This window comes from Prosopis cineraria, unplaced genomic scaffold (genome assembly GCF_029017545.1).
Source record: "Prosopis cineraria cultivar Desert tree isolate PC_DT_omini unplaced genomic scaffold, ASM2901754v1 PC3, whole genome shotgun sequence".
Taxonomy (NCBI): Eukaryota; Viridiplantae; Streptophyta; class Magnoliopsida; order Fabales; family Fabaceae; genus Prosopis; species Prosopis cineraria.
The window spans coordinates 17,288,714-17,360,802 of record NW_026555334.1 but is presented as its reverse complement, the minus strand read 5'-3'; the positions used below and the strand labels follow the sequence as shown (position 1 = coordinate 17,360,802).

General features: G+C 31.1%; 2 protein-coding genes across 10 annotated transcripts; both read left to right on the top strand.

The window, feature by feature from the left end:
* Positions 1 to 16,395: 16,395 nt before the first annotated feature.
* Positions 16,396 to 24,015, top strand: LOC129306109 (ankyrin repeat-containing protein NPR4-like). 6 transcript variants are annotated; one of them, XM_054946480.1, is made up of 8 exons: positions 16,396 to 16,567; positions 17,729 to 17,828; positions 19,862 to 19,986; positions 21,799 to 22,275; positions 22,464 to 22,616; positions 22,787 to 23,008; positions 23,105 to 23,220; positions 23,321 to 24,015. In XM_054946480.1, the coding sequence occupies exons 3-8, from the start codon at positions 19,866 to 19,868 to the stop codon at positions 23,933 to 23,935; spliced, it is 1,704 nt and encodes a 567-aa protein (XP_054802455.1). In that variant the 5' UTR covers positions 16,396 to 16,567; positions 17,729 to 17,828; positions 19,862 to 19,865; the 3' UTR covers positions 23,936 to 24,015. The 6 variants fall into 6 exon arrangements, with proteins under 6 accessions (XP_054802455.1, XP_054802454.1, XP_054802451.1 ...); XM_054946479.1 differs by having other exon boundaries at positions 22,799 to 23,220; XM_054946476.1 differs by having other exon boundaries at positions 16,397 to 16,567; positions 17,741 to 17,828; positions 22,787 to 23,220.
* A 12,532-nt stretch (positions 24,016 to 36,547) lies between these two features.
* LOC129307195 (ankyrin repeat-containing protein ITN1-like) lies at positions 36,548 to 41,434 on the top strand. Of its 4 annotated transcripts, none has more exons than XM_054948080.1 (7): positions 36,548 to 36,651; positions 36,851 to 36,932; positions 37,867 to 37,990; positions 39,309 to 39,734; positions 39,964 to 40,107; positions 40,307 to 40,728; positions 40,809 to 41,434. In XM_054948080.1, exons 3-7 carry the CDS (start codon positions 37,873 to 37,875, stop codon positions 41,421 to 41,423), a joined length of 1,725 nt encoding a protein of 574 aa, XP_054804055.1. In that variant the 5' UTR covers positions 36,548 to 36,651; positions 36,851 to 36,932; positions 37,867 to 37,872; the 3' UTR covers positions 41,424 to 41,434. The 4 variants fall into 4 exon arrangements, with proteins under 4 accessions (XP_054804055.1, XP_054804057.1, XP_054804053.1 ...); XM_054948082.1 differs by having other exon boundaries at positions 39,252 to 39,734; positions 40,613 to 40,728; XM_054948078.1 differs by having other exon boundaries at positions 39,252 to 39,734.
* Positions 41,435 to 72,089: the final 30,655 nt, after the last annotated feature.

The following is a 72,089-nucleotide window of genomic DNA, read 5'->3' as shown; positions in this document are numbered from 1 at the left end:
AGGCAAGCATAATCAGGAGCAAGGACAGTGTTTCTGACCTGTTACTTATCGGGTAAGTCACGTACTGCCTTAACCTCTGATTCTACCCTATTTTCTCTTAGTTTTAACTAGTGAAAAATTGAATTCGAGAGATTTAAGGAGTTGGTTTCTTACTCTATAGTAATAGAAAAGTTCTTCAAAACTAAACTAGCACTTTGTGACTGGTTTGGGTTAAAATGATAAAGCTTTAAAGCTACAGGCAAGAATTGCCTGATTTAGAGAGAGCTATGAGAGAAATTGGCTGGAAATGTAAAAGCTTAGAATCAGGGGTAATTGGTGGTAATGCATGTAATCGAGTGTAAATTGTGGATTTGAAAGCAGGTAGGTGCTTAAATGTGATAATTAGCACTTTTGTCAATAGAGAAATTGACTTTCGGTTGCCAATTTTGTGTAGATTCTAGTATGTGATGAGTAGATAAGTGGAAAGAGTTTTTAAATAAGAAAGTGACACAGGTAAAGCTTTCTAGCAGACAAAAGGGTTGAGATAACCATATAGTTTGTTATGTTTGTGAACTATTATAACTATGAAAAGTAATTATATAAATGTGGTTTTGACTGATTTCTTTGCATGACTTATTATTGAAATGGTTTTAGCATATACAATGGTTTGTGAAATGAGATTTGAAAGGTTATTGTGTATGTGTTTGGTCAATCAGGTGTGTATTGTCTATTTGGTCGAGGTTAAGGCCCAAAAAGTAGCTAATGATATTTGGTTTCGAATTGAGACACTTGAGTGGCACAATTTTGGCAAGAAATGATCAAAATGTACTTGAGTGTTCAATTTTTGATAGAAATACTAGATTAAGATAAAAAATAGTGTCATCAGTTAGATTTTGAAACAATCTTCGTATGAGCGCTTGAATTATCCCAATCAAATAGCGTATGTGAAAATAGCACGCACCTAAATTTCATATTAGAAATTGCCATTTGACAGCAAATTTAGGTGTATGTGCCACAGCGCATATACCTGCATGTCACGGCTCACAGCACAGAGCAAGCAACTGTGGCCTCTATGCCACATGCTATGGCGCACGGTGCAAGATTTCACTTTGTTTCTTGTTTTGCACATGTTTTCTTGATTCTTGATACACATTATATTGTTGTTTCCACTGTGTGTAGTAACATTTTGTGATTTAAGTTATTTATAAAATAATTTTTGAAAATCTTTCCTTGAGATCCCAAGGCTTTCAATATTTTCAAACTAAATAATTTCAAAGTGATTAGAATTGATTGTAGTGGAGTGCATGATAAAGTTGGTAAAAGGCATTATAATTTAGGCCCAATTGGCCAATATCCATCCTAGCCTAACCTTATCATTGCCCAATATTCCAACAAGTCCATTAGTGATCTGAAAACACAATTACTTAATTAATTCAACAATTTACTTAATTAGTTCTCAATTAATTTTATAAATCCATCATTTAATTTTTGAAATGTTATAGTTAGGGTCCTCGACTTCATTATTTATATTGTTTGTCTATTGAAAAGTGCAAAGCTCCTTGCTATTGTTTTGTGCTGAAAAACTTTATCATAAAATTTTTGAAAGGTCCTATTTAAAAAGAAAGTTTTGCTGAAATTTGTACAAAAATATTAAGACTTCTGTTTGCATGACAGATATTGAAAAAGTCCTATAACCCTATGATAAATATGTTCATGTGGTTTAAAATTAGAATTTTATTGAGTTAAAGCTAAAGGGATGTGAGTTTTTACGCATATCCTGTAGTTACACCTAAATTTAAGGACATGACATCTTCTCTAATATGGACTTACCATGATGGCTCCAATGGAACTTGCATCATTCGGGTGATGAGAAATTTTCCACGTGAAACTCTTTGTTCGCGGTTGTACTCTGGTTAGTATGGAAGAGAGGAAGCACAAGTCTTTGAAGGGGAGAACATGATGAATGATGCTACCATGCAGTGACGTACATGTGAGGTGCACCCCTTCTCATTAAGAAAATTACATATATAGTATGAGAAATTTACAATCTTGCACCCTATATTTTTAGCTTTTTGAATTTTCTAGACTCAAAAAAAAAATATTTAGGAGTTTAAATTTAAATTTCATATCAACCTTTTCAACATATTTTTGGTAAAAAAATCTCAATATATTTTGTCCAAATAAAAATATGTATAATTTTACTTTTGTTAATAAATTTTTTCCTAATGTAATTAATTTTAAAAAATTAAAATATTATTTTTTTAATTATTTATTTTTAAATTATATTGCCCTGCACCCTTGAGTCAGCGTCTTGGCTTCCCACCGCTACCGTGGCCCATGTGAATGCAATGTTGAAGGTCCGTGGGGATTTAGGAAGAGGATTGGTATGGTCAAGTGCTTACGGACCTATGACATACTGGGTTGCTCCTCCATAGGGATGGTTTTTACTGAACGTTATTGATGGTGCTTTTTCTTTGGCACAAAAGAAGAGGGGTTGTGGTGGGTGGGGTGCCTCTTGGCAACCATATGGGGGTATTTTTGTTGCAGCTTACGTAACCGGCAAGGTCGCATGCAGTGGCAGACCCAAAGGCGTAATTTACACTCAAAATAAATATCAATATTTTTATAAAAAATAATTTTGAATATTTACTAAATTGTGTAAAAGATATAATGTAATACAATTAAATAATAAAAAATGCATAAGATATAAAATTATAATAAAATAAAAAATCTCTTTAACTAAATAAATTTTTTATTTATTAGAATCATGCATGTGTTTTATTTTTATTAAATAAAATATACATGTCTCTTTTGTATGGAAGAAAAATTTTTATGATAAATTTTTATAAAAAAATTATTTTTTTAAAAAAGAGAGTATTACTCAACCATTCTGAATCTATTGTCATTTAAGTTCATAACACAATGATAAGATTTTAGTCTTACAGGTCATGAATTTTTAATCAAATAAGTGAATTTTTTAAGGGGACAAGTAGATTTGTTTAAAATGATGGGGTAAAGTGAAATATTTTAGGAAAAAATGACAATAACAATCCCTAAAATATAAAAATGACACTCTAATTTTCGAAATGTCATAATTTTACTGAAGTTCCTATAAACTTTTGTGTCAATTAATTTTAAAGTAAAAAAATCATTTTATACTTATTGAAAGTAACAAACCTCAATAGAAACTTTTATTTAAAAAATAACAACTTTTATTTTATAAATTATAAAAATTGAACAAAATATCATAACTTATCAAGTATAATTTATGTTATTGAAAAATAAATATAAATCACAACTTTTGTTTAAGGAATAATAACTTTTATTCTGTAAATCGTAAGAGTTGAATAAGAAATTACAATTCATCAAGTGTAATTTTTATTATTAAAAAATAAGTTCTTAATAAAACAATCCCCATTCACAACTTTTATCTAAAAATAACAGCTTTTTTCAAAAAAATCATAAAAATTAAATAAAAAATAATAAAATTATCAATAAAGGTAAAATTATCTTTTCAATTTAAAATTTATTAATATGAAGATTTTTAAAGACTTTAGCGGAATTATTGTATTTCGAAGAATTAAATTATCATTTGTATAATTTGAAAAAAATCTATTATCATTTTTTTAACAAATAAATTTTTGCGGGACATGGTATGCAATTTTTGCTTCCCCACAAGTCCAAGTAGGTATGTTGGCGTGCCTGGTCAGATGCTCAAAGCGCAGAGAACTGGGCACTTTTGTCAGGTTGTGAAAATGGCTTGGGACATGAATATGAAGAAAGTGGCAGAAGCATTGGATTCCGAAGAGGAGGCCATTAATCTGATTCAGGGCAGTGATATTCTACCGCAACAAGATAAGGTTTAATTTTGATTTGTGGAAACCCATTCGGCCATTCCCGCGTTGACCGGGAAATTTGCGCCTCGTCAGCCCCTTTTTATATAAAATAATGATGATGATGGCGACACGACGACGATGATGCTGATGATAATTGTGGTGGAAATCCTCAGTCTTAGGCAGAGTTCCTTTCTCTTATCGAAGAAAAGGCATATTTATATGCAAAAATAGACAATCAAGTTTTAAAGTATTAATTTTATATCAATTACATCTCAACTAATTTTAAAAGATTAATTAAATCCTATGTTATTTTTTTCCAATTCGAATTACGAACAAAATGACAAAAATACTTCTATAAATAAATATAACATGTACACTCATCAACTCTAACATTTCCCTCCCGATTTGTCTTTTTCCTACCATTGATGAGAGCTGCATATAAGTGATGGAGCCGTACGTTGAAAAATACCCATTCTTGAAATAGAGTTATGCTTGGAAGAGGTGAGTTGCCTTAATTATTGACTCAAGGAAGCTTAAGAAGTTGTGCTGATGCATGTAAACAGGTTTTTTTTTTTTTTGCAAATCTTTGCATCTGAACAAAAAGGTTTACTCCATGAAGGTCTGATTTCTTGCAAAATGGCTTTCATAAGGAAAAAGATGGAACGGTTTTCTGCAACTGAACATGAAAGATTTTTTTTTTATTTCACGTTTCTAAATATTTGGCATGAAAATTCCACATTTTGTAAATGAAAGTGTAAGAAATTACTATCGAGTGTCCATATTTTAAGATGGAATGCTGTCACTGTTTAACTGATGCGAAAATCACTTATGTCAAAAGTAACTTGTTTCTAAGTGATATATTATTACATTTTATTTTATTTCTTGTAGGTTGATATTATTGGATACGATAAAAAGTAGTTGTTTAAAAGAAATTTTTTGTTATTTTCATTTTGGTGGAGATATTATAAAAGATATGCATGGGACAATACATTATGATAGGGGGAGTTGTAATGGAAGAATGATTAAAGAAGGAATGTCTCTTGAAGGACTTGTTAGATTGATTTCATCATGCTTGAATTGTGATTTAAATGGAATAGAGTTGAAGTACACAGTGAAGTTTGATTACAATGCTCTTTTAGACCTTAAAGATGATGAAGGGATAAATCAATTAATGAAATTGAATGATAATTTTGCTTATATGTACATCATTGAGAAGAAACAACAAAGTAAAAGGGCAACAAGAGATTCAATTGATGGGTAAGTTTTTTTAATAGTTGTATAATTAATATTATGCTAATATGAATATGGATGGTAGTAGTAAATATGATTTGAATGACAATACAGAGCAGGATATTCAGCTGAGAATTCCCATGCTACATAAGATCTTGAAGTTTTACCATGTGCAATACAAAGTATCCCAACACCAATGCCTGAGCTAAATGCAACAAAGTGGAAGGATTTACTAGTAGGACCTGGGCAGATTTTTGCGAGTGCTGATGATTGTAAACAAGCAATTTACAAGTATAGTATTGCACTATGCATGTTATCTTCGTAGTTCATAGGAAAAAATATATAATGGCACTATGCATAATGTTGAGACCCATGAGATGTCAAAGCCAAATGCATTGACAGTATCTAAGCTCATAGGCTAAACCTTTTTGCTGCCTCCTAGAACATCTCGATCAGCTGGCAGACCTTGTCATGTGAGAATTGAGTCTCAATATTAGCAGAAGACGGTTTATCATTGTTCTCATTGTCGTGAAGCAGGTCGTACACGGAAGAGGTGTAGAAATCTAAATCCAAGTTGATGTTATTGTAAATGGGTTACCACATGAACTTAGATTTGGGTAATATACATATATGGGTAGTTTTAGATCAACTTAGATTTAGTTAACATATATAGGTTTTTATACATATATATTGGTAGTATTGGGGGATTTTTTTGGTACATAGCAACCCCTCTTTTATAAATCCAAGTTCATGCTTTTGTGTATGTGAACAACTGATATGTGCAGATGCATTAGATGAATTAATACATGCAACTTATATGTATAGTTCATATCTTCTGTAATCACTAAAAGTGTGTTGTCTTAAAATTTCAAACAGAGATTGCAAATTATTTGTAAGGAAGTTGCAAAATTTGGTATGTCAATTACAAATTACTGGAGCCATGTCCTAAAATAATTTGGTAGCTTTGCAAGTTTAAGAATTCAAAAGTTATTCTATCCAAAATTTTGAGAATGAGTTGTAAATTATTCGTAAGGAAGTTGCAATATTTAATATGTTAGTTGCAAATTACTGGAGTCATATCCTAAAATAATTTGATAGCTATGCAAGTTCAAGAATTTAAAAGTTATTCCACCCAAAATTTGGAGAATGAGTTGCAAATTATTCGTAAGGAAGTTGCAAAATTTAATATGTTAATTGTAAATTACTAGAGCCATGTCCTAAAATAATTTGGTAGCTTTGCAAGTTCAAGAATTCAAAGTTATTCCACTCAAAATTTTGAGAAGAAGTTACAAATTATTTGTAATAAAGTTGCAAAATTTGATATGTCAGTTGCAAATTACTGGAGCATTATCCTAAAATAATTTGATAGCTTTGTAAGTTTAAGAATTTAAAAGTTATTCCACCTAAAATTTGGAGAAGGAGTTGCAATTTATTTGTGATAAAGTTGCAAAATCTGGTATGTCAGTTGAAAATTACTGGAGCCATGTCCTAAAATAATTTGGTGGCTTTGCAAGTTCAAGAATTCAATAGTTCTTCCACCCAAAATTTTGAGAAGGAGGTGCAAATTATTTGTAAAAAAGTTGTAAAATCTGGTGTCTCAATTGCAAATTATTGGAGCATTATCCCACAATAATAACTTTAAGAATTCAATAGTTCTTCCACCCAAAATTTTGAAAAGAAGTTACAAATTATTGAGAAGACAGTTGCAAAATTTGGTGTTTGAATTACAAATTACTGGAGCGTTGTCCTAGAATAATAACTTTTTTAAAAATTCAATGGTTTTTCCATCCAAAATTTTGACAAATAGTGGCAAATTTGTCTCGAGCTAGTTGCAAAACTAAGTATCTAAGTTGCTTGACAACTTGATTGATTGGGTATAATGTATAACTTGAACATTATAAATACATTTTAATATTAGAAGTTGGGAATAAAATTGTGAAAACAAATTACAGAGTTACAAAGTTACAAATTTGATTAATTGGGTACAATATATAACTTCAAACTTAAAATCCATTTGAACATGTCATCACTTCTATAAACTACATAGTCCCCCTTCAGCTAAGACACTCAGGGAAAAAAATTGAAGAAAAAGCAATTTCTGCATAATCGAAATGGTGAATGTTGATGAGGATCAAACTCTTCAGCTAGGCAAATGCATCACACCGATCAAAGATTAATGACCAAAACGGATTACAGATTAATGACCTAAGCAACTGATCACTTAGGGCAGAGAAGAGACGTCAAACAGGACTAGAATAGAGATGACAAACAGCTTTATTGGACAGCTCAGGGAAGAGACGACAGAGAGCTTTACTCGCTTGTAATGAGACAGGGAAGAGACGACGAACAGGGCAGGGAAGGAAGGGACGACAAACAGGGCAGGGAAGAGTAGAGAAGGAGAAACCTCAAATTTTCATCAGCCAAATAAGAGTATTTTGGTCATTTCTCATTATATTAAAATGCTACTTAAGGACCTAGGGACTTAATTGGCATTTCAAAATGTCTTGAGACTTACCTTGAATAAAATTAATCCTTTGGAACTTAATTGTCAGTTTCCCTATTTGTATATCCATTAATAGTAAGAAAACTACATATACATATTCCTCCGAAATTATATATTAATCACTTTTTACAAACATAATTTAATTTACTTCATAAATTACTAATTAATAAAATTTTTTATTTTTAATTAAAATTTTTAAATTACTCTTAAAAAATAAGAAAGAAAAAGATAAAAAAATAATATTATATTATTTATTTATTTTTTTATTTAAAATTATATTTAAAATTTTACTTACTTTTATTTTTTATATTTTTATTATATTGATAGTGATAAAATTAATAGAAATAATTTATAAATAAAATTAAAAGGAGTACATATTATTAATGCAGCGCAAGCACTGAAAGTTATTATTAATTTTTTTTGAATCTTTTGTGAGGGGTAAGTGTCATTGTCACGAGTCGGACACGCGGCAGCTGAAGCATTAAAGGAGGAAGGGAAGGAATTTAGATAAATGTAGATGCGCACGTTTCATTAATAATTCTGCAACTTTTGACAGTGGAAGACTGACTTTTAAGGTGCTATCTGCTTTTTCTTGATGGGCGGCCCATGTTTTGTAGCGCTAGTGGATTTCCAGTCTAGGGTTTTCTTTCCATTCATAAAAAATTTTTTAAGCATTATATTTAAAAATATAAAATATTTTAAATATTTAAAGACATGCTTCTTGTTAAAAAATAAAAATATTTTTAACTAAATTTTACATTAATAAAATAATTATTTATTTTTAAATTAATATTTTTTTTATTTATTTTTATATAATAGGATATTTTATTTTAAAATAAATATAAAATAATTATTCAATAGCGTATTTATGAAAAAAGGCACTCCCTTCATTAAAAAATATAAGATATTTTTAATTAAATTTTAACTTTTAATAAAGTAGTTACCTATTTTTAAACTAACTATATCTTTTTATATTTATCCATATTAAATACCCTACAATAAATATAAAATTATTTATTAATAGAGGTACTTTTAGAAAAAGGCAATGATTATATCTTAAAAGACTAAAAATGTCTTACATTTTTTAACATCCAACTTCTTAAAAAATATCTTGTATTTTTAAACAGAAGGAGCAATTGATTACATCTTAAAACATTAAAAATGTTTTATATTTTGTAATATTCAACCTTTTTAAAAGTATTTTACATTTTTGAGCAAAGTGAATATTTAATACCATGCTCTGAAAATACATTTAATTAGAGATATAATTAATAATTTCTTCTACGAGGATAAACATGAAATTAATTTATAATTTTAAAAACCGTTACTACGGCGAATGAACTGTATATAGTGGAATGAAACGTGGAAAGTCGCATTTGTTCTTTTTATAAAGGATGAAAAACAAATGAATTTTTAATTTAACCACTTAGCCTTTTTATTTACATTTTATCTTCTACTTATTTTTTAATTTAATTTATTTATTTATAATTATTTTTATCATATATATTCGTTTTTATTTTTATTTAGAATTCATATTGATATACTTATTTAATAATTATTTTAGTTTAGTTATTTTTATTTAATAGTTCATCCTTTTTCATATTTATTTTGGAGCAACTTTGAAACAATTTATTTTATAAAAATATTTTATCATTAAGGGTAATTTTGGTCAATTGTCGATAAAACTTTAATCACTACCATATTCCTACCAAAACAAACCTATATAGTAATGTAAAAATATTCCAATCTTGTTTAAAACATGTCAAAGAATGTATAAAAGTAATCTTAGTCTTGTAATATTAAAACCCAACCTTGTTGGCCAGCCACATTATCAGTGAATCCATCAGCAACCAATTCCCTGCTTCCAATTAAGTAGGGTTTTGGATGGAGGTCAACCGAGTCAGGTTTTATATATATTTAGAAGATTGACATATAAGTCTCAAGCGAATAAATTAATTTAATTTAAATTTTAAATATCAAATTTTAGAAATTTATAAATTCAGTTTTAATTTTATAATTTTATTATAATGAATTTATAAATTATATTTTAAATTTTAATAGAAAAAATAAATTTATTTACTTTTTAACCATGTTAAAATTTAAAAAAATAAATTATCAATTAATCACAATGAAGTTGTAAAATTAAGAGCTGAACTTGTGAATTTATAAAATATAATACTTACGACCTAAGTTAAATTAATTAATATTTTTTGAACCTTTCTATCATTCTCCCTATATATTTTTCCTACTTCCTCCGTTCAAAATATAAAGCATTTTCAATCGAATCTCACCTTAATAAAATAATTACTTATTTTTAAATTAAATCTATCTTTTTATATTTACCCCTATTAAACACCTTACAATAAATATAAGGTCATTCATTAATAAGGATACTTCTAAAAAAAAGATAATAATTACATCTTAAAAAATTAAAAATATTTTTTATTTTTAAACAAATGGAGTATGTTAAACCTAAAATGATATCATTTTGATATAGAAAATAACTGCCCATCATATTTGTGCTATAGTAACTATGTCATGTTGAATTATTTGCAGTTTATACATGTACCTTACTTGCGGATTAATGCCTTTCTATTAAAATATTACTCTTTTTAATTAAGATTATACATGAATAGTTTTTAGAACTGGTAATTCAAGCCAAGTTCGACGGGTTAGTCTGAATCAACCTGAAAAAAGTTAGGATCAAGGTTTGGCTATATAAGCTTTTTGAAGAGAGTATTATACTTTAAATTTGATTCAAATAAGCCAATATGCATTAAACTCAACCAACATAAGCCTAGTAGTTGGAATTTCCAACTTTATATGTGTGTAAAATTAGTAATTTTGGCCAAGTATAATGGGCCAACCCAAACCTAGCTAAAAAAGTTAGGGCCAACTTTAGTTTTAAAAGCTTTTTTAAAAGAGTGGGATACTTTAAACCTAATTCGAACACGTTTGGCCCCAATTGATTCCGATCCAAATAAGACCATCATGCTTGAATTACCGGCTCTCATTTTTTGTATATTTTAATTAAATAAAATTATTTTAATCATGATTGGGTTGACTCAGATCTAACTATAATTGGATCACTAATCGTTAAACTACTTTCTCAATCGGATCAGTAATAGATCCATTTTTTAGTATACTTTGCACTTTCATTCCCAATTTTTATTCTTATTCCCATTATTATTTCTTTATAATTCTTTTATGATGTGTTTAGATGCATGATGTTTTAGATTTAGATTTGAATTAAATCATTCATTTGGATACATAAAAGTCACTCGCTTATTTTATTATATTTTTTAATTTCAAATTCTTTTTAGACTTTAGTTTTTTAAAATTCCTCCTACTTCAATCCTTTCATTTTCTTTATATTTCCACTATCGGTGCCTCTATTGGCCTGGTGACTCCACTTATTTGTTTATTTTCATCTTTTATTGGTTAAAAAATAAAACTAAAATTGTCATTTTTAATTTTTCAATTCTGTTTCAAATCATATCATGTCTCTCTTTTATTTTTAAAATTTTTTACACTATTTAAATAAAAAATTTAAATACATAAATTTTAAATATATATATATATATATATATAAATTTAAAATTTAAAACTTAAAACCATCCATTCAAACGGCATGTTAACATCGTGTTATATGTATGTGTGCGGGAATGAGATGTAAGTATACCAAAAGAAATTAAAATTTGTTCAATTCACGCTAGTGCCTTTTTTTACGCTCCTCGAGCCCCTCCTCCATTCTTCCTATCCTGTCCCCATTGCCTCCGTCAGATATCTATTTGCCTTCGTTGCTCTTATGTGGTTACCCCCCCCCCCACCCCCCCCCATGTTTGATGCGCACAAATTACAAAAGTGATCACATGCCCTCGTCGGCTCTCGCCACGCGCTCCGCATTCTTTTAACTTATTTCATTATTATTAACAAGGTTGACAGTTAAAGTTACCTCTTCTCTTAAGAAGACGGCAACTCATAGGTTGCTTTCCTTCAAACATCTATAAAAAATTTTAAAATAAATGAATAAATTATTGATTCATAAAAATAAAATTTAATATGTTTTGACTGAATAACTCTAAATTAAGAAAAGTATTATGAGTATTTTTTATATTTTATTTTTTATATGTCAATGTATTGACACATGTATATAATTTTTTTATTTAATTATTATATTATTGATTTAACTATCGGTAAATTATGAAAATTATAATATGCTAGCATTTCTGATTTGTCATTTAATTTATTTTAAAACATTGATGTAGAGTTTTTTTAAAAAATATTTATGTAATAATTGTTTCACTTTTTATCCTTTACATTCCTGAATTGCTATTTATGTATATATTATCTTAATTATTTAATATAATAATACAAATATTTTTTATTTAATTAGTTTAAATTTTTTATATATATTTTTATTTTATATGATAATTTTTTTAATATATTAAATTTTAATCATTTAAATATAATTCAATGATAAAAATAAGAAATAAAGAGTAAGAAAAGTTGAGAAAATTCCCTCCCACAATATATTGTACATGATTCATCCAACGTACTCATTTGCTTTTCATCGTCATATGTCAGTGTGCAATCCTAACAATTTTATGTTTGACTTCTACATCCTTATCAACATAAGGATATATGTAGTTCATTTTTTATTTTAAATATAATGATTGATATTATTAACCCAAAGTACTCAAATTATAGTATTTAAAAATTTTTTCAAACACTTTGTGAAAGGTATGATTAATTTTTTGGAAAATTATTTTTTAAAAAAATATGTAACTTTGATAATTTTTTACAACTTAAATTAAATGATATTTTTTGCACATTTAACTCATTTCGATTATGTATTTGAGTTTCGTCAACCAATAATTAGTAATTAACTAAAATTATCAATTAAAAACTATTAAATTAATTAATATTAGTATTTTATCAATAAATATAAATAAAATTATTTAATCATTAGATTTGAATTAAAATTTTCCATCATATATTTATTTACATATTTATTTTTATTTCATTTAGATTAATACATCAAAAATTAGCAATATCAAAACTAAATTATATTTAAATTGAGATGCATATTTTAACATAATTCAAGTATAATTGTTATTCATTCAGCAACATACTAATCTTTATATCAGAATTTTTGTAAACCAATATCAAGCGTGATCATTATATTAATATGATATTTTATCTCAATTAGATTAATAATGTATTTACAAATAAAATATTCATTTTTTATATATTTTCAAGTAAATTTAAATTTATTAAATCAAATCAAAATTGAATTTTAATTTATGTTATATACTCAAAAAATCAAACGAATTTTTAATAAGTTAGATGTTTTCTTCAAAATTAGAAAATTAAATATGAGGAGTTATACATCCCTTAAAACACTCTTTTAATTTATACCTTTAAAAATTAAAAGTATTATCTTGGACCAACCATGGAATCAATGACAATCCTTACCTCCTGAATCATACAATTATAGGGAAGACACTCTGAAATACAGAATCATAGAAAAATCATCAAAATTAATCCTACTTTTAGTTTTATATAACCACTATTATTAAATAAGATAAATTGATTACATAATCTAAAAATAATAAATAATATATGTTTTTTTCTAATAAAGTCTTTATAAAATAGATTTCTTTTTAAAGATGACCCGTTTGTTTCAACTTACATTATGAAAAAAATATTTTTTTAAAAGCTATTTTATAAGTTTTTATGATATTTGATTTTTATTTGTTTAATATTTTTTAAAAACGTTGTTTTTTAAATTTGTTGTGCAAGATTTTATTGCGTTTGTTTAAATTTTTTAAATAATATCTTTAAAATTCAAAGCTTGATATTTCATAGTGTTCCTTTTATGAGTTCATAACAACATTTCAAATAAATAAATTTAAATTTTAAAGATTTAAATTTAGTTGAATGCAGATAAAAATAATATATTATATTTAGAAGATATACATATTATAACTATTTCATTAGTTCATATGTATAAATTATTAAAAAATTAGTTTAAACTTAACCACAAATTAAGATTCAAGCTTGATTCCTGAAATACAAAATTACAAAAAAAAGAATCACGAAACATAGAATAGCAAGAAGGAAGCACATGCCTAGGTTGGTATTTGAGAAAATTTTGAATATGAATTATCAATTAAAATAAAATTCAACTTAAGAAATCCAAACAAAATAATCATTTCACAACCAGAGTATGAGGACGATGATTAATATTAATATATACATAAATTTTGAGCCTTCAATTTATCACTTTCGACACCAAACTTTGTATGTTTACTGATTTCTACCTATTACTGACATATCTCATAAAGAGATTCCAAACAATTATGACAATTTGATACCTTATAAAAAGGGAGCACAAACATAAATTAGTTAATAATATACACAAATGAAACTAGTATCATTCTCAAGTAATATCATAATCACAAAGGCTTACTTGACATCTTAAACATTTGATTTGTTTGATAAGTTTAGATTAAGCATTCTTTGAGAATAAATTACATGAATTGTGATTTGCCATTTTCAATTGAACATGTTGATAGCATGATTAACATAAAACTTATATACTAATGACAGTGGTATAGTGGAATGAAACATTAAGATAGAGTTGTAGTAAATAAATAAAAGACAAAGTAAACATTAGCAATGAAAATATATGAGGGCCGTTGAAGTATCATTTTGATACACTATTTGCACAATAGTTTGGTGAATGATACTAAAATTAATCAAAACTAGAAGCATAGAATGAAATTGTAGCCAAGCTCATTTATTTATAAATATACTATATATGCATTGGAGGGAAATTTAAATTTAAATTGCCAATATAATCCAATCGCCAGATTTTGAAATTTAACCTAATCTAGCTTAAAATTTGGAATTTAAATTAATCATTTTTATTTAATTTGACTTTTGAAATTTAAATTAACCCTTTTTATTTAGAAAAATTCAAATACTCTAATTTGAAATTTTAAACTCATGAAGATAGATTTAAATACTCACGCAAATTCTTTTTCTAAATATTAAAACAGATATATATTAATTTAAATCTAAATTCCTATATATATATATAATTGATCATATGAACTTAGATTCTTGACATATTTTTAAGGTGGATGAAAACTTTAAATATATAGATATTAATTTAAATTTAAATATGATCATATTTGAATTTTAAATAAGTAAAAATAATTTTTATTTATATATAAATATTAATAATTCATTTCACACTTAATTCCAAAACCTAAATAATATTATATATATATATATATATATAAAATAATAAACGACTTAACTCTAAAGCACAAAATTGCAGAGAAGGTATCTTAAAGTATAAAATTACAAAAAACTTAAAAATAGATATATGGTATTTTTTTGTAGCCTTTGACCCTACTTTTATATATATAATGATTATATTTAATTGCATGGGAATATATTATGGTTTGATTAGTTATCTACTTTTAAATAATCTTAACTATCTCAAATAACAAGCTCAACAAGGACAAGAAACTTGATCAATTAATTCATATTATTTCAATTTAATTTTGCTGACATTAATATATTACTAGATCCCACTATCAAACAATTAATGAAAAATCCACTTTACTGAATAATACTTTGGATTGCTTAATAATTCAAATGTCACGAGTATTTATCCAGAAAACACCAAGGCTAAACGACGAATAGGAAAGACAAACTACACCAAAAACGAAACGACAACTGCTACAACAGTTCAACAAGCATTATGCATCTTCAATAAATTTTGGATTAAAAAACAAAAATGCTCATAAACTTATTTTAGGAGTACCTAATATTTTAAAAGTCAGTGTAAACGTATTCATAACTTTGATAAAATGAATGCAAAATTGTCCAAATTATTAAATTTAATTAACGTCTATTAATATTGATCATTTAAAAAACAGAAGCAAGCAAAAGGTACAAAAATACTGATAAATTTTTTATTTAAAAGCTTCTAGTATTATTAAGTCAATAATAGTGCTTAGATATCCATTAGTTTTATAAAAGAGGCCAACTCTAGCTTTCGGACTTATTCAAGCTGGTTTGAATACCAGAGTTCTAAAATATTATTGTATTTTTTTAGTAAATTTTATTTTTATCTAAAAGAATGAAGATCATTCAGTATTTATCTATTTTTAATTTTATTTTATTAGTATTATAAAGTATTTAGGTATTTGGGCTCATCCTATTCAGGTTTAGGTTTGGCTTAAATTTTTTTGAACTTATTTAGATGGTCTGAATAAGTTCAAAATAAAAAAAATTAAACTATCAAGTCCAATACTAAGATTTTTTGAGCTTATTCAAACTAACACGTTAGATTTGTCCTAAGTTACTGAATCTAACCCTTTCAAATATGTTAAAATAACTTAATGTTGTCTATGAAATTTTGTTATTAACTTTGTGATATCAAAAGTTTATAGAGAAAAAATTTATAAATATTTTTATACTTTATATTTTTTTATTTTTTAATAATCAACTTTAATAAATATTAATCAAATTTCATAATTTATCACCCTCCAACCCTCTTCATTAACATTATGAATATTGTTATCCCATCCTTCACCTAAGATTGTTAGGTGTCTTTGGAAAAAAAAGTTCACTGTATTTTTTGCTTTTTTTTTTGATAAAGTATTTTTCGCTTTTAACTTATAAATGTTTTAGAAAGTAGAAAGCTGAGTGTATTGGGCCCCATATGATATGGAGAAGATATGGATCGACCAAACATCCCCCCCCCCCAAAAAAAAAAAAAAGCTTTTAAATTTCAATTACTTGAACCACCCTAGCAGGTTCTCTCACGTCACTTTATTCCTAATTAAATCCATCAAGGATCCTTCTCTCCCCCTCACCAGCATCCTCAGGATTCTGTTACAGAAGCAATCTTTCAGTAATTTTATCACACCCTGAGAGGATCAAGTAATCTCATCACTCTACCAGCAAAGAACAAATAGAGCGATCATTCCATAAGGTAACTGTCTTCTTTCTCTATCCTTCATTCACAGATGCTTCTTTCATCTTCTCCTACTGTAAGTGGTGTTTGTATTGTTCAAGTATTTGCTCGCGAATTTCTCTCAGTAAATTTCAGTAATATGTTTTCATTTCATTCTACTATTTCTTCTTTGTGCATTACCTTTATAATTTCATCAAAAATGGCTCCAAGTTCTCTTCAAATATATGTAAGTTAAATGAATTAAATTTTCTATTCATAAAATTCCATAGGTTGGAGTTTTACCCAAATCACAAACTATAGCTTATCATTAATACTAAAATAGCTTAAATTATTTTGGAAGAGCTCACCACACACTTATATGGTTATGGTTATGGTTAATTCTCTAATCATTCCACCTTGATGTAAGACTATCATATATCTTTTTAGTGAAAACAATATAAAAATTCTCCTAAAACATGTGAATAATAATAAGATCTCACAGAATATGTTAATTCTTATCGAGTTTTTGAGACCTTTTTTATGTTGATGTCTTTTGTAAAATGATATAATAACTCTAGTTTAAAATATATATATATATATAAGTAATTATTTTTATTTAAGAAATAATTTTTTTTAGTATGACTAAAATGGGATATGAAATGATAATTTTTGCTTTGCAAATTTTTTACTTCCTCTGTTTAAAAATATAGGACATTTTTTGAGGAGTTAGATCTTAAAAAATATAAGACATTTTTAATCTTGCGAGGTGTAATCATTATTTTTTTTAAAATTTTTCTATTGGGGTGATATTCGGTTAAAAATACCTTATATTTTTAAATGGGAGTAATTACTGAAATTTAAGTATTATAAGTATTATTGAATATTTTTGTTTAAATAATTAATATTTTTTTCTGATAATGATTAAAACAGGATAATTAATTATAAATTTTTCTCGTAAATTTTTTAATCATTAAAACTCAAGTATTGCACATATTGTTTGGCTACTTTATTTTAAATAAAGACTAAACAATTTCTATTGCAAATTTATCGTGATTTTATTTTAAATGGAAGCATTATACTCATTTTACAAAACATATTAATATAAAAAAATTCCTAGAAACTGGAAAAAGATAATCAGATGTTATATTTTTAAGAACTTTTCCTGTCACTTTGTTATTATAATATTTGTAGTATCACTAGTATCATTACCAGGAAAACTAGGCACTCGATTCCAGAAGTCGGTTCAAAGGCATAAGTGCTGCAAGGGGAAATCAAATTCCCTGTTTCAATCGAATTCCAGGTATGAGGATAATTACAGATTGTCTACACATTTTTTTATCTGGAGAAATACATATTTTATTGTAATATATATATATATATATATCAAACAACTATATACCTGAGTTAATGGTCAAACCGCTAAATATTGAATTAAAAAAAATCTAACAGTTCACGGTTTGCATAATTAAATCAGGTTGGATTAATGGTCAAACCGCTAATATAATAATTAAATTAAAAAATTATATATACATAATAATTTAAATATAAAAAATAAATGTGAAATTGCTACGTCACTAAAAAAATAAAATTAAATATTTTAAATTTATCATGACTTAACAAGTCACATGATATAACATAACATTAAATGATTAAGAAATTAATATTTTTTAAAAAAATTTGATAAAAAAATTAAAAAAAAATAAAGGTGTTTTTTTGAACAATCCAGCCTTCAAAAATCAGATTCAGTTTTTAGTTGATCCTGATTTTTCGTTTAATTACCTGTTCAAAACAGTCCAATCGGCTCACCTCTCTAAATAATTTTTTTTTAATTTGACCGAATCGTTAGCCTGACCAATCGAATATTTGATTGTTCAATTTAGTTTAATTTTTTAATTATTGTTGAAAACTTTGGAAGAAGGGTTAATTTCCTCGATGAAGATAGAATAATGCTCCACCACAAAAATTGTTGTTCTGCAAAGTCGTTGTTATGGTGGGGCCATATGGAGCTGCTTCCGAGAATTTGCTTAATTTCAACATGTAATAAACACTTAGGAAAAAGAAAAAGGAAAAAGGAAAAGAAAATACAGTAAGCACAAATTTAAAGAACGAACAGAAGCACATACAATAACATGTTAGCGTAATTTTTTTTTCCCTCCCGTTTAAAAAAAAGAAGAACATGCAAATATGTACTTCTCTTGCATGAATAGTGTTTTTTTATGACATTAACTTCTCATTGAAATTGAACACCAATGCTTCGGGCACAGATCTAAAAAAGAAATTCATCCCAAAAAATTAGTATATTGGGTAAAAAAAATTTTAAACTCGGAAACTTCACCTTTTTGTGTGAAGTTTGTCCGTATTATTGTGCGCGCGATCACGATATTGCATTGTTTTTGACCGTAGTATGAAGTTCTTTGTTTTACCTTTTTTAATTTAATTATATATTATACTGCTTATTTTGGGTTTTGCATATATAAATACTGTCATCACTGTATTATAAAAAATAATGAGTCCCATGTTAGGAAATCTTATAAGTTGAATGAGATTTTATAGGTGTAATTTATAAGTGTAAAAAACTTTTCCACCGTACATGCTAGTTTTTTGGGCTAGGTTCCTCCTTTAAGCTCGTGTTCATAACATAGGTACTTTCATTAAGAATTCAGAGTTTTAGAAAGTACTACTCATGAAAGGCCATGATTGGCAGGAGACTGAATGAAGTGAGTAGAGCCATCAAAGAGGTTGACTTTTGATAGGGTAGCATTGTAATAAATTCTATATCAAGGAGCCTCATAAGTTGAGTAAAATTTATAAGTGTGAGAGGTTTTCCTACTTAACATGATAGTCTTTTAAGATGGATCTTCTCTACGCTCATAACATAAGTTTCAAGTGATCATAAGTCATAAATAGTATAATTTATCCTGTACTTTATGCAAATGTACTTGACCCATATCCCACTACAGTTAATAAACAAATGAAACCATAACTTGGAATTCCTGTATTTTGTTTGAGTTTTGTTATAGGTCTTTCTACTTTTTTTTTGTATTTTAGGTTTCTATACTTTTGTTTTTAGATGTTCTAAGTCCCTATAACATTGTTTATGGAAGGACCTAGAATACCAAAACATAAAAGTGTAGGGATCTAGAATATAAAAGGAAAAAAATTGCAGTGACTTACAGCAAAATTCAAGTAAAGTGCAGGAACTTAAAGTTATATTTTTAAAAAAATAATTTGCTTATGTAAATGAAATTATATATGTATATATATATATATTTTTTATAAAATGAAATTATATATTTTTTAACTACGGAACTGTTGATATGTATGATTTTGCAGATACATGGAGTACTCAAATGGAGATCTAATTAATCCTCCTCAGGGACCTTATCACAACACCCAATTGCTGAGGTTCGATTCCACTGTGTTTAGGAGACCTTCACCTCATCTGTTGGAGGATACAAGTAATTAACCACTCTATCCATTCACTTTAAAAATGTGGAATAAAAAACTAATAAGTTCAATTATTTTGTGGATCCTTATAATTTCACTTAAATTTTGATTCAATACTGCTAGTTATTATTCTATAATTTTAGCAAAAATTTAATTAAACTCGTATGCCATTTTGATATTAGATGAAATTATACGGCGATTATGATCAGGAAGATGATGTAATCCATTAACCAGATAAAGTATATATAAATGGATATGTTACCCCACACAGTTATGTGGCTTAAGTGAATTAATTTGGAAAGTCCAATAAATGAGTTGTTAAAGTTGGCTAAGCATTAAAAGACAATTTGTAATCGTTTGCCCATATCCCACAAGGACATAAGCTTAATTAAGTGTTGTACTGTCAATACTAGAGCCTTATTATTAAGTCATCTGCGATCTTTTTTAGAACTGGGGTTTTCTTTATAACTAAACAATTTTATCAAGTAAAAATCACTCTTCCAACAATTTCAGAGATGCCATGAGGGTTAGATAGGAATGACCTATAGGAAATTGAAGGTCAAACCTGTCGGATCGGCTCAATCCTGCAAGTGGACATGTTTGATCATAGTAATAAAGGAAACCTAGTGTGTTCTTGTCGAACCCATAGGGAGAGAATATATATATATATATAATAGTTAGCTGAAGACAAAAATTTATAAGAAGTAAACAAAATAAAAGAACTATATAAAGATCAATCCAATCAATAGAGCATTATTAGGAGATTGACTTTCACCTTCTAGGATGATTAATTAAATTTCACTTTTTAAGTTAACTCTCTGTAATTATAATGAATATTGTTCATATAATATCCTAATTATAAGTCATTTTATTGTCATTGTTTAATTAGGATTGAATTCATTCTTGCGCAATTGTAAGTCCCAACTAAACCATGAAGCTGCAACTAAAGTCACCATGAATTTCTAAATCTATCTCTATTAGTCTAGTTATTTATATATTGACCACTCTAGATCTCTGTTCATTCCTCTCCTTTGAATCCATTGTGTTTACTCATTGATTAGATATTATGATGGCCAATCACATGATCCGCATGAAGATAAATATAATTTAAGGGGAAAATATCAACATAAATAAATAATCATGAAAAAGAGCACTAAAAAAGATAAAGTCAATTCGAGTTAGGCTACATGCTACTCTTAACTGGGACTTTAGGAATACATAAGAATGTAAATAACCATCAAAACACAACTAAAATCCCAAATCATAGAAAAGAAAGATGGAATACATAAGAATGTAAATAACCATCAAAACACAACTAAAATCCCAAATCATAGAAAAGAAAGATGGAATACATAAGAATGTAAATAATCATCAAAACACAACTTAAATCCCAAATCATAGAAAAGAAAGATGAAGGTAGAGGTAGAGAGTTCTTGATGAACAAGGATAAATTTTGCTCTACGTCACTCAAATCCTTGCTCATCCACTCCAAAGCCACCAAAGAATACTGAGTCTTGGCCACCAAAGAATGAAGACTGAATGTCAGTTATTGCCACTCCTTGCCTCTATAAATTTATTTTCTCTATATATTTTCCTTTTATCTTTTTCTTGGTTATAATTTTTATTATTAAGCTATTTATCAAATATACTAAAGTAATACATAAATATTCTTTTTATCACTCAGCACTAGACTATATGTTTTAAGAAAATTTCATTTGTCAACATACTGTATTCTTGTTGGGGATTTGATCAGCACCTTACCCATGAATCCCGCCCAAAAAAAATTGGATGAGAATTTCACAATCAAATCTCTTTTGTTTCAGGGGAGGCCAGAGCCAAATACCTGAACATATGTGTGCCTCTATACAAATATGCAATGGAGGGTAATTGGGAAAAAGCTAAACCAATGTTGATTCATGATAGAACGCTTCTGAAAGCTGCTATAGCAATAGAATGTCCCACTGTACTTCATATAGCAGCAGGAGCAGGCCATCTTCGGTTTGTGAAAGAGCTTTTGAACTTGATGGATGAGAGTGACTTGGATTTACAAGACTCTATGGGAAACACTGCCTTCTGCTTTGCTGCTGCCGGAGGAAACATGGAGATGGTTCGGTTAATGTTGAAAATAAATCCATTCTTGGCAAAAATTAGGGGCGGGGACGGTTTCACTCCAGTTCTTTTTGCTGCTTTACAAGGAAGAGATGACATGGCGCGGTTTCTATACCCTAAGACTACTGATATACTTGAAGAAGCTGATTGGAATAAGTTATTCTTAACTTGCATCGACTCTGATATTTATGGTAAGTATATGTTGCCTATGAAGCATAAATGCTCTTATACTATGAGTGAAGAAGTATAGCCTTATAGGTACAGCATGAATAAGCATTTAATACATATTAAATAAGACAATAATCATTCTTTTCATAATAACGTCCTTTTTTTGAATTTGCATTTATTGGCATTATTTGTGTTTTTGGAAATTTCATAGACTTAGCATTGAAGATGTTGAAGGATAAGCCACAGCTAGCATTGGCAAAAGATGAAGATGGTACGACAGGTTTGCATATCTTGGCTCAAAAAATGATAGCAAATTTGAGAAGTCACAGTTCTGAACGTCAAAATCATCAACTCATAAGTTCAGGTAATTCGTCCTGTACTACTTAGGAAGACCAGAAAACTTGTCTTAAATTGGTATCTATCAAAATTATTGTTTCCTTTTTCAAAAAGTATTTAATCAATATTATGGCTAAAATCATAGATTCCCCCAAAATATTGACTAACTTCAGAGTTGGGTTATTCAATTCGTCAAAGTATATGACCTAGGTATGAAGCATGGCGTTGCTCTTCAACTTGTCCATTTCTTGTGGAGAGGAGTTCTGGATCAAGTAGACTCAATATTGGATATGAGGAAAATCATAAATGAACCATCGCGATTATTATTTGATGCTACAAAAATTGGAAACTTCGACTTTTTAGCTGAGCTTATGAAGTCTTACCCTGACATAATTTGGGAGTTGGACGACAAAAAGAGAAGTATAATTCACATTGCTGTTCTGTATCGTCATCCTGCTATCTTCAATCTCATTCATGATATAAGTGGAAACAAGGATATTATATTGTCATTTACAGACACAGAGGATGGAAACAATATATTACATTTGGCTGCAAAGTTAGCACCAGCTGATCGACTTGAGTTGGTATCTGGGGCCGCTTTTCAAATGAAGCTCGAACTGCTATGGTTTGAGGTACTTCTTCCTTACCAACTATGAAATGGTTTAAATGACCCAATGGCTAGAGTATATACATGAATTAATTTATAAACAACCCTTTAATTTGATATGGCAGGAGGTGAGGAAGATTGTGTTGCCATCATATGCTAAGAAGAAAAACCTAAAAGGTGAAACTCCTCAAGAGTTATTCACTAAGGAACACTTTACTTTACGAAAAGAAGCTGAGTCATGGATGAAGAGGACATCTGGTTCTGGTTTGGTTGTTTCAACTCTTATTGCAACTGGAGTGTTTTCTGCTGCATTTAGCATACCGGGTGGTACCAATGATGATACAGGAGTTCCAAAGTGTTTGGGGAAACGATCATTTACGATATTTGCCATATCAGATGCTATTGCATTGATCTCATCTTCATCCTCCATATTGGTCTTCTTGTCCATTCTTATCTCACGCTATGCAGAGTATGACTTTTACAAGTCTCTACCCTTGAAGCTGATTTTTGGATTGGTTACTCTCTTCATCTCCATAGCAAGCATGATGATAGCATTCAGCAGTGCATTCTTCGTAATATATGACCATGGCTTAAAGTGGGTTCCTTGCTTCATTTCTCTGCTGTCATTCCTACCAATAGTCATATTTTTATTTCTGCAGTTTGAACTTTTTTATGATATTATTTACTCAACATATTATTTAAGGTTTTTATTCAGGCCAAGCAAACGTTTGCTTTACTAGAAAATAGAGGCCAATTAGGTGGTGTTGTATCTATGTATCTTTTGCTTATTGTAATATAGCTTGGTTTTTCATTTGAAAAAGTATACCAGTGCATGATTCATACAAATAACACAGTAAGGTTAAGGATAGTAAAGTACTTGGCCATAAGTAACTCAATTCCGATTTGCACATGCAGCTAATGGCAATCAACTTGAAGAAGCTTATATAAACTTTAAAGTCGCATTATAAAGAAAATATAAGGTCAAGTACTAAAAAAGAACTTGCTCAACGACGGGGTAAAAAGTAATAACAATGAGCTCCACTAAATAATTTGGAGACAAAAGACCATTAGCTAATTAGATAGAAGCATAGCAACTAATTTACGAAAGGGTTTTGGGGCAAAATTTATTCATAAAATATTCTGCATGTGAGGAGCTACATGCATCTTAAATTACACTTTGGTGCAACTGTACCTGTGTCTAACACTTTTTGCCCTCTCATACCTCTATCTGGTTCTAGTTAATTTTTATCCAGCTTCTCTCAATTTCTATCCATTTGGATATTATTCTTGACCCAATTCACCTCTACTTGTACGAAGTCCTCAAAATTTAGATTTCATTGATCGTGAAATTTAGAAAGATCAATGCTTCATTCGACGTGAAGTGTAGTTGTGGAAATACATATGTTAAAATTTGTCTTAATTGGCAAAAACCCTAGGTACAATATTTTAGTATTGTCACATTTTACTGTCACACAAATTCACTGTGGTTCAAAACCAATCTAGAAGTTGCGTGGAATCTCAACTTTATCACAAAGAAAGACCAAAGTTTTGTAAAAAAGAAGTAGAAAAAATGCCCTTATTTAGTTGAAACCTAGCTTTTAGTTGCAAATGGTCAGAAATAAGTTTTAAATAACATAACCTCAAATGCGAATCTAGCAAAGCAAGATTAGTCATAAATGAGTTATAAATTATATAAGTTTTGTGAATCATGAAAAATTCGAATGCAAATATTAGAAATTCATTTGTAATAATAGAACGAAAATTAGTTGCAAATGTTGTAGATTAAACTTTTTGGATTTCTAAAACTTTCAAATTAAAGTTTGCAAGTGATATGCAACTAATTTTCTCTTATTCAAGACTGAGTTTTCAACATTTGCAACTTAGCTTGCAAGATTTGCAAAGCTTCAACAATTTATAACTCATTTGCAATTAATTTTCCTGTATTTCCAACTCCTTTTCTACTATGTTCAATTCAGCTATCTGTCAATCATGTGTGAGCATTTTTTCCATTTACAATTCTTTCTTAAAACTTGGGTCATTCTCTGCATTTTAAAAATTTTTTTTAAAAAAATCAATCCTGGGTCCTTATAATTTTTCTTAATTTTAAATTACATCCCTATATTTTAATTTATTTTAATTAAGTCCTTATATTTTGACCTATTCAACATGCTAATCCCCAAAAGTTAAAATTATTAATCAATAGTTAATTTTCTCAAAATAAAAACACTCTTGATGTTTACAGAAAATGTGATTTAATATATGTGGCAAAAAAATTAATTTAATACAATGTTTACATTTTTAGTTAATGCTTTATGAAAATTTTAGATATATAAAATTTTTTAAAATAAATAACCTAGTTAAATAAGTTTTGAGTTATAAAAATTATGCAATAAATTCTAAAATCATATAATCTATTATTAAAAATATAAATATTATTAATTTTATTTTTTAAAAAAATTAAAAGATTTTAATCATCAAGGATGGATAAATCTAATATATCTAACTATAAGGATTTGATTAAAATAAAATAAATTATAAGGACATAATTTAAAGTTAAAAAAGGTAAAATAACAATGAAATCCCACTGAAATAAATAAATGACAATCAGGTAACTTAAAATGCTATAATTTCTTTGAAGTTCCCAGATGTTTTTTTAACATTAATGATTTTAAATTAAATGATTAAATTTTTCTTTGTTTAAAATAAAAATTACAGGTCTAGCTTCATTTTCTCAATCATAACTTTTGTTTAAATAATCACAACTTTATTCTGTAAATCGTAAAAATTAAATAAAAAATCATAACTTTTCATATGAAATTTCTTTTATGATTGATAAAAAAGTTCTAAAAATAACTAGTTCTAACCATAACTTTTATTCAATAAATCACAAAATTTGAACAAGGAATTACAATTTTCTATAGAAATTTCTTTTATGATTGATAAACAAATTTTAAAAATAACTAATCCTAGTCACAACTTTTGTTTAAACAATCATAACTTTGATTTTGTAATTTGTAAAATTTGAATAAAACATTACAACTTCCCATATGAAATTTCTTTTATTATTAAAGTTTAAATTTTAAAAATAATCAATCATAACTTTTATTTAAGCAACAATAATTTTTATGAATCGTGAAAATTAAACAGAAATCATAGCTTCCTTTGTAAAATTTCTATTATCATTGAATTTTAAGTTTTGAAAATAATCATTTATAACTTTTTTTAATCGATCGCAAGTTTTGTTTTGTAAATCGCAAGAATTAAACAAAACATTACAATTTTTCATGTGAATTGTATTTTTTTTATTTTAAAGAAGGGGCAATTTAGTCATTTAATCTAAAATCATTAATATTAGAAAAATGCCTGGTGACTTCAAATGAATTATGGCATTTTTGAGGAACCTAATTGTTATATATATATATATATATATATATTTTCAACAAGATTTTATTATTATTTTCTCTTAAAAAACTATAACAACAACAACAACAACAACAAGCCTTTATCCCACTAGGTGGGGTCGGCTACATGGATTGCAAGACGCCATTGTGCTCTATCATTTATTAAGCTTTTAGAAATATTATTAATTAAGAGATCACGTTCAACAACTTCCAAGAGTGTTCTCTTAGGCCTTCCTCTACCTCTCTTAATCGGACTCAAAGTTATATGTTCCACTCTTCTCACTGGTGCCTCCCTTGGTCTTCTTTGTACATGCCCAAACCATCTCAACCGATTTTCTACCATTTTTTCCTCAATAGGTGCCACCCTCACTTTTTCACGTATGTGCTCATTTCGAATTTTATCTTTACGTGTATGTCCGCACATCCATCGTAACATTCTCATCTCTGCTACTCCAACTTTATGCTCTTGCTGTCCCGTTAGAGCCCAACATTCACTACTATATAACATTGCCGGTCTGATAGCAGTACGATAAAACTTTCCTTTAAGTTTATTAGGCACCTTACGGTCACAAATAACTCCTTTAGCTTTTCTCCAATTAAACCACCCAGCTTGAATTCTATGTGAAATATCTCCACTGATTTCGCCATCATTTTGGATAATGGCTCCCAAATATCTAAACTTTTCCACTTGAGGTATAATTTGATCTCCCAATTTCACTTCCAAATTATTTTCGAATAGTCCTTTATCAAATTTACAATATAAATATTCCGTCTTACTTCTACTCAGACGAAAACCTTTCGACTCCAATGTCCTCCTCCATAACTCAAGTTTGCAATTAACCTCTTCTCTTGTCTCTGCTATAAGAACTATATCATCCGCGAAGAGCATACATTTCGGGATTTCCTCTTGAATATGTTCCGTCAAAACATTTAAAATCAAGTTGAACAAATAAGGACTCAGAGATGATCCCTGATGTAGCCCAATCTTTATAGGAAAATCCTTTGTTTGACCACTAGGCGTTCTTATACTAGTTTTTACCCCCTCATACATATCTTGTATGGCTTTAATATAAGCAATCCGTACTCCCTTTTTTTCCAACGCTTTCCAAAGCACTTCTCTTGGTATACGGTCATAAGCTTTTTCCAAATCAATAAAAATCATGTGTAGATCTTTATTTTTACAACGATACTTTTCCATTAATCCCCTTAGTAGATAAATCGCCTCTGTAGTTGATCTACCTGGCATAAAACCAAATTGATTCTCAGAAATACTTGTCTCCAATCTCAACCTGTGCTCAATTACTTTCTCCCACAATTTCATTGTGTGGCTCATGAGTTTAATCCCTCTATAGTTAGTACAATTCTGAATATCTCCTTTATTTTTATAAATAGGAATTAATGTACTTCTCCTCCACTCATCAGGCATTTTCTTGGACCGTAAAATCACATTAAATAACTTAGTTAACCATCTCACCCCTTCTTCACCTAAACATTTCCACGCTTCGATAGATATACAATCAGGTCCGTTAGCTCTACCATTTGCCATTTTCTTAAGAGCTTCCTTTACCTCCTTATCACGTATTTTTCGATAGAATGACAAATTTTGTTCTCCTTCACCAGTTACTAAATCCTCCAAGTTACTAGATGAATCCTCTCCATCATTGAAAAGTTTAGAAAAATAAGTCTCCCATCTATTTTTAATTTCATCATCTGTAACTAAAATTCTTCCCTCTTCATCCTTAATACACCTTACCTGTTCTAGATCTCTTGATTTTCTTTCCCTACTCTTGGCAATCTTATAAATATTTTGCTCTCCTTCCTTCGTCTCAAGGTTCTTATAAAATTCTTCAAAAGCTTTAGAACGAGCTTCACCCACAGCTCTCTTAGTTTCCTTCTTAGCCATACGGTACCTCTCCCAATTTTCCTCATTGTTACACAAATGTATGGCTTTAAAACAGTTCTTCTTATACTTGATTTTGTCCTGTACACTATTATTCCACCACCAAGACTCCTTATCTCTCGGACCAGGACCTTTCGATTCTCCCAAAACTACTTTTGCAACCTCCCGTATCTTTTTAGCCATATCCTCCCATATGATGTTAGCACTTCCCTGAGAATCCCAAATTCCTTTATCCAAAAGATTTCGCTTGAAAATATCTTGCTTCTCACCTTTTAATTGCCACCACCTAATCCTTGGTGTTACTACTTGTCGACGTTTTTGGATTTTACTCATAATACACACATCAAGGACTAGGACCCTATGTTGTGTCGTTACAGCATCTCCAGGGATCACCTTACAATTTTTACAAAGTTTTCTATCTGTGTTCCTAACCAAAAGAAAATCAATCTGCGACCTTGAGGCTCCACTTTTGTAGGTGATGAGATGCTCATCTCTCTTCTTGAAACAAGTGTTGGCAATCTTAAAATCATACGCCAATGAGAAATCAAGAAGAGTTTGCCCTTCATTGTTTAGCTCTCCAAAACCAAAACCACCATGCACCCTCGCATACTGACCAGCTTCCCTCCCGACATGCCCATTAAAGTCTCCTCCAATAAAAATCTTTTCACTCTGTGGTATGTGTCGAATCAACCCCTCCAGATCCTCCCAAAATAATTCCTTAAGACTGGCTTCTATCCCGACTTGCGGCGCATAAGCGCTAACAATATTAACAGTCTCACGTCCAATTATCATTTTTAAAGAAATAATTCTGTCTCCAATTCTGCTAACTTCTACAACGTTCTTCTTCCACTCCTTATCTATAATGATGCCTACTCCATTGCGTGCACTTACTTTTCCTGTATACCAAAGTTTGAAACCTTGAATATCCTTAGCTTCTTCTCCACGCCATTTTGTTTCTTGCAAGCAAAGGATATTGATTTTCCTTTGAATCATAACCCCTACAACCTCTACAGATTTACAATTTAATGTCCCAACATTCCAAGTACCAAATCTAATTTTGCTCTTATGGACTAACTTCTTTAGCCGCGTGCGTCCAAAATGACGCGGTAGCCCTTGCTCATTTAACACTACATCCGGGCGCCGATGCAGCGGCTCTAACTCACTTATCACTGTACTCGAGCCATGCAGCGCGTTACTTACGGGCAACGACCTAGCATTAACATTATAACGTCTATTGTCCATGTTCATGATAGATTCAACAAATTTTTACATTGGCTGTTGATGGCCTAACACAACCCTCCTCCTTTACCCGGGCTTGGGACCGGCTATAAACATAGGCGGAGTTTCTTAAAAAACTATAAGAACCAGTAAATTAATTTTTTTTAAAATTATAGTCCTTTAAATTAATTAATTTCCGTCCAGAATGTTTTTCACTCTCCATACAATTTACGCCCAACTGTTTGTAGAAATGTGACACTTAATTGCTTTACAATTTGCTTTTTCGGAAAAACACTACTTTGGATTTATACATTTTGTTCGAATTTTATTATAAATTCTTATACTTTTTTTTATGGTGTTTTAAATTTTTATACTTTTCTTTGTTTACAACATTGATCCTTACATTTTCAGAGGCCCATTGATGTGGTACAAACAATATTAATAATGTTAACATGTTTATTAACACCATTAATTTTGTGTTTAGGTGTCACACCCCAAACTCTTGAAGTGTGATCAACTGGAATATGAGAAAACTCATATTCCATAAGCCTAATTCCTTAATACATCTATCAAATTAATTGTAATTTGTTGTACAATTCTCATTTATATTAAATAATTATTAGTAAATGTAAGATATTTGAACTAATTGTAGAAATTTCAGCAGAGTCTCCACTGTAATTTGGACTTCCCGAAATTTCTACAACCTGCCAAAAACATATCCAAGCAACACTTGGAGTTCTACTCCGATACAATATATACAAACCCAAAATAATTTAACTGAGGATCCTGCCTATATGATTCGTGGAGCGATTCTAGAACAAAAAGACAGAATATTTAGATATTTACACTCGTCCACTGTGTAAATGAAGCAACAAAATATCCCTCATCTCAAGATGTCCCACAAGATCTACTGAAGAGCAGGTCCACTCCCACTATTTGAATACCAAAATTTTTTCAGTAAATAACGTTCCCAGATAATAAACAAGTAAATAAATAATAATAATTAAGTAATAAAAGTGAAAGGAGGAAAGATAATCGTGATCAATAAATTAAAATTTTATCTTTTATGTAAAACAAATCATAACGATACAGTTCTTAAAAGTAAACAAGTTGGAAAATTGATTTTCTGTTAGGACTTAGACAGAACAAATAACAGGTGTGGACACACAGTCCACGAGGGTAAGTAACATCCAGTGTGGTTAGAAACCACGAAAAAAAAAACAGGCGTAAGCATAAAGCTCACAAATAACAAGCGTGGATTATATCCACGAAATTATATCCTCCATTCCACGTGTGTTGGCCAACACACGGGGCTAGCATTTCCCATATACCCTGCTAGCTGGGTGTGCCATGGCAAGCCAAGGGCTAATGAAACTGTCGTTAGCAACCAGCGTTCTGTATTCAATTCTATAAAACATTTCTGGCATACATGGAAGGAAAATATATTTGTAGCTCAATTTGTTCACAATTTATTAATGCCTACTAGATCTTCCCATTGATAGATTGTTCAATCCATGCACGAATAATGTGTTTTGGAAAACAAATAACCAAATGAAAATATAAGCTAATAGATTTAAATCCTGTGAAACCAGGTACATTCTTCAATGCAAACATTTCAAGGCTCCATAATATATATGTATAAATATAAAATTTCCTCGAGAAAAGTTCTATTTATTTATTTAGACAAAAATCATCCTCATTTAGACGTATAGGGAGCGTTATTTACTTACCTGATATACCACCTAATTTCAAAAATCTCCTTCTTTTTACGGCTGCAATCAAGTTTTCCCTTCTTCTAGTTGTAACACACCAAAATTTTTTTTTAAATAATTTAATTCAACCATAGTTGGGTTACAGCCACCCAACACATTTTTATATCAATAATTTCGATATAAAATATTTTATAATTGGCTTCAACTCACACACTATAACATTTCAGATAAATTTTTACCTCCCACATGCCATTAGGCTAAATCACATTTGTCCATCCTTATATTTCTAACAAGTAAACTAAATCACATTTGTCCATCCTTATACTCCCAACAAGTAAAATAAGCAATTTAGTCAATTTTCAACACAAGCCAGTTATTTGGCCTTATAATCATGCCATTTTAACCAATCCAAAGTAAACCAAATATTAAAATTATAGTCATCCAAATTGTACCAAAAATAGAAATAGTTTGAAAGGCATGATTACATTTATATATTCATATAATTGACAATAAACAAAAAGCCCTAATATTGGCAATATAACACATTATAAATCATAAATTAAATACCCAAAAGAGATAGTGGATCTATACCACTAAGCCTCTGGGACTCCTCCACGTGTCACTCGTGGCTCTTCTCCTGAAAATTGTTAACCACATAATGAGACTCAAAAGTCCCAGTAACCAAAGCCAATTTATGATAGTGTATACAAACAGTTAAGTGTGTGCTTACTAAGTGAGAATTAAAAATAATATAATTCCAACAAATATAAGAAATATTATAATAAACACAAACAACCATCCTTATATCCATCCATTAACCTCGAGCCGTAGCCCTCACTCGGTGCTAAATTACCCGGCTAAAGGTAGATTAGCCTGAGGCCTTACAAGCCACCTATTGAGCTCTAATAGGGGCGTACCACGTGGCACATAAATACAACAATAATAACAAGTCTCCCAATACCTCCCACAATAATCAAACAAATTCATAATAATATTGCACAATTATACAATATTACAAAATTCATAATTTTCTCAATAATCACCCAATTAACATGAAGTAACACTAATCACAAATTAAAAGCATAGTTATCTTGTGGCTTTTTCAATAAATTATTCCTTAAAATTCTCTCTCACCACAATCTTCACCAGTAATACAATCTACAAATAACATATTATTTATAAATATTAGTTTCAATTTTTGAAACTAATAAAATAATTCTAATAATAGAATTAAAAATATAACATAATTTCTAATCTCAATCTTAATACAAATCTATAGTTAATACTATTAAGTAAAATTTTTAACTCCTCTTTTAATTATCAATAAATATTAATAATCTAAAAATCAACTTCTAAACTAATTTCTATTATCAAAATTTTCTTTTTATTTCATAAATTCGTACCTAAAATACCCAAAAATTAAAAATTGAGTCTCTAGCTTAGAATCATAATCCTATAACCATAATAATTCATTTCTCGTCCCAAATAATCATCTAAATCTCAATAAATCAACATATATTTTCAGATCTAGTTTAGAATTTGATCCATAAGCCACAAATTCACAGATCACCAATAAATTTATACTCTAGAATATTTATTATACTACTAACAACCTCAAAAACCATATTTATTCAACATAAATTCATCCATCTTCTAGATTTTAAATTTTCTACCACTACAAACTCAGAAACCAAAGAAGAAGGATGACTAAGAAAAAATTTTAGAACACTTACTTAGTCTTGAAAAGCTTAAAATCACACCCTAAATATCCTATTAAAAACTCTTACCTTAAAAATTTAGATATTTTGCACCGGCGACTCGCTTCTCTCCGCCTCAGCTCGCGCGCAGGAAAAGAATTGCAGAAATGAAAGGAAACGGGTGAGTTTTATAAAAATTCAGTGGGTCCCACACATTTTTTTTATTCTTTTCTCTCTCTTCTTTCTTCTTCTTTTTTTTTTATTATTTTTCTTTACTATTGTTACTATTGAGGTGGCGGCACGTTTTCTTCCTTTTTTTTTTGCAAACCTTTTCCTTTTTTTTATTATAATAATAATTTAATAATATATTTTTTTATTTTTTTTAAAATTTTTTTTAGAATTATATCCTAAGTTAGATTTAATAATCATCTCTTACTAATTTTCTTACCTCTAAATATTATTATTTTTTATTTCTATTAACCCAAATTAACTATTAAAATTTAAATTGGGATGTTACACTAGTGACCCTATTAAATATGATAGAATTTTAATAAATTTGCTACCAGATGAACAAACTCTCTTACTCTAATAGAAAAATCACAATCAACTTAAATAAATCAAAGTTTGTCCTTCATCATTATTTCAATCTCTTTACTTTCTTAGATCATTTTCCCTAATAGTTATCAACACAATTTACTTCACAACTTCAATTCCCATTAGATGTCAATTCTAATTTAGGAAATAAATTTCCAAAAATTCAGATATTCGTATATTACTTCCAAAATCAGACCTTCTTTGCAACCTTTTCTAATAAACCTTTCAACAACCATCTTATAAGTGCCGATATTCAAGATTTATATTCAAAGTATTCTCTTTCAATTTCATTTAAACAAATACTTCTATATATTAACCAATCTAACAAACCTAATTTAACTCAAAATTTATAACCCATGAATATACCTTTATCAAACTTTAAGTTAAATTCTCAACCATTTTTTTTTCACAGCACAGCAATGACAGCGGCAGATTTTGAGAGAAAACAAATTGCAAACTTCACTCCTTCACTTCTTCCATTTACACGCACCACAATTGTCTAAGGAAAGAAAAAAAGATCAAAGCTTATCACTTAGATGAATTAACAACATCCAAACAGGGAGGAGGAAGCAAACATCAGGTCTGTACAGGGGTAACGAAAACCAGAATTAAACATAGAAAAGAGATGAGCAGCTCGGCGGTGACCAAAGAAGCAAAAAGGAAGAAAGAATTTTAGCTTGCTTAAGCAATTATACACACGAATCAACAAGAAAAAGAAGAAGAAGAAGAAGAAGAATTGGGCATACTTGGGACGATGATAAAGGCGGAGGAATGGTGAGACAGGAAGAGAAATCTCACAGCTGCAGCGGACGAAATAGTAGCAAGCACTGGCGACAGAGACTTACACAAACGACGGTGTCCGACGATCGAGAGGGGAGGAAGCAGAAACGCGACGGGAGACAAGCAAGGACCCAGATATCTAGCTCTCTCTCTCTGCATCTCAAATGTTCGAAAAAAAGAATTAAAAGGAGAAGGAAAAAAAATCTGATGCAAAGAAGGATATATTGGTAATTTCATGGAGTAATAAAATTAAATAAATCTCCTTTAGGCCAAAATCAAGTTCGAATTTGGGATCTAAAGGCATATTATTTGCATAGTTTCCACTACACCAACATTCCTTCTTATCCTAATTGTCTCGAATTTAATATAACTAACATATGTTTAATTAATTTATTATCATTTTAAACATCTGGGTTATTACATTAGGTGTCAAAGGGATGTTAATATGAAGTTTTAATAAGCAAAAATAAAAAAGAGCCTATATAAGATGAAAATTAAAAAAAGAGAGAGGCTAATTTGGACTTTTAAATGACCAGCGCCAGGCGAGTTTGATTGAGGAATAAAACTTAAAATCAAATGAATAATCTCACCTCCGCTTGATGTGTCGAATGCCAAAGTCTTGCCTCATCTGACCACCATCAGATGATTGTTCCCCAGCGGTAACCATTCTAGAGCCATCAAACGCTCTTTTCCGGCATCCACCTAGGCTCTTTTCTGGCGTTGTTGTTGTGGGGTCTATGGGTCCCAATTGTAATGGGGTTGTTGTGTCCTAAAAAATGAGGGTCCAGGTCTTTTTAATTTGGGCGTCTCCTGTTAATCGTTTAAAAGTTCAAGTCATCCTTTTTTATTTCATCTAATAGAAACATTTTTTTAAATTTTTACTTATTAAAAAATTCATATTAATATCACTTTGATATATAACTACAAATTAACTGTATTAATGGTGTTAATGGACATATCAACATTTTTAATATTATTTGTGCTATGTCAACATTTCTATTAAAATATAAGAACCGAGCTTTTAAATGAAAAGAATATAGCAACCTGAAATACTTTAAAAAAAAAAAACTAAGACTTATAACGAAACTTGAGGATTAAAAGTAATATAAAAGAAAATATAATCACAGGCGTGTCTCTCCCTTCCCACCCTTGCCACCTCGAGCCCTTCAATTCTTCCTGGGGCTTCCATTAAATATTTAATTTCTCTGGCTTTGCTCTTATGTTTTTATGGGCAAAAGCGACACTTGAGGAGTAGGACTGTATATTCCCGCCCCATGTGCTCTCCCTTCCTTTTAACTTACTTATCTTATCGTTTATATTCTTACATGCTCATGATTTTTGTATCCCTTTTTATTTTTTTTCCTGTTCCAAAACAAAAAAAATAGATAAATTAAACTGATTATGAACTAATTCTAAAGCTATTTTAACTAAAATCACGAACACATATTATTTGTTTTCACGATAAAATTTGACATTTTTTTTCCTTGGGTTGTGTTATCTCATGTTTGGTTTTTGTGTGATGCATTGTTTTGGGCTTACACCCCGCCTTCAAAGAACTCGGTAAGGACAAGAAATTTAATGAATTCATAGCATTGATCAGTTTTCTTCCAAAATAATGGGACCCATATAAAGAAGATCAAAAGGATGGAAAACACTGTTGTTTGTCTCTCTATGTCTTGCTTAATTTAGTTATATATTAGAATTTACTTAATGCTTCACAATCATGAACAAGAATCAATAAACTGAATTAACCTGACCACTTATTGAACAGTACATTGTTGGATCCTAGGTCGACAATAAAATGTTTTGTTAATGACCAGCCTAATATACAATTCGGCTATGATTTTAATCTTTAACTTTTAAACCATTACCTTATTGGTTTCATAACTGGTATATTTTTCAGCAGCTTAGTGTTGTTTAATTTAATAATTGGAAATTGGAAATGACTTGGCGTTGACATTGACGAAGAAGAACCAACCTCGTAGGTTCTCTTATCCCCAGATCCTTATAATTAAATCCGTCACGGCTTTCTTCCCCACAGCATCCTCAAGTTTGTTTTGTAGAAGCAACATTATTACAGTAATTTTATCTCACTCCAAAAGGATCAAGCGATCTCACTCTACAAGCAAAGAACATATAAAGCCATTCAATAAGGTATTTTACTGTCTTCCTTCTCTATCCTTCATTTACAGATGCTTCTTTCATCATCAAAGATAGCGCCGGTTTTCTTTTGTTTTGTTTTTCGGTAAGCTTAAGGAAGCCGGTTGTCTTCAAATATCTTTGGAATCATTTAAATCTCATTTTCTGAGCACACAGTCCAAGTTTCGTTATTTTTCTGTTATCTTTTCCCCAGGAAACTAACCGCTTGATTCTAGAAGCTGGTTCATAGGCAAGTGCCGAAAGAGGAAAATTTCCTCCATTCAATCGATTCCCAGGTATTGAGGTTTATTTTGCCGGAGTTTTCTTATATATACATATATATTGCCAGATCACGTAGATATATTTATCTAAAGAAATACATATTTTATCAGAAATATAATGAATGGCGATTTGATAGTAGATATTTAATTTGAAGAAAACTTTGGTGGAAGAGCTATTTCCGTACCATAGAGTAGTGTATATCGAACAAAGCTGGACCACAAAACCACAAAAACTATTGGTCTGGCGAAGTCATCAGCGGGACCATTGATACAGTAGAGCTGCTTCCTAGAAATTGCTTAATTTTGACGTCAACTGTCCATGATTTGTCATCATCAATAATTGAATAATTCATCCAACGTCCTTGTTATAGTGAACGTACTTGGGTCCCGTTTTCTTCAATTTTTTAGAATTCGTAAAGATAACAATTTTATAGTAATTTTTATATATAAGCATATTTTGATTTTATTTCAATATTATTATGTTTGGTTGTCGTCTCTAATTACTATATGATAATTATCCTTTACGAATTAGAAATATAGTGTTGTAACCTCATACATGTCATTTCCTATTTACATTGCTTTATTACTTTACCCATTACCCCCTCTTAGAAAACTCTATTTATGATTCTTTATCACAACATTTCATTATATTCCTTTTCCATCATTTTTAGCAACCAGTCCTTGGTTTTAATCAGGGTAATAAAGTATTTTGTCTCCTTAAATTTTGTTACTTGTCAATATCACATCTCTATATAGAAGTTATGATGAGGAGCCACAATATTTACCAATCTTGAAACAGTACATCTTATATGAATCTTGGATTCCTTTTAGATATACATGCAACCCACTGGAGTTAGTAAAAAAAAAGTAAACATGCTAATGACAAAAATCAACACAAATGTATAGTTAACTACGAAAGTGTTAATAATGTGTCCGATTTTGCTTGCAGATAAATATGGATGCGCCAAATGGATATCTAGCGAATCCTCCTGAAGGACCGAATCGCATCCAATTACTAAGAGTCGATTCAGCTACTTTTAGGAGACCTTCCCTTCATCTTTTGGAGGATACAAGTAACTACGATCTCTCTAAAATCTTAAATATAAAACTGATATGTGTGTTCAATTTTTTTGTGGTTCCTCATAATTTACTTAAATTTCTTATGAGGAAGATGATGGAATCCTTTATAATATGGATTTAGCTCCATATATAGACAGGTGACTCGTACTCATTGATGAATGGGGTTCTATAATAAAAATTACAAGACTTGGGACAAGATGAAGCAATTTCTTCTTCTTTGAAAATGACTTTCTCCCCCTAACTACTGTGTGAACAAACATTGTTCTGATCAATTCATACAGAGAAAAGACTACTTTTAGTCCTGCACTTTGTTTGGATTTTAGTTTAGTTCCTACACTTTATTTTTAGTTCCAGGTCCCTACACTTTTCTCTATCTACAAAATTGGTGTCTACATTTTCAAAAGGATATTAACATGGCATAAACGGTATTAATAATGCTGATATGTCTATTAACACTATTAATTTTGTGCTTACATATCCAAATGATATTGGCATGGAATTATTTAATAAGCAAAAATTAAAAAGAGCCTACATCAAATGAAATAAAAAGACTGACCAAGACTTTTTAAATGATCAAGAAAACATATACACAAATTCCATGTAGGTTTTTTTTTTAAAAAAAGGATTTCTTATTAAAAATTGTATATCAGCATCAGTTTGACACATAAGTATAAAATTAACAGTGTTAATTGATATGTCAACATTATTTACATTGTTTGCACTATGTCAATGTTCATCTAAAAATGTAGGGACCAACATTGTGGATGGAGGAAATTGTATGTACTTGGAACATTAAAAAAAAAAAAATCTAGAGACCTATACCAAAACTTAAACAAAGTGTAGGGGCCCAATATAGTGCTTTTCCATCAATGTATTAAGAATTCTTGACTCATATCTCATAAAATAGTGGGTTCCATCTCATTGTTGATATCAATCAAGATCTTGATTGCAGTTAATTTGTAAGTATTTTCTTAACAATGAGGCTTGTGCTGTTCTTGGTGGCTCTTAAAACGCATTAATTCATCCAAAATTTTCTTGTAATTAAAAATAATTTATTGTTTGCCATGAGGGTTAGAAATCGATGCACGATTAATCTGTTGAGGGAAAAAATGATTGCTAATAATTAGTTCAACGTACTAAAGCCATTTATTATACATGAAAGACAGTCTGAGATCAATTTACATTTGTCAAAAAATTGAATGAGAATTTCACTATCAAGTTACTTTTGAAACACATGTTACTTGCTTGTTTCAGGGGAGGGTAGAATCCATTACCTTAAATTATGTGTGCCTCTTTACAAATATGCATTAGAAGGAAATTGGGAGAAAGCTAAGCCCATGTTGTTAAGTCATGAGAGAATGCTTATGAATGCTGCTATAGCAAAAGGATATCCAACAGTACTTCATGTAGCAGCAGGAGCAGGACATTTTCACTTTGTGAAGGAGCTTGTGAACTTGATGAATGAGAGTGACTTGGATTTACAAGACTCTAGGGGAAACACTGCTTTCTGCTTTGCTGCTGCTGCAGGAAACTTGGATATTGTTAAGTTATTGTGGGAAAAAAATCCATTCTTGCTAAACATTAGAGGTGGAAATGGCTTCACTCCTCTTCATTTTGCTGCAATACAAGGAAGAGCTGATATGACATGGTATCTATACTCTAAAATTGATGAATTAGCTTTTGAAGAAGCAGACAGGAATAAGTTATTCCTCACTTGCATCGACAGTGGCATTTATGGTAAGTATTATATGTTTCCTAAATATAAACCAGGAATACATACGCTCATTATGAGTGAACGTAATTGGTAAAGCATGACCAAGCATTTGATAAACTTGGTTTATTTTTTATTATTATTATTATTATTTTTTGCATGCAAACTTCTTTTAGCTTGATATATAGCTCTATATTTATAATTAAATTATGCGACAGCATTTGCGCTTCTTGACTACCTTTTGAAATTTCTTAGATTTAGCGCTGAAAATGTTGAAAGATAAGCAAGAACTTGCATTGGCAACAAATGAAGAAGGGATGACAGGTTTGCATATCATGGCTCAGAAGACAACAGATTTGGGTCATCATAGTCCAGAACATCAAAATCTCATAAGTTCAGGTAATTAGCCACTGTAATTACTTGCTAGGATGACCGGAAAATTAGTCTCAACTGACTATACCTAACAATATGCATGTTTATTATAAAATAAATATTTTTAATATGTGTATATTGTGGCTAAAAATCATAGACTGTCCCAACGTATTGCTTAACATTAGCTTTAACTTATTCATCGGTTCATCAAAATATTATATCCCAGGAACGAAGCACGGTGTTGCTCTCCAACTTGTTCATTCTCTCTGGCGAGGAATTCTCAATCTTGTAAGATCAGAGGAAGACATGAGAAAAATAATAAATGAGCCATCACGACTATTGTTTGATGCGACAAAATTTGGAAATTTTGACTTTTTAGCCCAGCTTATGAGATCTTACCCTGATTTAGTATGGGAATTGGATGACCAAAAGCGAAGCATAATTCACATTGCTGTTTCACATCGTCATCCTAACATCTTCAATCTTATCCATGATATAAGTGCAAATAAGGATATCATATTGTCATATGTAGACGAAGATGATGGAAACAATATATTACATTTGGCTGCAAAGTTAGCACCGGCTGATAGACTTGAATTGGTCTCTGGGGCGGCTTTTCAAATGAAGCTCGAACTGTTATGGTTTGAGGTACTTCTTCCTTACCAACTATGAAATGGTTTATATGATCCCATGGTTTACAAGCTTTTGACAACCCTTTGACATTGTAGGAGGTGAAGAAGATAATGTTACCATCATATGTGAAGATGAAAAACTCAAATGGTGAAACTCCTCGTGATTTATTCACTAGGGAGCATGCATCATTGAGGAAAGATGCTGAGTCATGGACAAAGAGAACAGCTAACTCTTGCATGGTTGTTTCAACTCTTATTGCTACTGGAGTGTTCTCTGCTGCATTTAGCATACCAGGTGGTATCAACGATAATTCAGGAACACCCAATTATTTATGGAAACGATCCTTTATGATATTTGCAATATCAGATGCTATTGCATTTATTTCATCTTCAGCCTCCATACTTGTCTTCTTGTCTATCCTTATCTCACGTTATGCTGAGTATGACTTTTATAAGTCTCTTCCCTCAAGGCTGATACTTGGATTGGTAACTCTCTTCATGTCCATAACAAGCATGATGATAGCATTTAGTAGTGCCGTCTTCGTAACATATGAGCATGGCTTAAAGTGGGTTCCTGGCTTCATTTCTGTGATTTCATTTTTGCCAATAATCATATTTTTGTTCCTTCAATTTCGACTTTTTTATGATATTGTTCGCTCAACATATTGTGTAAGGTCTCTATTTCGACCAAGCAAGCATATGCTTTACTAACAAATAAAGGCCAATTAAATGTTGTTGTATATATGCATGTTGTACCTCAATTTTTAATATGTATTTTGGTCTCTCATTTGGCAATGTATAAGTAATATTTATATATTATCAATCACTATGTAATTATTTAAGGAATCCATTGGCTTATTAACATGTAGGAATTGATACTAGATATGGTTATTTTTGTAAGTATAAAGAGTAGGATTCATTGATAACAAAAAATATCTCTCCTAAAATATTGAGAGCAAATGATAAACTTTTCCCAACTAAATTTTCATGCTGCCCCCCAAAAAAAGAAAAAGAGGAATGACTGGTATGAGATATTTACCAGAACTCACATCCCTAAAGCCTTAAATTGAAAAATTGTTCCATTTTTAAAACATAATTATATTTATATTGAAATTATGATATTCTAAGTAATTTTAATTCAAATAGACTTTAATACTTTTGTAAAAATTTTGACAAAACCTTTGCTATAACTAAGACCTTTCAAAAATTATACAACACAAGATTTCAAGTAAAATATCATAATAATTGGAAGTTCATCTCCTTTCAGCCAGCATATAGAGTATATAATTAAATAAAGACCCTAATTATTATTTATGTGAAGCAAAAATTAAGTTGATATTATCAAATTAACAAATTCAAATTTTACATCAAACGAAATCTTAATTCATAGCTCTTCCACTTTAAATTAGAATAAACCCATTAATCATTAGCAAGAGTTCAATGTCAGTTATAGTATCTGAGGCCAAAATAATTTTGTAGTAAATAACGTTCCAATTTAATATTTAAAAAAATGAAGGAGGAGAATATTTATGAATCCAATATGAAAAATAACCATTAACATTCTAAAACTCATATTGTATAATTCAAACAATCATATATGAATTCAATCAAATATATATATATATATATATATTAATTTATAGATAATACAGAAATCAAGTTCAACTTTTCAAGCTACAATCTCTATCTTAAAACAATTGAGTTATATAATTCACCCTATAAAATTATATATGATCAAACAATAGTTTGCTTAATAGAATAAATTTTAAAACAATAAGTTTCCAAAAATTCATGTTTTAGTGGGACTGTTAGAATAATTAACAAGCATTGACCTACAATCCACAAGGATAAGTAACCAACAAGCATGGACACATAATTCACAAGAGTAAGTAACTAATATATTTGGACACATAGTCTATCAGGGTAAATAACTAACAGGCATAGCTTAAAGTCATGAAGTAATTAAGTACACTTAGAAGTCACAAAACAAGTGTAGGCATAAAACCCATGAATAACAAGTGTGAGCATTAAACTCATGAATAACAAGTGTGATACTCACAAATACCAAGATAGCTAGGATTTAATTATGGCATGCCAAGGATTAACAGTACTGCTATTAGTAACCAACGTTTTGATTCAATCCCACATTATAAATCAAGCATGCATGGGTCAATAAAATCAACATATTATTTTATGTTATTTTTCAACATTTTTCACCGTACTCAAGATAAAATATTTCATTTGTGTATATCCTATACATGAATCATGATGGCTAATCATTCTTTAAGCACACAATCAAACAATATTAATGTAACAAATATTTTTAGATATTCATGTTAAAATAAATAATTCCAATTCTTTCTATAAAATCTAATATAATGACAACACTTCCATATATAATAGTTGAGAATAGAATTAAGATGGTAAACCATTAATAAGAATAAATTAAAAATACTCTATCTTTTAATAGAATAGGTAGTACATGAATACACTCTATCAATGTTTTTAAGAAATTGAATTGCTATCAAGTCATTAGGATGCTATTCACATATTTGTTGAATTTCAAAATCCAAAGATTTATTTCTCAACTTTTACCAATATCCTCTTTCTCCACACATCTTGATTGAATATATAAATAAAGACTTTAATTAATTCCTGCGAATTATATAAACTTCTTCCCACTACTAATGCCACTCCAATTGATTTCAACCAGTCAAAATTTCCAAAACACCACAATTCATATTTTAAAATTCCACCAAGCACATCATCATTATAACACCAAATTCTTTCATTTTACTTTAGGCATAGTAATTATTTAATTGAGATGTGATCCTTTATTAGACCTTTTTAACAAACATTAATGTGCATTAATTTCCAATCCATCTAAACAAACTTTCTAATCTTCAATCTCTTGCACAACAATTTCCAAACATCCGAATATAACTTCTAAAATGATACCATAACTTATAATTTATCAACCATATAACCCTCAAGAATCCAGAATTCAGATAATCTCCTAATAACTTCTTAGATAGGTTCTTTCTCACTACCTAGTTTAGATTCACAAATAAGAAATATCTAAGTTAGTTTGTGCTTGTTGTGAGATTAACAAAGATGCATAAACATATTCATTCAAGCAAGGCAATATCTAAATTATAATTTCCAAATTCCTTTGCTCTCTCTAAACACCCAACAACATAAAAAATTTATAAAATACATAATCAAACAAAACTCCTTCAAACATACATTTTATCGAACATCTTGTAGGCGTTAATTCTTAAACTAATATTGAAGTTCTTTTTCTTCAATTTCATTGCCTAAAAATTTAAAATAATAATATTGGAATCCATCAACCTCCCAATTTCCATTCTTTTAACAAAAAAAAAAGCAAATTTTGACTTAGAGAAACCAAATCTATTTATGTAAAATAATTATAACAAAATTGCCACTAAAAACATGCATCATACTAAATTTCAATCATAGGTACTCACAAGTTTCCCCTTTCTCAACACATTTGTGCAAAACAATTAAACAAGGAATGGGAATCAAAATTTTCATCCACCCAAACACATACACACATAGAGAGTCGATGCAAGAAGGGAAGGGAAAATTTGAAATCCTTTACCTCCAATTAGGAGCAACTAAAGAGGAAACTAAAAGTTGGTTGAGGAAAATGAAGACAGAAACCAATGAACCACAGCTACTCACAGGAGCCTGATAGTGGCGTTGGACTAAGAAGAAGAGATGAAAGATGAACAAATACACACGACATTGAATGTAACATCTTGAATTTCTAATCCTACGTTAATGACTGATTATGGAATGAATTAGTGATTTAATGTAGGATTAGGGTTTTGGAAAGCAAAGTGTTATATTGACTCTTTAGGATGTTATTTGACTAGATATGAGTAGAAAAGTGGAATCCCGAAGCAGAGTTTGTGAGCATCATAAGGATTTCCTTCACTGTGCCACACGTCATAGTGGAGGATGTATGTGTCGTGGTATATGGTGTAGAACTTTGATAAGTAAGGATGTGTCTAGCTCATGAAATAGAAGGGAAGAACAATAAAGAAAGGTTCAGGCATGGAGAAGAGAAGGGACTGTGCTAGGGCATTGGTTTTTGGGAGTAAGAGCAACATTTTTAACCTATTAGTTATCGGGTAAGTCTCATTCTGCCTTAACCTTTGATTCTACCTTATTTTCTCTTAGTTTTAACTAGTGAGAAATTGAATTCAGAAGTTTTAAGGAGTTGATTTCTTACCCTACAGTAATAGAAAGGTTCTCTGAAACTAAACTAGTACTTTGTGACTAGTTTGAGTCGGAACGATAGAGCTTTGAAGCTATAGGAACAATTTGACCTAATTTAGAGAGAGGGTAGTGAGAGAAATTTAGCTAGGTAAAGATTAAAGTTTGTAATGAGGGGTAATCAGTTGTGATACACGTGATCAAGTATGAAATTGTGGAATTGATAGCAATTAGGTGCTTAATTGCGATAATTGGCACTTTTTGTCAATAATGAAATTGACTTTGAATGCCAATTTTATGTAGATTCTAGTGTGTGACATATAAATAAGCGAAGAGAGATTTAAGTAAGGAAATTACACAGGTAACCCTTTTTATCAAATAGAAGGGTTGAGGTAACCATATAGTTTATTTTGTTTACTAACTATTATAACTGTGTTGAAGTAAATATGAAATAGTAAGTTTGTTGTTTTATGAGTTTTATGCATGATTTGATATTGTAAATAATTTTAGCATGAACATCGGTTTGTGAAATGAAATTTAAAAGGGTATTAGTTTTGATTGATATATATGCTATGTATAAAAGTGTATATTATGAAAATGTGAAAGAAAGCAGTGAAAATTATGAAACAGAGCATAATCATAGGGGGTGGGAGTTCACCTAGGATATGTGGGGATATGTGTGTGTGGAGATGTGACTGAAAAATTTATATCATCATGCTAGCACTATGAGACATCCTGTGCAGCATTATATGGGTTGTTATCATAGGTAAGTTGGTACAACATACTATGTGACTGTAACTATGGGACATTCAAGCAGTCTAGCAACTCCTTAGTCCCTGTTAAGGTATGGTTAGGAGTCAAGGATGCTTCTATCACAAGTGTATGAAGAGGAAAACCATAGTCTATAGGTGAGTTTGATTACCTTTGGCTAGGTGTTTCTACCATCAAAAGTGTTCTTGGATTAATGAGTGATTGATCTATTAGAGCTTATAGTTTTGTGTCAAGGAGCATTAGAGGTTCGGTGGTTAGATGATCATGCTAATGTGTAATTGTGTCGAATTCCTTTAAAAAGATGAAATTTCTTCATACTTTGATATAAATTTGATATTACCCTAGTTTTGCTACTTTGGCATTGTTATTTATGATAATAAATATTTAACAGACTATATTAGTTATTGAGATTTTTATCTCACCTGTGGTTCTGGCACTATATTTTTCAAGTTCTGGCATTAGTGGTTTAAAGGGAAAAAACATTGGCTAATTAAGATCTCTCTCTAAGCCTTTGTAAGGATTTGGTGTAATGAACTTGTGTGTTATTCGATAAAAATGTGTATAAGTTGCCTTAGGATTCAAACATGTGTATAGTGTGTTGTTAGTTGGCTTTTGAGCCCCTAGCCCTTTGTATATGCGTGAATGGTGAAATCTAACCTCCTCTTATATCTACTCAATATAGAAGAAGACTACGGTGTTACCACTGCCTTGCATCAATTACGCTAGTCAAAATTTATTTCAAAAGTTTCAATCAAAGACTTGTTTTGTAAAATTAATCAATTCCTAACACATTCAGAGAAAAACACAGTGGAAGTAAATCATACACTCCTTAAATATATAATAGACATAACCCACCAGTATTCCTATCCCAATTGCATGCGTTACAACATATAAATAAAATTGAAATTTGGTCCGTGCACTACAGCATGTGGCACAAAGCCACATGCTCACCTTTTCTGTGTCGTGTACCATGGCATGTGTCACCATGCACTGCGGCGTGCTTGTTCGAATTTCTGCTGTCATTTTGATAGCAAAAATGATAAACTTCTGGTGTGTGCCGTTTCCATATACGACATCTAATTGGAGTGATTCAAGTGCCTACATGAAGTTTAGCTCGTATACTAACTAATGAGATAGGTTTAGATATGATCTAACGATCCGATCAAAATTTAGGCACTTAGGTGCAAAAAGTTATTTTTTCTGAAAATTTTGTGCACCTAAGCGCTTAAATATATCCCTTTCTCTCATTAGACTACATTAGGCCTTGAACTAAGTCCAAAATGATTTAAGACACCTGGTTGACCACAATTAATCACAATTATACTCATATATCAAAATTTGACCCTTCTTCAGCCAATTTTCAAAATTCACTAGCTTTATAAACTTTGTCATTTCTTGGCATAATTTAGCCCACTTAGCTATTTCTCAACCCATGCATATACAATCATATTCATAACACAATCTTAGCCCCTAAATTACTTATTTCATCATAATTTATCCCTTGGCTTAAGATTCACCAACACAAAATTATTTCAACAACATATACTTAAATTATAGCCCTTTTATTTCAAACAACACATATACATATAATCGGGCTTGATTTCATAAAATATCAATTCAATACAAGTATGTATCCCTATAGCAACTCATATATACTTATATATACACTCTTAGTTCAGTTCATTACACAACCTCAGAGTATACAGCTTTACAAGTCAAACCGGGTCTAGATTCTCTTCCCTTACCCTGATCACTTCCCATTCCTGAAAACATGTAACCACAGGGGTGAGATAAAAATCTCAGTAATAGAATAACTTACTCCTATTGACTATCACATGCAACAATATGAAAGTAAACATAGTATATCATCAAAACCTCATAAAATAGTATATATATCACATATCTTATTTCATTTTTAACTTTTCATCAATCACAAAGGATTCCATGTTATCTTAAGATATTTCATCATATCACATAACATACTAGCATGATTTTTACTAACCAAACCTCCAAATCACCTAAAATCATAAGCTCATCTTAGACCAATGTACACTCTTATTAGTCTTGAGCTCACCTACAGTGGTAGAATTACCCGATCAAAGATGTTCTAGTGCACAATACGGACTATGGTTTCCCCTAATACACATAATGAGGCATCATTGACTCCAACACCGTATTGCAAAGATACTAAGGAGTCTCTCATTTCCAACACTGTACCTGAATAGGAATTAAGGAGATCTTCTCCAACATCACACCTTTCAAGGCACTAACGAGAATTGTTTCCAACACTGCACCCTAACGAGTACTAAGGAAACCTTACTACATGGTCTTTATCATCTCCTACACTCGGGTGAACTCCCACCCTTATGATCATACTTTTTTAAACTATTTAAGATCCTCATTTATCATTTAACACTTTCTCACACATAACATGTAACATCCAAAAACTTTAAATCTAAAAAAATTGATTAATTAAGGGATAAATTAGTTAAAAATATGATTAATTTATTTAATTATGTTTTTGGATTGCTAATTGGATTTTTGGGTCATATTTGGCTCTAACTTGAGTTAGGATGAAAGTTAGATCAAGTCGGGAGGCATTAAGGGGAGCAAAATCAACTTGTTGCTTGCTGTGTTGTGAGCCACAGCTTGTGTGGCATGCATTGCGACGCACAGCACAGCAGACAACTTGAAATTTTGGAAATGATCAAAAAAAGTCAGATTTTGTGGTGGGAAACCTAGAGCACAAAGGGGGCAACTTTGAACACTGTTAGGGCATTATTTTAGGAGGATTTTGTAGACAAATTGAGCCTTCAAATGTTCCTACCCTTCTCCTCTACCTTTTCATCTCATTTTCTATGGGATTTAGAAGAGGGAGAAATTTAGTCTAATTAGATTAAGCCATGAGTCTATGTTTTGAAGGTTTCTTTTAACTCTAAAGGTTTGATTTAGGTTTATTAATCTTAGATATGTGGTAATATGAAGCTATTTTGTTGTTTGGTGAAAGTTGGATCAAGCCCTAACTTGATCATGGGGTTTTAAAGTATGATAAGTTGAGATATTAAGTGTTATATTGTGAGAGAGTTAGAGGGAGGCTTAAAGGGATTGTATAAACAAATTCTAATCTCAAGCCTCTTTGTTGAGAATATGAGTGAGAAGTGGGAGAATTGGGAGCTTATTGATAGCTAATAGTGCTTGTGTTAATTGAAAATTAACATATAGTACTTATTGATGTAGATTGTGGTGTGGGAAGACTTACCTTGACACAAGAAGAAATTTAGTACCACGGGTAACCCTTTTAGTAACAAAAGGGTTGAGGTAACTAAATAATTTATATTATTTATTACCTTGTATAAGTTATTCTCAATTTACTTTTCTATGATTTGTTGAGTATATATGTATAAATTCTTTAAAGGTTAACTATTTTAGAAAATGAGTGGAGTACTAATTTGTGAAATTCTATATTTTTGAAGTAAATGACAAAATTTGTTATATTTGTTTGAAAAGTTATTTATGCATGATGAAGTAGAGATATGTAATGAATTGTGGCATATTAGAGGGTGGGAGGTCACCCTAGTGGAGTTAGTGAAGATTAAGTCCATATGGCATTGCTGGCACCTCGGGACACCAGGTGCAGCACTTACTCTTCTTAGTGCCCAAAAAATGGGTGCGGTGTTGGAGACTTATTCTCCTTAGTATCCAAAAGGGTACGAAGTTGGAGATTATGCTCCTTAGCATCCGTAGGATACGGTGTTAGAGTAACGAAACCCCAATTACTTATAATGGGGGAACCAGTAGTCTAGAAGTGGTTTAGGATATCTTGACCGGGTAGTCCTACCATGAATGGTGAGCTTGGGGACCATACATGTGGTTTGGTTCTGTGAAATACCCTACCGGTTTGATCGAGAGTATTGGAGGACCGAATAGATAGGGATGATGCATGTAACTTATGGTGATTTTATATGTTGTGCTTATTTTACTTGATTTAAGGCTTGTCTATAACTTAACATGTTAATCAATAATATAGATTATCTTAGTTAGAGATTTTTATCTCATCCCGTGGTTATCATTTTACAGGTTCCACCAGTGAGACTGAGCTAGGGAGGGAATCAAGCAAGGGCTAGCATACTTGCTACATTCTCATTATAAAGCCTAATTTTGATTTGAGTCATGTTTATAAACTTGTTATATGATATTATATGTTGCCAACTAAGAATGTACATCATTTTGATTGGTTGCACTTGTTTCACATTATGTTATTTTTTGTTTTAGCCCAATATTGTATATCATGTGAAAATGTGGTAATTTTTGTGGTGATGGGCTAAAATGCTATTACAAGTAAAAGGAATGTTTTATCTATGTGGTAAATGTATTTGTAGTGTATTATGTGGCAATAGAGGCCAAATAGTTTATATTGTGTTGTTTTGGTATTTTGGCCATATTGGGTAAAATAGCCATTGAGTGGCCAAATTTTGTATTTGGTATGTTTTTATGTGTTTGAATGCTTACTCAAGTGTATTTTGGTCCATTGCACTTGGTTCAAGCCTTACAATAGGTTAATAGTATAAGTTATGAGTTTTGGGTACTTGGATTCTTGAAAATCGCTTTAAAAATTAACTTTTGCATCTAAGCATCTAAAATTCTCATACGGTGTCAGATCATAATGAAACTTATACCATTAGTTAGCTTGTCGAATAAGCTTTGCATGAGTACTTGAATCACTTTAATCAGATATCAGATGCGGAAATGGTGTGCATTTGAATTTCATCCAAAAAAGCTGTCATGATAATCATGGACACGTGCACCACGGTGCATTTCGCGCAAGCCACGACACACGGTACAGTGAGAAAACTTGGCTTTTTGTGCCACATGCCATAGTGCATGGACCACGAACCATGGTGCATGGACCAAAACACTCAAAAATGACATTTTTGGTCCTATTTTGAAGTGTTTTGCTTCCCAAAACTTTTCTATGCTTCCAATACCTTTATAAATCATTAAGTTTGAGCTCAAACTATCAATTTGAAGGGTTTTTATGGGATCCCAATTATTTCACAATTATTTTTAAAGGATTATTAGTTTTAACCCTTATATTTATAATGTGAGCTTAGGAGAAAATCCTTGCTTCTAATTATAATTGTTTATTGTGATTGTGTGGTGAATTTTGGTAAGTCAAGGTGGACATTACATAACATATACATATAATACTTTTCATTACAAAACACACATTTCCATGCTTATTTCAATCAAAAGCTATTTCACATACAACAATCACTCAATGCTATAAAACATGCTTAGTTTAAAATTATTCCATGCACTACATAACATACTACATATAGTTACAATAAATAGTCAAATAAAGAAAGTTATTCAGTTACTTCAACCCTTCTGTCACTAAAAAAGTTACCCATGCATTTCAACTATCACACAAGCTTATCTCAAGCTTCCTTTATCTACTCGTGCATCTAATATGCCAATTTGAACGCATTTGACACATTTTAGTCATTTAGTCCATTTTGACCAAAAACTCATTTTTTACCACTTAGGGCTATATTCATTCATAAACTCTTTTCCATTTATCCATTTTAAGTCCATGACTACCCAATTACTACTTTACATCACCTCAACTGATCTTATTTCACTTAAATCAGATTTGTGCCCTAACTTTCTCTCTCTAAAGGTTAAAATTGAGCCTACGGGTTTAAAGCTCTATCGTTCAGCTTTAAACTAATCACAAAACTCTAATTTAACTTTTAAGAACCTTTTTATTACTATTGGGCAAGAATTAAACCCCTCAAATTTCCCTATAACTTATTTTTAGAAAAATTTGTGTAGAATGGAAGATAAGTTATATGTAGCTTGCTTGGCAAGTTACCAATCTGAATCACCTTCCACTACTCCAAAATAACTTGTCTTAGCTCCTCAGCCCTTCTCCTTTCTCTATCTCATGTGTTTCTCAATTTTTACTTTTGAAAATCACCCAATTTCATGACTTAAGAAGTGATTTTCTAGTCCATGCGCCACAGTGCATGCAACATGAGCTGTGGCGCATGGCACAGTGAGATTTATTCTCACTACACGTACTTGCTTTGACCTGACATGCATTCCTATCACCCATATCTATTCATATAACACACAAACAAGTCAAAATACCCATTAATTATTTGAATCTCTAATCCTACACTAACTTTCACTTCACCCTCGATTAACCGCTAAACTTAGGATTAAGAAATTCAAGATGTTACATGAAATGATTGAATGGGCTAGTGGATGAATGTGAATATGTGTGAATCTAGAGTATGCATGATGTGTATATAAGGATTTGGCCTTGGATGAGATTAAGAAGGAAAAGTGTAATTTTTTCTAAAAGTGTGATATGGACGGTTTACAGGCCAAATGTGTGTACGTGTATTATATTGTGCAAATGTATGGTTAATCAAGTATGTATTATCCATTTGGACATAGTCAAAGCTCAAGAAGTGGCTATTGACATTTGGTTGTTCAATTTTTGAAAGAAATATCGAGTGGCAAATTTTTCGCATAAAACAGTGAAAATGCACTTGGGTGTTCAATTTTTGAAAGAAATATCAAATTAAAATGAAACTAGTGTCATCAGTTAGATTTTCAAAATAAGATTCATGTGGATGCTTGAACCACCCCAATCGGATATCGAATACAAAAATGGCGCACCTCTAAAATTTGCACCGAAATCTGCAAAATGACGTAAAATTAGCTACACGTGCCGCAGTGCATGTGTCCACATGCCACAGCGTACAGCACATAGCGAGTAGTTATGGTCTCTGCACCACATGCTGCGGTGCATGTGGCATAAGCAACGGCGCACGGTCCCAAATTTGACTTCATTTTATTGAAATGCATATGGTTTCATGGTATTTGATACACGTATACATGTTGCTTCCGTTATGCGTAAGGTTTTATAACTTGAGTAATTTGTGAAATGATTTTGGAAATCTTTTCTTAGCATCCCAAAGTTTTCAAATTAAATGATTTTAGATTGATTATAATAGAGTATATGGTAATGTCAATGAGGGTATTACATTGAACTCGTGCGATGGCTAAAAGAGAGGATGAGAGGAGAAAAGAAACCTGATGGAAAAATAATAAATTTTCTTAACAATGCTCTACTCATTGAATAAGAAGGAAAAATATGAAAAAAGAACAATTGGAAAAATTATAAGAAAGTGCCCAAACTTTTTTTAACGCAAAAAATAAGGGCACTTTGGTAATTTTATCAGTATTAAAACATAATAAACTTAACCTATTGCTCAAGAACATTAAAACTCTAGACCTTTAGGTAAGGTAATAGCATAAGTTATAGTAAGCTACCACTCTCCACTTGCTATAAAACAAACTTAAATAAAATATTAATTAAGAGAATTTTTTGATTTAATTTAAAATTTAGGGTCATTACATTTCTAGTTACACTTGATTACTTTGTGGCTTTAAGCCATGCTTGTTAGTTACTTGCTCTCATGGATTGTGTGTCCACGGTTGTTAGTTGTTCTGATAGAGCCCTACTAAAATGTGAATTTTTAGAAACTTATTGTTTTTAAATTTATTCTATTAAACAAACTGTTGTTTGATCGTATATATTTTTATAAGGTGAATTATATAACTCAATTGTTTAAGATAGAGATTGTAGCTTGGAAAGTTGCACTTCATTTCTCTATTATATGTATTTGACACACACACAAACACACAGACATAGAGAGAGATATATATATATATATTTGATTTATGTATTCATATATGATTGTTTGAATTACGCAAAATGAGTTTTAGCATGTCAATGGATATTTTTCTTATTGGATTCACGAATGTTCTCTTTCTTCACTTTTGTTAAATATTAAATTGGGACATTATTCATTAAAAAATTATTTTGGCTTCAAATACTATAACTGATGTTGAACCTACTAATGATTGATGGTTTTATTCTGATTGGAAGTAGAGGAGCTATGGATTAAGCTTTCTTTTGACATAAAATCTAAATTTATTAAATTGTATTTTATAAATTTAATTTTAGGTGATCCAAAACTATAGTTAGGGACTCTATTTACTAGCTGAAATGAGATGAGCTCTTAATTATTATGATATTAATTTTTCTTGAAACTTGTTGTAGAATTTTTGGGAGGTCTTTGTTATAGAGAAGGTTCTACCAAAATTTATACAAAAATATTAAACTTTCTATTTGAATTAAAATTAAGAATATCATAATTCCAATATACATATAACTATGTTTTAGAAATGGAACAATTTCTTGATTTAAGGCTTTAGGGATGCGAGTTCTGGTGCATATCCCATGCTAGTCATTCTCATTTTTTTTGGGCATGACATATTGGTATCATAGCTTAGGTTTTCTATAGTTATGTAGAGCAAGAATTTTTTATTAGAGTCTCAATTATCATCATGAACATAGGCATAATCATAATTGAGGTATCAATGAAGGCCTTTTAGGAGTTTTGTTGTGTCTTTTCTTTGCGAATTACATTCATAACATACAAGTCTTATCTATAAACTGAACGTTTCTTATGTTTCCTTTTATGGCGAAAATATTTGCTAGATGTTGAGAATCAAGTAACAGGATATTTGGCAAGAGAGTTTTTGATAGAGCTTGTACTCAACCTAATGTGATGCCTTTATTTTTCTTTGAGACGCATGTTCTTCTATATGTTATATATCTTATTAAGAATAATGATTTTTGTGTTGTTATTTTAGAAAGAAGGTACTCTTAAGATCACAATTGCCGTAGGAGCATAATTGAAGTGATAGAGCTCCAAGACTCTTACTAGAAGTTTTATCTTTATAAAAATGCAACATATACTCAAGAAAGAGAAAGCAAAAGGTTTGCGTAGGAATTGTCTTAATTCATATTTGGAGGAATAGCTCTTTAAAACAAAATCATATGTTCCTCCCCAATCAAGAAAAGAGATGTGGTTACATGGTGCTAAATTTCTTTAGGGGTGTTACCAACTCCAAATTTAGTCTCACTTAAAGCAAATAGTATTTAGAGTAGTGGATTTGTTCTTAGCAATTGTTCTTATGCATATATTACACTTTAGGAAATATAACACAATATGAGTATTCGTAGTTGTTGTTAGTAAGAATAAACATCTCAAACAAATGATCTTCCCTTAAATTAGGTAGTTTGAATTATGGGTCGATTTGACCTTCTTCCTGTCCTATGCCATTAGTGGCTTCCTTCGTGGGAATAATATGTTTACCACATGTTAAGATGCTTTAGAAAAAGGGATTTAGAAATTAAAATCAAACTTCATGAAGATAAGGCCATGCGTGAGTGGTATTCATGTGTTAGCTCAATATGAAGCTTAAATTTAAAGTATATTAGTCATAAGTATGATTATAGATTATTCTTATAGGGTTCACATGCTCTTTGATTCTAGTTCTATTCATTCTTTTATATGGAACTTCTTTTCATAAATGTTTTTGATTGGACTCAACCAAGCTCAAGAATCTTTTCAGTTGTAACTAGGGTTATCAATGAAAATTTTTAAGTATATAAATCTTCTCTATTACCTGTTGAAAGTAAGGATTTCTTGATGAATTCCTATGAGGTTGTTTGATGAATTCAATAATAAATATGGGTTAGTTAAGAATTATGGAGATATGTTAAGCTATTATTTTGATGAGAAGACCCCGTTGTTGAAGGCTAAATTTTAGGCATGGAGAATGAAGTGTAGAAATTTAAACTCTTGACTTATCATAAGGGCTCAAATGAGTTTATTAGAGGTTAAATAGGTCATGTATGATGTGAGAATAAGATTTAGAACCTAGGTTATGGGAAACTTGAATTATGGCTTAAAGTGGAACATAGGAGTTAATATGGTTTAATTTGAATTATTGACTTAATATATGTTAACATCATTTGTCATTTTAAGTTATAAGGCCAATCATAAATAGGGAACCGGATTTATATATTGTATGAATGGTTAGAAATATGTGTGTTAAAGAATTTCAAGAGAATGCAAGTTACAAGCATTTGAGCCTTCAAGACAAAAACAAATGAGCAGTAAAACAAATATATGGCCTTAAAGGTTGAATTTTGATATGAAATTTGGCAAGAACTTATATGACATATAGAATTTTTATTCATCCAAATATGGTAATATTTAGATCTCCATAGGATATTTTTTTACATTTTTGAATTTGTTTCAAAAAGCTGTCATAAAACAGTTCTACATCTTCTATATTAGATATGATGTTTTATGATTTTCCTAGGCTAAATGGACTCTAATGGCTTTGAAATTTTACTAGTAGATAGTACATGAATATATACTACCGTAGGACAAAACTAAAGTTAGGATAATCTAAAATTTTCCTAATTTGTTTCAATTAAATGTTCCTAGCTCTAGTTAGGATAATCTAAAGTTTAGGATCAATTATGTGTTTATAATATATACTACCGTAGGACAAAACTTTTAACAATGGTTCTTTTAGACTTTTAATGTTGGTTATTCAAGGGAAGTGGAAAAATAGGTAGCAAAAAGTAAATTTTTAATGTTAGTTAATTAACTAACATTGAAAAACACTTTCAATGTCAGTTCTATGTATAACTGACATTGAAACATTGTAAAAAAATATTTCAAATTTTTTAAATAATTAGACTTTTAACAACATTTTTTCAAAAAATATTGTTAAAAGTATTTTTAAATACAATTATCATATATAACCATTGTTAAAAGTTCTTTTTAATAATTTTTTTTATAATAATTGTAGTTAAAAGTTTAATTTTCTTAATTTCCTATACATCCATATATGGAAAAAACAAAATTGTATAGATTATAAATAGCTAGCAAGCAGAATTACAATCAATATACAATATGTTAAAACTATATTATATATTTGTTCAACTTCAAAAAACTATAGAATTATGTTCAATCACTTTGAAAAGTATTCTTGAAGAAGTTGTTAAGCTAAAGTATCCCGAATGCCATCAATCTCTTCTTCATTATAAGGCTTTGTACTATCAAAAATCTAAACAATAAAATTAATCAGAATAATAGTTTAAAGGAATTAAATTTAAGAATTTGAACTAAAATAACAAAATCAAATACCTCTTGTAATCTTTCAGTACTTTCGGCTTGAATTATCTCATGCATGTAATGGATAGCATAATATCCACATTCTATTCTTCCTAGTTGCCTATGACACTAAAATAAATGAAAATTTAAAATTAAACCAAAACATGCAAAGAAGAATTAAATATGAAAGTTAGAGGTTCATACTTACATTTGGGCAAATCTATTCCACTGATGATTTTTGCTTGTGTTCCCCAAACGTAAGCATATAATATGTCTCAAGTTCACTATTATCATTTGTAAATGTAAAAACATTACAAAAATATAAATATATCTAGTGGTAAAATTTTATATAGATAAAAGCTTACTTATTGAAAATCCATGTTAACTCCATGCTTGGTGTCTGCCCAGAGAACAAAACCAGTATGCTACATCTTGATTTGGACAAATAACACAAAGTGACCAATGGTAGTTGCAGCATATAAAAATTTAAATGAGTATTAGATAGCATGAATACACACACACACAAATACACATTCATGAAAAAAAAATACTTGCCCATCAATAATTGGTGCTGGATAAAATAGCAATTTCGTGTCCGACATATGATTCTTCATATATGTCATCCTTCTATGTACTACATTGTGAGCTTTTTGCATAGCTTCCGGGCACAAAAATCCAAATGTATTTTATTTTCCCATTGCACATCAAATATTATAGAGGTACCTGTCATTGAAATGAGATCAAAATGTTTGTAGTCTGAAAATCAAATGAACTAAATTAAAAAAGTAGATGGAAATATTATAAGATTCTTAATTTAGCCCATGATATATCTAGTTCCTTTAAATTTAGGAACTCTTGAGATTTGTCTTGTCAGATTCAAAATCATATCCCCTTTCTCTAGCCCTTTTCTATAGCCACGACTCCAAATGGCATTTTAATAGTAATGCCTTCTTTCATATGTTTGTAAATTTCATGCAATTATACCAGGAAGGAAAATTTAACAGTATTTTTAGGTTCCTATTAAAACATAAAATAAAAAGAGTTATATAAGTAATTAAATAACTCAAAGAAAATAACATAATGTTAACTTATTTTTTTTACCCTTGGCGATATTGTATCGATTTCTAACACAAGATTTTTTAGGCTACAGAATGAAAGAACCTTTTGCTTGGCCTATTGTTGTAAACTCGAAAGTGGGAAATGGCAATTGTACATCATTCTCACCCTTTTGAACACATGTAATTGTCACCTTAACTTGATTCTCTTTAATCTTTTGATGATAAATTGTGGACCCAAACTTGTATACTTGACCTTCGGCAACAACACATTTTTTTAGATTCTCTAGGGTAAAGATAACAAGAAGTTCCTTCATTATCATCTGGTACGGGAGAATTAGGATTAACTAGTGCCAGTGCCATTGTCCTTGATAGATTATTGCTACCTTTTGTGCTTGGTATCACAAGAAAAGTCTATATGAAATACATATCTATGTTATATTAAATTAAACACATGTTTATATTAAATTAAGTTAAATAGTACAAACCTGAGGTGAATGATCAACTCCCGAAACTATCATGCTAGTGACCATAGATTTCATCTCTTCACGAAGCTGGGCCATCATATCTTCTTGGAATGATTCATAAAACTCCTGCTCAACCTCTTGTTGAACCTCAGCTTAAATCTTTGGTCAAATCTTAGCTCAAGTATCTTCCATAACCTTAGCCACCAATTGATGGATCTCATCTCTAGACATACATACACATTGTCCAAAGTATTGCTTGAGACCAACTCCTCTACCGACCCCTCTAACTCGACTAGGATGTTCTGGCTTTCCAATTGTAGTTGATAGAATGTCCATCCTTTCACTAGGAGTAAAGAAACCTTAGGAATCTTACTCTTCAAGTGAATCATACAACATATGAGTTAAGTGATTACTTAATCTTGAAAAAATTAAAAGAAAAAATAAAAATATTTAACTACTTATGATCTTTTTAGCAATTGCAGTAGCCTCTAGAGTGATATACTCCCTTTTCTTGATCCTCCCAGCCTTCCATTTTCTTTAACGTGTTGGGCGTGGTAGGGGCTAAACAACAACGATAGAAGAGTTTTCCCTTAAGATAAGATCTCGTAAAAATTTCAACAAAAATTACGTTTAACTTAGATCTCAAGCAACTTAAAAATTTCAGTAAATTAAATAAATTTAAACATATAACAATTTCTCTAAACAAGTATAGATTCCATTACTAATACTATAAAGCCATTTTCCTTCCTTAAAGCTATTTCTCTAATTTTGGGGCTTTTGATGTACATTTTCCTCATTTCTCTTTGTGGGTCAAGCTCATGCTTTGATTTGAGTCTTCATTTGCTTTAATCTTTCTTCCATTTGATGCTTCTTCCTCTTCCTCTTTTGTTGGGTGTTACTTCAAGTTGGTTTTTGGGAATGCATTTCCATGCCTATATATTACAAATAAATATCATCATTTTTTTCTTTGATTTAGGAAAATTTTCTTGCTTGGAGATGTATATATATATATGTATAATTTTTTTGCTACTTTTTTTTTATAATTAATGTAATTCTTTTCTTTCTGTAAAACGTTTCTAGATAGAGGAATTAAATTTATTGTGATGAATATGAATGTTGTTGGATAAAGGAATGAAATTTGTACTTGTTTAGATGAATTAAATTATTTATAAGGTATATCAAGGCATGGTCAACTTGGCAGTGGAGAAGGGTTCCTTTAGTATCTGCATAGCACTTTAGAACTGAGAGAGGAAAGTGTAACATCCTAAATTTCTTAATCCTAATTTTATAGGTAAATCAAGGGTGACGCGGAAATTAAAGTGGGATTAGATATTCAGAGGACTAATTTATATTCTAATTGATTTGTGTGTTGTATGAATAGATATGAGTGATAGGAGTGCGTTTCAGGTCGAAGCAAGTACACGTGGTGAGAAAAAGTCTTACTATGCCATGCACCACAGCTCGTGCTTCGTGCACTGTGATGCATGGACCAGAATTTGACTTTATAAGTCATGAATTTTAGAAAATTTTAGAAGAGAGAAATTGAGAAACACATGAAACAAAGAGTGGAGAAGGGCTAAGAAGCTAGGTCAAGTCATTTTGAAGTGGTGGAAGGTGATTCGGATCAGTAACTTTCCAGGTAAGCTACATATAATTCTTACCTTCCATTCTAAACAAATTTCTCTGAAAATGAGTAATAGGGAAATTGAATCAGTGAAATTTAAGGGGTTTGATTCTTGCCCAATAGTAATAAAAAGGTTCTTGGAAGTTAAATTAGAGCTTTATGACTGGTTTAGAGCTGAACGGTAGAGCTTTGAACCCAGAGGCTCAATTTTAGGTCTTTAGAGAGAGAAAGTTAAGGTAAAATTTGTCTTGAGTGAAATAAGATCGGTTAAGGTGATGTAAAGTAGTAATTAGGTAGTTATGGACTTAGAATCGATAAATAAAAGAGTTTATGGATGAATATAGCTCTAAATAGTAAAAATGAGTTTTTAGTCAAAATGGGCCAAATGACTAAAATGTGCCAAATGTATTCAAATTGGCATATTGGGTAAGTAAGTAGAGAAAGGAAGCTTGAGATAAGCTTGTATGATAGTGAAAATCCACGGGTAACCTTTCTAGTGATAGAAGGGTTGAGGTAACTAAATAACTTCCTTTGTTTGACTGTTTATTGTAACTGTATGCTAATATGCTATGTAATGCATGAACTAGTTTTGAATTCAGCATGTTTTCTCGCATTGAGTGATTGTGTGTGTAAAATGACTTTTAGTTGAAATGAGCATTGAAATTGTATTTTGTAATGTAAAGTGATATATATATATATATATAGATGTTATGTATAAGAAAAAGTAAATTGTGAAAAGGGAACCTTAAATGGTTCGAGAAAGCATGATATGAGTAGTGAGAGTTCACCTAAGTATAGGGAAACAATTCTCCTTAGTGCCTTCAAAGGTGCTATGTTAGAGAAGATCACCTGAGTGCCTATTAAGGTACTGTGTTAAAGATGAGAGATTCCTTAGTATCTTTGTGATATGGGTGGGAGTCAACGATGCCTTATTGTATGTATTGGGAGAAAATCATAATCTGTATTGTGCATTAGAACATCTTTAGCCAGGTAATTCTACTGTTGCAGGTGAACTCAAGACTAATGAGAGTATACATTAGTCTGAAATGAGCCTATGGTTTCATGTTGAGGTGATTTAGAGGTTTGGTTGTTAGAGATCATGCTAGTATTTTATGATATGACAAAATATCTTGACATAGCATGAAATCCTTCAGGATTGATAAAAAGTGAAATATGAAATGTGATATGATGTAAATACTACTTTATAAAGTTTTAATGGTATACTATGTTTACTTTCATATTATTGCATGTGATAGTTAACAGGAGTAAGTTATTCTGTTACTGAGATTTTTATCTCACCCCCGTGGTTACATGTTTACAGGACCAGGAAGTGAACAGGCCAAGGGAAGAGAGTCTGGATTGGCTTGAGTTGAGAAGCCATATACTCTGAGGTTATGTAATGAACTAAATTGAAAGATTGTATATATAAGTGTATATGAGTTGCCATAGGTTGCATGCATGTATTGCATTGAGTTTTTGTGAAATCAAGCCCGATTATGTGTATATGTGTTGTTTAATGCAAAAGGGGCTTTGATTGGAAAAAGTTTGAGTTGAAATAGTTGTTTGTGTTGGTGAATCTTCAACCAAAGGATAAATTATGAGGAAATGAGTAATTTGGGGGCTAAGATTGTATTGTGATTTTGTGTTGGTGAATCTTAAGCTAAAAGTCAAAATTATGATGAAATGAGTAATTTTGGGGCTAAGATTATAGTGTAAATATGATTGCATATGTTTGTATATGATTGAGTTGAAAAGTAGCCAAGTAGGCTATGTTATCCCAAGAAATGGCATAGTTAGTGAAATTAGTAAATTGTGAAAATTGGCCATAGAAGGGTCAAATTTTGATATATGATTATGATTATGATTAATTATGGTCAATTAGGTATTTTAGATCCTTTTGGACTTGGTTCAAGGACTAGTATGGTCTAATACGAGAAAGGGATCAATTTGAGCACTTGGCTGCGTAAAATTTTCAAAAAAAGTGACTTTTTGCTCTCAGGTGTCTGACTTTTGATCGGACCATTAGATCATGTCTAAACCTATCTCATTAGTTACTATACGAGCTAAGCTTCATGTAGGTGCTTGAATCACTCTGATCGGATGTTGTATGAGAAATTAGCACACACCAAAAGTTTGTCATTATTACTGTCAAAATGATAGTAGAAATCTGGACAGGCGTGCTGCAGCGCATGGATGCATATGCCATAGCGTACGACACAGACAAAGAGAGCGTGTGGCTCTGTGCCACATGTCACGGTGCACTGACCGTCATCCGTGGCGCACATACCAAAATTCAATTTTATTTGGTGTACTAAATTGCATGCATTTGAGTTAGGAATGTTAGTGGGTTATGTCCATTATGTATTTGGAAAGTGTATGATTTATTTTCACTGTGTTTTCTCTGATTGAATTATGGTTTAATTGATTTTATAAAGTAAGTTTTCGGTCGAAGATTTTGAAATTAATTTGATTATTGTGAATGATGTGAGTTAATGGTAACACCATAGTCTTCTCTTATATTAAGTGGATATATGAGAGGAGGTTATATTTTGGTATTAGTTTCTTAGTTTTCAAGACTTGATTGTTATTGATGCATTCATTTAGAAATATGGCAACTTATCTTGTTCATTACACAACTTTTTCCCTGATGCCATTTGTGTTTTGCATTTTCATCCTCAGGAAGGGAGAAAATAGTACAATATGAAAGGTACTTACGCAAGAACCGCAGTATCTAGAAGGGTGGTAAAGGAGGAACTGGAGCCGAAAGTTCAACCGGTTCAGCCGCAAAGGGATAGATGTGATGAGCTATTAGAAGAGCTCAGGAATATGGTTGTCGATATAAGACAAACTATTAAGGATCATGAGATGATCCTAAGGGGTAAATAGCAAGAAAAGAGAGTTAAAGCTCAAAATATCGCAGTGCAGGAAGCGTATAGTAGACTTAGACCATCTCAGAATTCAGGTAGTAGACTAGAGATTCCTGGCATTGATCCATCTATTAATCATGCTTGGAAGATGTTTGTTCGATTCAATTCGTCGACATTTGATAGAAGTATGAGGGAAGGTGAAGCAGAATTGTAGATAGAATGAATGGAATCCATCTTTGAGGTGGTGATCTGTACCTTAGAGCAGAAAGTTATCTTGGCCACGGTGTAGTTGGTTAGTGTTGCTAAGAGATGGTGGAATCTGTGAGACCAACTGGTGGTATTTATTTAAATTAGGATGAATTGAAGAGAATATTCTTTGATCAACACTTTTTAGTCTCATTTAGAACTAAGAAGGAAGAGGAATTTCATGCTTTAAGGCAGGTAGACCTGGACAAAAAAGAATTTATAAGAAGATTTAATGATTTATCAGCTTATTCCATATATCTCCAGTATAGTAATGACTCGAAGTGGAAAGCTAAGAGATTATTTAAAAATATGAGACCTGAGTACAGGCAATAGATAGTACTACTTGATGTGACGACGTATGAGGAAATGTGCCACAAGCTGAGGGTAGCAGCTAGGCATGGTAGAAAGGCAGATACTGAAAGGAGACGAGATAGTATGGGAAGATTTTCATCTCCTATGGGTCGACTGGTAGAATCTCAAGGAGGACTGGGTTCAATGCAAGTAGTTCCAATTCTTCTGGAAGAAGAGTATTCAGTTGAGGATCGCAGTCTCGATATGTGTATAGAGGATTAATGCAGACGGGTGGAGGTGTGAGAATTAGGCCTCCACAGTCTTTGAGGCAAGCATCGAATATTCTAACTCTGACTTTGAGTACTAAAAGGATGTCCCAATGTAACATATGTGGCAAATCTCATTCGGGAAGATGTTGGGCTTGTTACAAGTGTGCTAAATCGGGTCATATGGCGAGGCAATGTGTAACATCCCGAAATTTTAAGACTCGAATTTATTTTAAAAAAATAAAATAAAATATCTATAATTAAATTAAAATTAAGAATAATTTGATAAAGGTCTAGAGTTTGAATTTTACTAAGTAAAAGTTGGGTTTTATTTTATTTTAACTATGGGAAAAATTGCCAAAGTTGACTCGGGCTTTTGTTCTATAATAAAAAATGTTGGGCCCTTTCTTGTAATTTTTCCCAAAGTGTTAAATCAGCATTTTTAAGAGGAAATAGAACGTAGAAACTGACTTTGGAAAAGGAAAGAACAAAGAGCATGAGAGAGTGAGAGGAAGAAGAGAGGAGAAAGAGAGGAAGTTAGGCTTGGATCTAGAAGGTTTTACGACCGTTGCAAGCTCGACTACACAATAGGTAAACTCCCTACTTCAATCCTCTTCCTTCCCTCTTAATTTTCTTCAATTTTTAGAAGAGAGAATTTTTAGATTTTGATCCCAAAGGCTTTATTCTTGTAAGCTTTTATTTCTTTGGATCATAGGGAGGATGTTTTGAGTTTCTATATAGTGATCAAATGTTTTGAGTGGATAATTGGATGAAAAGAGGTGTTTTGGGCATAAATTAAACCTTGAGAGATTGGGTTTTGCTCCTTAATGGTTTAAGCCTATTGATTTAGTTATAATTTTGCTATTTGAGCCCAATAAGATTTAAATTAAGGTTTGGTTTTCATTATAAGGGCTAATGGTGAAAGTTGGTGAGACTAAGTGAAGGTTTTTAATTGATTAAAAATTATATAAATTAGAAATTAGCCTAGTGATAGCTAATAAATGGTTTTGGTGGTTAAGTGATATTATGTGAATGGTTGGTTTAATATATGGACCATTAGGATGGATTATGACTCATTGACTCAAGTTGTGTGGTATGAGTTATAGTCTTCATTAATGCTATTTGTCATGGTAAGTGATGTGGATCACTTATATATTGTAGGGAATTGTTGGTGGAACTTATTGAGAAGTTGAAGAACAAGCCAAGTCTTATTTTGTACAAGAGGAACCCTTTTGGTACTAAAGGGTGGAGGTAACATGAGAATTTATATTTCTTTTTGCTTTCTTTAGCTATTTTTGAGTAGATAATATTATTTAGTATGCATTACATGTTTTAAATAATTAAATACAAATAAATGTGTTTTAGAAGGGTTTATGGGGTATTGCTTGAATAATAATGCATCTATGTTTACTATCTATTTAATAATGATGTTACTTATGGACGTAAGATTATTATCATGCATTGTGATAATAAAAAATGAGGAGTTGCACTTAGGGAAGTACAACTAGGTTTGGTACCTTAGATAGGCTAAGGAACTGCTTAAGGGATGAATTATGAGTGTTATACTACCTTAAGTGTTGAAGTGGTCAATGCTTGGGAAAGGTAGAAAAAGGGTAGGAGGCATGATCTCGGTGGGAGTTCACCAATGGGGAAATGTGGTCTTGTGATATTCTATGGCTCACTGTCAGTACTCAGTATTGCCTTTCGTATTGTGGGCTCAGTACACTAAAGTGGTTAGTGGATTGAGTGTTCAACACCTTTCAATGAAAGAGGGAATTCGGCATATGAAGTGTGAGGTTGAGTGCTTAGGCCACGGTAGCCCTCACATGGTGAGTAAGTCAGGCTAGCCCTGGGAGGGAGTTAGCTTTAACTTCTCAGGATTCATGTCAAAAGGGCACAGGCAATTCGATAGATCAGATCATGCCTTGGTTTATATGTTGTGCCTGTGGAGGTACAGTGGGTACAAGGTTTACTTACAAGCTAAAGAGTGCCAGGGGCATTCTATTGGTCAGGAAAGGCTATATTGACCTATATCATGCATTCAAGTATTTTAATTGGTTAATTATATGTTATTTTGAATCTATTATTTATTTACTTAACCATGGCTTTCCTTGTAATAAGGAATATCGATTTCTCTGTTACTGAGACTGTGGTTGTCTCACCCCTTTCTTTACAATATTTTTAGGTCCAGGTAAATGAACCAATGGAGGATGGGGAAAGGAGCAGAGCTAGGGGTTATTTATGAATTGTAAAGAATTGCAACCCCTTTCTTTTGAGCAAATCTATTGTAATATATTTAGGATTAAGGTGCTAGTAGGATGTGATTATGTATATATGTATGTGAGTATGTGTGGATTGTATGGCTTGTGTATGAATTTTTGTTTGCTTGTAGACTTGTGGCTAGGAAACTTGGTTATGGTGTGTGGTTTTGATGGATTTATTTTGTAGAATAATTTTCCACTACAAGCAAATATTTATTTTGGTATATATATGATTCCACAAGCAAATGTAAAGTTATTGCATTGCAAATGGTGTGTTATAGGCAAACAAATACCTTAAATAGAAAGAGTGGTTTAGGCCCCACAGAGAACTCTAAGCAAAGTGAAAATGTTTAGCATGTGTATTCATATGTGTATATATATTTAGAATGGTTTTTGGCCACTCTTGTTTTATTTATGAATTTTAGGGACTTAGGGTCTATTTTATGAAATGGCACCCGGGTGGTCAAATTTTGGTATAAAGAGTTTTTCTATCATTTAAATATTCTATCAAGTGTTTTTAGTCTTAGTTGACGTGTCCAAAGTGTTCCCACAAGTTTGTGACTATTAGGATGAGATTTGGACAATTTTGAAAATTGTTTTCACTAAAAAATTGCACTTTTGCATCCGGGTGTTCAAATCTCAATCCGACTGTTGGTTTTATCTAAAATTTGGGTCACAAGTAAAACCTTTTATAAACTTCATGTAGGCTTTGGAATCACATCGATCGAACGGTGCACTCTAAAATTTAGTTCGAAGGAGCTGTCATGATAGCAAAAGTGATGATGTTGCAACATGCACGAAATTCAATCCATCTATTGGATTGTTTCAAAATTTGGTATGCTAATAATACTCTTTAAAATTGACATGTTGGTTTTGGAATAACTCCGATTGAAGGTCAGATAATGAAATGGTGCACTCCAAAAGTTAGTCCGAAGGTGTTGTCATGATAGTTAAAAAGTTGTCATGACAGCAAAAATGACCAAACTTGTAACATGTCAAATTTTTAATCCGATCGTTGGATCTTTTTGAAATTTGGTACACTTATAGTACCCTTTGAATGTGACATGTGAGATTTAAAATTACTTCGATCGGGAACTGAATGACAGAACGGAGCCTCCCGGAAGTTGGCCTAGGAGGGCTATCATGACAGCAATTTAATGCTGTCATGACAACATCTTTTTACCTCGCTTTCTCCTAGCTTGCTTCTGTGCGCTATAGGTAGAACCTATAAATTTTTTTAATGGCTTTTAATTTTTATTTTGCAATCGTGTATCTGTTTAGTGATTTAAATGGTTTGTTTCGTAAGTTGGTTTTACGATCAACTCCTTAACCACACTTAGTTTATTTGAATTATGTTATTTTTGGATAACACTCGGGGCAAGTGTTACACAATGCCCAAAGGGTAGAGTTGAGGGGATGGAGCAGAGATCAATAGTTTCTAGCCAAGAATTCACGGTTACACAAGAAAAGGCCAGAGTATCTCCAAATTTGATTAGAGGTATGATTTCTTAAGGTCACAAAGTAAAAGCATTATTTGATTCTGGTGCCACCCATTCTTTTATGTCTAAGGAATGTGTGGATAGATTGGAATTATCTTTACAAGAATTGTCTATACTCATTAAAGTGGCGACACCTTCTAGATTGTCTAGTATTACAAGTCAAGCTTGTCAGAATGTGGCAGTTCGATTTGAGGACAAAGTTTTCAAGATTGATCTGATTTGTATTCTTCTAAGAGGAATAGATGTGATAATTGGCATGGATTGGCTAGCAGCAAATAATGTTATGCTTGATTATGCTAAAAGTGTAGTTTCCTTACTAGTGTTGTATGCAGCTGTGGAATCTTCACAACAACTTAAGTTTCTATTAGTAATGTGTGTGAAGAAGTTGATTTGGCAAGGTTGTGATGCCTATATTCTTTAGAGCCAGCACGGTGTATGATGGTGGAATTGAGAAGATTGGGGTAGTAAGTGAGTTCCCAGAGGTATTTTTAGAAGAAATGATTGGATCACCTCCTAAAAAGGAAGTTGAGTTCTTAATTGAATTGGTTCCTAGAACCAAACCGATATCAAAGGTCCTTATAGAATGTGGCTGTTTGAATTGGCTGAATTAAAGAAGCAGATTGAAGATTTTCTAGAGAAAATATTCATCAGACCAATTATATCACCTTGGGAATAACCAGTATTGTTTGTGAGAAAGAAGGATGGCAGTTTACGATTGTGCATCAACTATCAACAACTGAACAAGGTAACTATGAAGAACAAGTATCCTCTATCAAGGATAGATGATCTTTTAGATCAATTGGCTGGTGCCTCAGTCTTTTCTAAAATTGATTTGAGGTCGGGGTATCATCAGTTGAAAGGTAATGCAGTAGATGTACCCAAGACAACTTTCAGAACTAGGTATGGTCATTATGAATTTTTTGTTATGCCTTTCGGTTTGACTAATGCACCAGTAGTGTTCATGGATTATATGAACTAAATCTTTAGGCCATACTTAGATCAGTTTGTAGTGGTCTTTATAGACAACATCCTGATCTATTCTAAGAATGAGGAGCAACATGCAAGGCATTTGAGAATTTTGCTATAGATTCTTAAAGACAAGAAGTTGTATGCGACGCTTAATAAGTATGAGTTTTGGTTAAGAGAAGTGAGATTTTTAGGACACGTGGTGTCTACAGATGGAATTTCAATGGATTTGCATAAGGTTGATGCAGTGTTAGAATGGGAACGTCCTACTTCAATTGCAGAGATATGTAGTTTTCATGGATTAGCTGGGTATTATCGACGATTTATCCAAAGATTTTCCCAGATAGCTTCTTCTTTGACTAAACTAACTCAAAAAGATCAACCTTATGTATAGGACGACTAGTGTGAAGTGGCATTTCAAAAGTTGAAGGGGAAATTAACCACAACACTAGTGTTGATTATCCTTAATCTAAGGTTACCTTACGAGGTATACACAGATGCGTCTTTGAAAGGTCTTAGTTATGTCTTGATGCAAGACACTCAAGTAGTAGCCTATGCTTCACGACAATTGAGACCATATGAAGAGAATTATCCTGTGTATGATTTAGAGCTTGCAGCAGTGGTGTTTGCTCTAAAGGTTTAGCACCATTATCTATATAGAGTGTTCACTGTGTTTAGTGACACCATAAGAGTTTGAAATACTTGGTGGATCAAAAGGAACTGAATATAAGGCAAAGAAGGTAGATAGAGCTTCTTAAGCTTTATAACTTTAAATTGAAATACCATCTGGGTAAGCTAATATGGTTGCTGATGCTTTGAGTCGGAAGACTTTGCATGTGGCAAGTCTTACGGTTAAGGAATACATATTGATGGAATCATTCATTCAGTTGCAACAAGATATGCCACTGAAAGCATTAGTTGGTGCCTATTCCACTGAGATTAGCAATGATTTTTGGAAGGAATTGAGAATGGCACAATTAGAAGATGAAAGTCTTTTAAAGATTAGAGAAGAAATTGAAGTAGATAAAGCTATTATGTTTGGATTCAATGATGATGGCTTTTGGGTTTATCGAGATAGGATCTGTGTGCCTGACGATATGGATTTGAGGAAAGTTATCTTGAATGAGGCTCATTATAGTAAATACATGATCCATTCGGGAGTTACAAAGATGTATCAAGCTGTAAGCGATATTGGTGATAGCTTGATATAAAGAAAGATGTAACGGAGTTCGTGACTTGGTGTTTGACCTGTCAAAAGGTTAAGATAGAGCACCAAAGACAAGCAAGAATGTTACAACCATTGGATATTCCTACGTAGAAGTAGGAGAGCATTTCTATGGATTTTATAACTGTGTTACCAAGAACTTAATCAGGACATGATGCCATTTGGGTTATAGTCGATAGACTTACTAAATCAGCTCATTTTTTAGCTATTCGGATTAGTGACTCTTTGGAGATGTTGGCAGAGATCTATATCTAAGAAGTGGTAAGATTGCATGGTGTACTGAAGAGTATAATTTCTGATAGAGATCCAAGATTTACTTTAAAGTTTTGGGGAGCCTTACAGTGTGCTATGGGTACAGAATTGAGATTCAGTACAGCATATCATCCACAAACGGATAGGCAGACAGAACAAACCATACAGACTTTAGAGGATATGCTAAGAGCCTGTGTATTGGAGTTGAAAGGTAGCTGGGATAGCCATCTTCCTTTAGCTGAATTTGCTCACAACAACAGTGCCCACTCCAATATACAAATGGCACCGTATGAGGCATTGTATGGGAGAAAATACAGATCACCTCTTTACTGGACAGAGTTGAGTGAAAGGAGTATGTTGGGACCGGATATTGTGGATCAGAGAACTCAAAAGATTGAGTTGGTCAAGAAAATGCTATTGACGGCACAAAGTAGGCAAAAGAGTTACATAGATAGGTGTAGAAGGCCATTAGAGTTCCTGGTGGGAAACCATGTATTTTTAAGGGTTACACCAGTGATGGGAATCGGGAGATAGATAAGAGCTAAGAAGTTAACACCTAGATTCATTAGTTCTTTTGAGATTCTGGAGAGAATTCGACCAGTTGCTTACAAGATTGCTTTGCCACCATAGTTATCAAGTGTGCATGAGGTATTTCACGTGTTGTAGCTTAAGAAATATCAACCGATCCTTCACACGTGATAGAACTAGAGAAGATTGAACTTCAGGAGAATTTAACCTATAAGGCTGAGCCAAAGCAAATCATAGATGTGAAAGAGAAGCAGTTAAAGAACAAGACTATACGATTAGTTAAAGTTTTCAGGCAAGGCCTGGCTCATGGTGATGCTACCTGGGAGATAGAGGATAGAATGAGGCAACAACATCCTCACCTATTTCTATAGGTATATATTTATATCTTTTATAAATTTTGAGGGTAAAATTCTTAAAAGGAGGGGAGAAATGTAACATCCTGAATTTCTTAATCTTAAGTTTAGAGGTAAATCAAGGGTGATGTGGAAATTAAAGTGGGATTAGAGATTCAAAGGACTAATTAGTATTGTGACTGGTTTGTGTATTGTATGAACAGATATGGGTGATAAGAGTGCGTTTTGGGTCGAAGCAAATGCACGTGGTGAGAAGAAGTCTCATTGTGCCACATGCCGTGGCTCGTGCTTTGTGCGCCATGGCACATAGACCAGAATTTTCCTTCATAAGTTGTGAATTTCAAAAAATTTTAGAAAAGAGAAATTGAGAAACACACGAAACAGAGAGAGGAGAAGGGCTGAGAAGCTAAGTCAAGTCATTTTAGAGTGGTGGAAGCTGATCGGATTGGTAACTTGCCAGGTAAGCTACATATAACTCTTACCTTCTATTCTACACAAATTTCTCTGAAAATGAGTAATGGAGAAATTGAATCGGTGGAATTTGAGGGGTTTAATTCTTGTCTAATAGTAATAGAAAGGTTCTTGGAAGTTAAATTAAAGCTTTGTGACTCGTTAAGAGCTGAACAGTAGAGCTTCGAACCCAGAGGCTTAATTTTGGGTCTTTAGAGAGAGAAAGTTAAGGCAAAATCTGTCTTGAGTGAAATAAGATCGGTTAAGGTGATGTAAAGTAGTAATTAGGTAGTTATGGACTTAGAATCGATAGATGGAAAAGAGTTTACAGATAAATATAGCTTTAAATAGTAAAAATGAGTTTTTGGTCAAAATGGGCCAAATGACTAAAATGTGCTAAATGTGTTCAGATTGGCATATTGGGTAAGTAAGTAAAGAAAGAAAGTTTGAGATAAGCTTGTATGATAGTGAAATCTATGGGTAATCTTTCTAGTGATAAAAAGGTTGAGGTAACCGAATAATTTCCTTTGTTTGACTATTTATTGTAACTGTATGCTAGTATCCTATGTAATGCATGAACTAGTTTTGAATTGAGCATGTTTTTATGGTATTGAGTGATTGTATGTGTAAAATGACTTTTGGTTGAAATGAGCATTGAAATTGTCTTTTGTAATGTAAAGTGATATATATATATATATAATGTTATGTATAAGAAAAAGTAAATTGTGAAAAGGGAACCTTAAATGGTTCGAGAAAGCATGATCTGAGTAGTGGGAGTTCACCTAAGTATAGGAGATGATAAAAATCATATGGCAAGGTTTCCTTAGTACCCTATTAGAGGCGGTGTTAGAAACAATTCTCTTTAATGCCTTGAAAGGTACTATGTTAGAGAAGATCTCTTGAGTGCCTATTAAGGTACTATGTTGGAGATGAGAGATTCCTTAGTATCTT

Excerpts from the sequence above, each read along its gene's own strand:
- LOC129306109 (XM_054946478.1), top strand. The coding sequence starts at position 19,866 with ATGGAGTACTCAAATGGAGATCTAATTAATCCTCCTCAGGGACCTTAT. Across the intron at positions 22,617-22,786 it reads TCATCAACTCATAAGTTCAG|TATATGACCTAGGTATGAAG; the intron begins GTAATTCGTCCT and ends AATTCGTCAAAG. Across the intron at positions 23,221-23,320 it reads TCGAACTGCTATGGTTTGAG|GAGGTGAGGAAGATTGTGTT; the intron begins GTACTTCTTCCT and ends TTGATATGGCAG.
- LOC129307195 (XM_054948078.1), top strand. The coding sequence starts at position 37,873 with ATGGATGCGCCAAATGGATATCTAGCGAATCCTCCTGAAGGACCGAAT. Across the intron at positions 39,735-39,963 it reads CATCGACAGTGGCATTTATG|ATTTAGCGCTGAAAATGTTG; the intron begins GTAAGTATTATA and ends GAAATTTCTTAG. Across the intron at positions 40,108-40,306 it reads TCAAAATCTCATAAGTTCAG|GAACGAAGCACGGTGTTGCT; the intron begins GTAATTAGCCAC and ends ATTATATCCCAG.